Genomic DNA, 72089 nt, shown 5'->3' on the forward strand with positions numbered 1-72089 from the left:
CTTGTGATTGGTTAATGGCGGCCATGTTGCCGGGACGCGGACCAATCACAGCAAGCCGTGACGTAATTTCGTCACGGCTTGCTGTGATTGGTCCGCGTCCCGGCAACATGGCCGCCCTGACCAATCACAAGCCGGGACTTCACGTAACCAAGTAAAAGCGCGAAATTTAAACAAACAACGCTGCCGGTTCCCTCGCTGAGGTCCAGGCTGCGTCGGAGAGGTGAGTATAGCAATATTTTTTATTTTAATTCTCTCTTTTACACATTATTACATTAATGTTGTTGCGATACCCGATACCCGATACCACAAAAGTATCGGATCTCGGTATCGGAAATTCCGATACAGCAAATATCGGCCGATACCCGATACTTGCAGTATCGGAATGCTCAACACTACAGCTGGCATAAAACAACATTATTATTATTATTATTATTATTATTTATTGTTATAGCGCCATTTATTCCATGGCGCTTTACAAGTGAGGAGGGGTATACATAATAAAAACAAGTACAATAATCTTGAACAATACAAGTCATAACTGGTACAGTAGGAGAGAGGACCCTGCCCGTGAAGGCTCACAATCTACAAGGGATGGATGAGAATACAGTAGGTGAGGGTAGAGCTGGTCATGCAGCGGTTTGGTCGATCGGTGGTTACTGCAGGTTGTAGGCTTGTCGGAAGAGGTGGGTCTTCAGATTCTTTTTGAAGGTTTCGATGGTGGGCGAGAGTCTGATGTGTTGTGGTAGAGGGTTCCAGAGTAGGGGTGATACGCGAGAGAAATCTTGTATACGATTGTGGGAAGAGGAAATAAGAGGAGAGTAGAGAAGGAGATCTTGTGAGGATCGGAGGTTGCGTGTAGGAAAGTACCGGGAGATGAGGTCACAGATGTAAGGAGGAGACAGGTTGTGGATGGCTTTGTACGTCATGGTTAGGGTTTTGTACTGGAGTCTCTGGGCAATGGGGAGCCAGTGAAGGGATTGACAGAGGGGAGAGGCCGGAGAATAGCGGGGGGACAGGTGGATTAGTCGGGCAGCAGAGTTTAGAATAGATTGGAGGGGTGCGAGAGTGTTTGAGGGGAGGCCACAGAGCAGGAGGTTGCAGTAGTCGAGGCGAGAGATGATGAGGGCATGGACTAGGGTTTTTGCAGATTCTTGGTTGAGGAATGAACGGATTCGTGCAATATTTTTGAGTTGAAGTCGGCAGGAAGTGGAAAGGGCTTGGATATGTGGTTTGAAGGAGAGATCAGCATCAAGGATCACCCCGAGGCAGCGAGCTTGTGGGACTGGGGAGAGTGGGCAGCCATTTACTGTAATGGATAGGTTCGTTGGGGGGGTCACGTGAGATGGGGGAAAGATGATGAATTCTGTTTTGTCCATGTTAAGTTTCAGAAATCTAGCGGAGAAGAAGGATGAAATAGTGGACAGACATTGAGGGATTCTGGTTAGTAGGGAGGTGATATCTGGTCCAGAGATGTAGATCTGTGTGTCATCAGCATAGAGGTGATACTGAAAGCCATGAGATTCTATGAGCTGTCCCAGGCCAAAGGTGTAAATGGAGAAGAGCAGGGGCCCAAGGACTGAACCTTGTGGGACTCCGACAGATAGGGGGCGAGGAGAGGAGGCGGTGTGTGAGTGGGAGACGCTGAATGTCCGGTCTGTTAGGTATGATGAGATCCAGGATAGGGCCAAGTCTGTGATGCCAAGGGATGAGAGGGTCTGTAATAATAGGGAATGGTCCACTGTGTCAAAGGCAGCCGACAGGTCGAGGAGGAGGAGAACAGAGTAGTGTCGCTTGCTCTTGGCGGTTAAGAGGTCATTGGTGACCTTAGTTAGGGCAGTTTCAGTGGAATGGTGTGACCGGAAGCCAGATTGTAAGCGGTCAAAGAGGGAGCAAGAAGAGAGATGGGAGTACAGTTCAAGGTAGACGTGTTGTTCCAGTAGTTTTGAGGCATAGGGGAGAAGTGATATAGGGCGATAGCTAGATACAGAGGATGGGTCAAGAGAGGGCTTTTTGAGGATAGGTGTGATGGAGGCATGTTTAAAGCTTGAGGGGAAAACACCAGTTGTTAGTGATAGGTTGAAGAGATGGGTTAGGGTTGGGATGAAGATTGTGGTGAGGTTTGGGATGAGGTGGGATGGGAGTGGGTCAAGTGCACAGGTGGTGAGATGCGATCTTGAGAGTAGAGTGGCGAGTTGATCTTCTGTAATGGTGGAGTAGTTGGTTTTGGAGGTGGAGGGTAGGGAAGTTGGGAGGAAGGGCTCTGGGGCTTGTTGACCAAAACTGTCTCTGATGTTATCAATCTTCTGCTTGAAGAATGAGGCAAAGTCTTCAGCAGAGATAAGTGGGGAGGGAGGAGGTGCTGGGGGACGGAGGAGAGAATTGAAGGTGTTGAATAACTGTTTAGGGTTGTGAGACAGGGAGGATATGAGAGATGAGAAGTAGGTTTGTTTAGCTGTGGCAAGTGCGGTCTTGAAAGTATTGAGGGACTGTTTGAATGCGATTAAGTGGTCGTTGGAGTGGGATCTTTTCCATCTGCGCTCAGCAGCCCTGGAAGCTCGCCTCAGTTCTTTGGGCAGGCTGGTGTGCCAGGGCTGTCTGTTGATTTTGCGAGCTTTGGTATGTGTAAGTGGGGCCGCAGATTCCAAAGCTACAGCTATTGTGGTGTTATATAGAGCGGCAGCGTCATCCGCATTGTGTATGGAACTTATGTCTGTGAGAGGGAGGAGGGATTCAGAGAATGAATGTAGGTCAAGATGTTTGAGATTTCTGCGAGGGTGTGAAAGTTTGTGGGGTGGGGACTCTAGACATGGAGTGGAGAGGGATGAGAATGTGAGAAGGTTGTGGACAGAAAGAGGAAGAGGTGAGTTAGAGAGGTTAGATAGGGAGCAGAGGCGGGTGAAGATGAGGTCCAGTGTGTGACCATCTTTGTGAGTGGCTGCAGAAGACCATTGAGTGAGGCCGAAGGAGGAAGAGAGAGATAGAAGTTTAGTGGCAGCTGAGAGGGAAGTGTCAATGGGGATGTTGAAATCGCCCATGATGATAGTGGGGATGTCTGCAGAAAGGAAATGAAGTAGCCAGATGGTGAAGTGGTCAAAGAAGATGGTGGCTGGCCCTGGGGGGCGGTAAATGACAGCCAGTTGGAGGTTGGAGGGGGAGTAGATGCGCACAGAGTGCACCTCAAAGGAAGGGAGGGTAACAGTGGGTGGCAGTGGGATTGGGGTGAAGGAGCAGTTATCTGACAGGAGAAAACCAACTCCTCCGCCATGCTTGCTGCTGGGGCGGGGTGTGTGAGAAAGGTGGAAGCCACCGTAAGAGAGTGCAGCGGGGGAGGCTGTGTCAGAAGGGGTGAGCCAGGTTTCGGTGATGGCGAGGAAGGAAAGTTTGGTAGTAACAAAAAGATCATGGATGTAGGGAAGCTTGTTACAGACAGAGCGAGCGTTCCACAGAGCTCCTGTTAGTGGGACTAGGGAAGTGGGGGCTGGGTGAATGGGTATAAGGTTAGAGAGGTTACGGAAGTTTGTGATGGAGCGTGGGTGGGAGGTAGAAATGACTGTGGGAATATGGTGAGGAGGACCAGGATTTGGAGAGATATCACCAGCAGTGAGAAGGAGCAGAGATAGTGTTAGCAGGTGGGAGCAGGAGAGGGCGTGAGGGGGCTGCCTGTGCTTTGAGACAGAGGATTGTATGTTAAGGAAAAGTTCGGAGGAGGAGGTGAGATGGATGGGGAGGATTGAAGAGGAGATGAACAGTTCCTTACTTGGTGTGGGGATTGGGGGAGGTAGCAGAAAGTGAAGGATTATAGGGGTGAAAGTGAAAATAAACAGAAACATTGTTTGCAGTGACTGGCCAGTTACCTTCAGTTCCCTTCAGGTTCAATTCAGGTTTTAATTCTAATGTAATCCACACTTTTAGAACACACTTCTAGAAATCACACTGCAGACTGAAGTCCTGCAGACTTGTGCTATGCAATATATGGAAAACTAAGTGCGTTCAGGTGTGAAGCAGAGAGGAGTGGTCTCTGCTCATCTTGGTCAGAGAATCAAAAGTGGACCAGATGCATACAATCAAGCCTAAGTAAACAGGGTCATAAATATCACAGGGTAAGCGGGGGTTAGCTGAAAGGCATACCATATGAAAGCAAAGAGCAGAGGAAAGTCTGTGTGCAAAGCTGGGTGATGTACTATGTGTGCTTCATAGTAGGAGAGCTGGGTAGATGAACATACCATATGAAAGCAAAGAGCAGAGGAAAGTCTGTGTGCAAAGCTGGGTGATGTACTATGTGCGCTTCATAGTAGGAGAGCTGGGTAGATGAACATACCATATGATAGCAAAGAGCAGAGGAAAGTCTGTGTGCAAAGCTGGGTGATGTACTATGTGCACTTCATAGTAGGAGAGCTGGGTAGATGAACATACCATATGAAAGCAAAGAGCAGAGGAAAGTCTGTGTGCAAAGCTGGGTGATGTACTATGTGCGCTTCATAGTAGGAGAGCTGGGTAGATGAACATACCATATGAAAGCAAAGAGCAGAGGAAAGTCTGTGTGCAAAGCTGGGTGATGTACTATGTGCGCTTCATAGTAGGAGAGCTGGGTAGATGAACATACCATATGAAAGCAAAGAGCAGAGGAAAGTCTGTGTGCAAAGCTGGGTGATGTACTATGTGCGCTTCATAGTAGGAGAGAGAACATGAAGGGGAGAATTAAGTACAGCCCTTCGGGAAAAACAGGTAGACTCCAAAAGATAACAAACTGCTGTAACACAGTCAATATATTTGCGGGAAGCTGCCCGCTCTGCAGCAAGACAAGGATAATACAGGTTCAGTCTTTCCTTCTCAGGACACAAACCGCTGGAGATCCTCTTTCCAGCGCTACTAAATACAGACTGCATCTGGAGTCCAGCTATTTAAACCCCAGAACAGTCCCTGGGGTGGAGATAAGATGGACAACCTCCCACCAACTTTATGGTTGTTCACAAAAACCCAGCACATTATGCAAATTAGCTGTTGACCTCACGCAGCATTTAGGCTATGTGCACACGTTCAGGTTTTTTTGCGGTTTTGTCGCGATAAAAACGCTATAAAAACTCATTAAAAACACATACATTATGCATTCTATCATTTAGAATGCATTCTGCACGTTTTGTGCACATGGTACGTTTTTTTCCACGAAAAAAATGCATCGTGGTAAAAAAAAGCAGCATGTTCATTAATTTTGCGGATTTTCCGCGTTTTTCCCGCGATTCTATGCATTTGGAAAAAAACGCACAAAAAACGCGTAAAAAGCACGGTAAGGCTGGTTTCACATTTGCGTTTGTGGCCACAGCGTTTGTACCGCATGTAAATGCATGCGTCGTGTTTTCCTATATTTAACATTGAAAACGCATGAGGTTTTTTTTGCTCGCGTTTTGCCGCGTTTGACGACGCATGCGTCGTCTCGTCGTTTTGCGGCTTGGCGCGGAAATGCAACATGTAGTAATTTCTAGAGACGTCTATTTGCCGCCAGGAAACGCATGCGTTCGATCGCGCAAGGATTGCAACAAATAATGCATTGCTGTCAATGTAAACGCATGCGTTTTTAAGCACATGCGTTTTGTTGCTTTTTTGAACGCATGCGATGTACAGTAAAATCACACTGACAGGTTACAAAAGAGTAGATATATACACATAGAATAGGTATATATACATATATATATATATGTCAGTGAGACACCTATGTATATATATTTATATTTAATGCAGTGCTAGATAGCATAAAAGCCGCTAATTCAATTACCGGCTTCTGCTATCTCCTTCACAAACCCGACAGGATATGAGACATGGTTTACATACAGTAAACCATCTCATATCCCTTCTGTTATTACATATTCCTCTTCAGTAATGTAAGAAGTGTCTGTCTGTCAAATTTGGGGGCTCTAGCTATTAAATTAAAGGGTTAAATGGCGGAAAAAATTGGCGTGGGCTCCAGTGCAATTTTCTCCGCCAGAGTGGAAAAGCCAGTGACTGGGGGCAGATATTAATAGCCTAGAGAGGGTCCATGGTTATTGCCCCCCCCTTGGCTACAAACCTCTGCCCCCAGCCACCCCAGAAAAGGCATATCTGTAAGATGCGCCTATTCTGGCACTTGGCCACTCTCTTCCCATTCCCGTGTAGCAGTGGGATATGGGGTAATGAAGGGTTAATGTCACCTTGCTACTGTAAGGTGACATTAAGCCAGATTAATAATGGAGAGGCGTCAATTATGACACCTATCCATTATTAATCCAATCATACGAAATGGTTAAGAAAACACACACACACACATTATTTAAGTATTTTAATGAAATAAAGACACATGTTGTTGTAATATTTTATTAGACTCTTAATCCACCTGAAGACCCTTTGTCACCTAAAACAAAGTTTAAAAAACAAACAACAATATTCCTTACCTTCCGTCGTTCTGTCCCACGTTGTAAATGCATCTGAAAGGGTTAACTAGTTTTACAAGCAGAAGCCTGTTAATGCAGCTGCCCCTGCCTGTACAAACCCAGGTAATTAATGCATTGGAGGGGAATGACCTGTATTTACCTTGAGTCGCGGTGATGCGCCCCCTGCTGGATGTCCTCATATGAACTCGAGCGTGGGAACTTTTACCAGGCTCGAGTTCATATGAGGACATCCAGCAGAGGGCGCCTCACCACGACTCAAGGTAAATACAGGTCATTCCCCTCCAATCCATTAATTCCCTGGGTTTTACAGGCACGAGCACTGCTTTAGCAGAGCTCCTGGCTGTAAAATGAATTAACCCCTTCAGATGGATTTACTTCGTGGGACTTGACCTGAGCGAGGGAAGGTATGAGATAGTGTTGTTTTTTTATTTTTCCTTTGTTACAGAACGAGGGTCTTCAGGTGGATTACCAGTATAATAAAATATTACAACAACCTGTGTCTTTATTTCATTAAAGGACTTTGTAATAATGTGTGTGTGTTTTCTTAACCATTTTGTACTATTGGATTAATAATGGATAGGTGTCATAATTGACGCCTCTCCATTATTAATCTGGCTTAATGTCACCTTACAATAGCAAGGTGACATTCACCCTTCATTACCCCATATCCCACCACTACACGGGAATGGGAAGAGAGAGGCCAAGTGCCAGAATAGGCGCATCTTCAAGATGTGCCTTTTCTGGGGTGGCTGGGGGCAGATGTTTGTAGCCAGGGGGGGGGCCAATAACCATGGACTCTCTCTAGGCTATTAATATCTGCCCCCAGTCACTGGCTTTACCACTCTGGCGGAGAAAATTGCGCGGGAGCCCACACCAATTTTTTCCGCCATTTAACCCTTTCATTTAATAGCTAGAGCCCCCAAATTTGACACACAGACACTTCTTACATTACTGAAGAGGAATATGTAATAACAGAAGGGATATGAGATGGTTTACTGTATGTAAACCATGTCTCATATCCTGTCAGGTTTGTGAAGGAGAGAGCAAAAGCCGGTATTTGAATTAGCGGCTTTTATGCTATCTAGCGCTGCATTAAATATAAATATACACATATAGGTGTCTCACTGACATATATATATATATATGTATATATACCTATTCTATGTGTATATATCTACTCTATTCTAACCTGTCAGTGTGATTTTACTGTACACCACGCTGAATATTACCGGCTTGATTTTTCTCTTGTGAAATTTCTGATCATGCGCACCATAAACGCAAACGAAACGCAGGAAAAAACGCATGTAAACGCGTAGAAACACAGCATTTTTTAACAGCATGCGTCAACGCATGCGTAAAAAAACCTGCCGCGTTTGTACGCGTTTATATGCGTTTTTTTCACCACTGGCGGATGCGTTTTAAACGTTGCGGATTTAAACGCAAATGTGAAACTAGCCTAAAATCGCGGTAAAAACGCAATCGGATTTCTGGCAGAAATGTCTGGTTTTTGTCAGGAAAATTTCTGCCAGAAATCCTGACGTGTGCACATAGCCTTAGTGTGCTGGAGGAAAATCACTGAGTTTCACATCACTCACGCCATTAAGCACAGTGAAACATATCTCCCCTCCAGAAATTTACCAGTGACTTTGTCACTGTATACAGTATATATATATATATATATATATATATATATATATATATATATATATATATACACAGTACAGACCAAAAGTTTGGACACACCTTATCATTTAAAGATTTTTCTGCATTTTCATGACTATGAAAATTGTACATTCCCACTGAAGGCGTCAAAACTATGAATTAACTCATGTGGAATTACAGTGCCTACAAGTAGTATTCAACCCCCTGCAGATTTAGCAGGTTTACACATTTGGAATTAACTTGGCATTGTGACATTTGGACTGTAGATCAGCCTGGAAGTGTGAAATGCACTGCAGCAAAAAAGAATGTTATTTCTTTGTTTATTTTTTTTTAAATTGTGAAAAGTCTTTTCAGAGGGTCATTTAGTATTCAACCCCTCAACCCACCAGAATTCTGTTTGGTTCCCCTAAAGTATTAAGAAGTAGTTCAGGCACAAAGAATAATGAGCTTCACATGTTTGGATTAATTATCTCTTTTTCCAGCCTTTTCTGACTATTTAAGACCCTCCCCAAACTTGTGAACAGCACTCATACATGGTCAACATGGGAAAGACAAAGGAGCATTCCAAGGCCATCAGAGACAAGATCGTGGAGGGTCACAAGGCTGGCAAGGGGTACAAAACCCTTTCCAAGGAGTTGGGCCTACCTGTCTCCACTGTTGGGAGCATCATCCGGAAGTGGAAGGCTTATGGAACTACTGTTAGCCTTCCATGGCCTAGACAGCCTTTGAAAGTTTCCTCCCGTGCCGAGGCCAGGCTTGTCCGAAGAGTCAAGGCTAACCCAAGGACAACAAGGAAGGAGCTCCGGGAAGAACTCTTGGCAGTGGGGACATTGGTTTCAGTCAATACCATAAGTAACGTACTCCAACGCAATGGTCTCCGTTCCAGACGAGCCCGTAAGGTACCTTTACTTTCAAAGCGTCATGTCAAGGCTCGTCTACAGTTTGCTCATGATCACTTGGAGGACTCTGAGACTGACTGGTTCAAGGTTCTCTGGTCTGATGAGACCAAGATCGAGATCTTTGGTGCCAACCACACACGTGACGTTTGGAGACTGGATGGCACTGCATATGACCCCAAGAATACCATCCCTACAGTCAAGCATGGTGGTGGCAGCATTATGCTGTGGGGCTGTTTCTCAGCCAAGGGGCCTGGCCATCTGGTCCGCATCCATGGAAAGATGGATAGCACGGCCTACCTGGAGATTTTGGCCTAGAACCTCCGCTCCTCCATCAAGGATCTTAAGATGGGTCGTCATTTCATCTTCCAACAAGACAACGACCCAAAGCACACAGCCAAGAAAACCAAGGCCTGGTTCAAGAGGCAAAAAATCAAGGTGTTGCAGTGGCCTAGTCAGTCTCCTGACCTTAACCCAATTGAAAACTTGTGGAAGGAGCTCAAGATTAAAGTCCACATGAGACACCCAAAGAACATAGATAACTTGGAGAAGATCTGCATGGAGGAGTGGGCCAAGATAACTCCAGAGACCTGTGCCGGCCTGATCAGGTCTTATAAAAGACGATTATAAGCTGTAATTGCAAACAAAGGTTATTCCACAAAATATTAAACCTAGGGGTTGAATAATAATTGACCCACACTTTTATGTTTAAAATTTATAAAAATTTAACTGAGCAACAAAACTTTTTGGTTTGTAAGATTTATGCATCTGTTAATAAATCCTGCTCTTGTTTGAAGTTTGAAGGCTCTAACTTATTTGCATCTTATTAAACCTGCTAAATCTGCAGGGGGTTGAATACTACTTGTAGGCATTGTATATACTTAACAAAAAAGTGTGAAACAACTGAAATTATGTCTTATAGTCTTGGCTCTTCAAAGTAGCTACCTTTTGCTTTTATGACTGCTTTGCACACTCTTGGCATTCTCTTGATAAGCTTTAAGAGGTAGTCACCGGAAATGGTCTTCCAACAATCTTTAAGGAGTTCCCAGAGATGCTTAGCACTTGTTGTCCCTTTTGCCTTCACTCTGCGGTCCAGCTCACCCTAAACCATCTCGATTGGGTTCAGGTCTGGTGACTGTGGAGGCCAGGTCATCTGGCGTAGCATCCCATCACTCTCCTTCTTGGTCAAATAGCCCTTACACAGCCTGGAGGTGTGTTTGTGGTCATTGTCCTGTTGAAAAATAAATGATGGTCCAACTAAACGCAAACCAGATGGAATAGCATGCCGCTGCAAGATGCTGTGGTAGCCATGCTGGTTCAGTATGCCTTTAATTTTTCAATAAATCCCCAACAATGTCACAAGCAAAGCACCCCCACACCATCACACCTCCTCCTCCATGCTTCACAGTGGGAACCATGCATGTAGAGTCCATCCGTTCACCTTTTCCGCGTCACACAAAGGCATGGTGGTTGGAACCAAAAAGATCTCAAATTTGGACTCATCAGAACAAACCACAGATTTCCACTTGTCTAATTTCCATTCCTTGTGTTATTTATCCCAAACAAGTCTCTTCTGCTTGTTGCCAGTGGTTTCCTAGCAGCTATTTTACCATGAAGGCCTGCTGCACAAAGTATCCTCTTAACAGTTGTTGTAGAGAAGTGTCTGCTGCTAGAACTCTGTGTGGCATTGACCTGGTCTCTTATCTGAGCTGCTGTTAACCTGCAATTTCTGAGGCTGGTGACTCGGATAAACTTATCCTCAGAAGCAGAGGTGACTCTTGGTCTTCCTTTCCTGGGGCGGTCCTTATGTGAGCCAGTTTCTTTGTAGCGCTTGATGGTTTTTGCAACTGCACTTGGGGACACTTTCAAAGTTTTCCCAATTTTTCGGACTGACAGACATTAATTTCTTAAAGTAATGACGGCCACTCGTTTTTTTCACTTAGCTGTTTTTTTCTTGCTATAATACAAATTCTAAGTTCATTCAGTAGGACTATCAGCTGTGTATCCACCAGACTTTTGCTCAACACAACTGATGGTCCCAACCCCATTTATAAGACAAGAAATCCCACTTATTAAACCTGACAGGGCACACCTGTAAAGTGAAAACCATTTCCGATGACTACAGCGTGAAGCTCATCAAGAGAATGCTAAGAGTGTGCAAAGCAGTTATCAAAGCAAAAGGTGGCTACTTTGATGAACCTAGAATATAAGACATAATTTCAGTTGTTTCACACTTTTTTGTTAAGTATATAATTCCACATGTGTTAATTCATAGTTTTGATGCCTTCAGTGTGAATTTACAATTTTCACAGTCATGAAAATACAGAAAAATCTTTAAATGAGAAAGTGTGCCCAAACTTTTGGTCTGTACTGTATATGTATTCTATTTATTCTATTCTAACCTGTGAGTATGATTTTACTGTAGCCACATATGAAATGCCAGCTTTTCAAAGGACACTGGTGCATAAAAATCAGACAGCACACTCCCATGGTGCAAGTGCTGTGCGATTTTTTTCTTGCACCCACTGACTTGCATTGGACTCACTACTCGTTAAGAATACCCGAGTATTAAAACCTACTTGTTACGAGTGTAGGGAGTACGAATAGGGTTGAGCGAAACGGATCGGTCATTTTCATAAGTCGCCGACTTTTGGCAAAGTCGGCGTCTCACGAAACCCGACCCGATCCCAGCGTGGGGTCGGCCATGCGGTACGCGATCTTGGCGCCAAAGTCGCGTTTTGAATGACGCCTTCCCCGCCATTTTTTCAGCCAATTAATTGTGGGCAGCGTGATGACATAGGTTCCGGCCCGGTTTCTGCGGCGTCATAGAGCCATATTACCGCTTGGGCTGCAGTGATTTCCGGAGAGAGAGAGAGAGAGAGAGAGAGAGAGATGCATTGGGTTTCATGTTCCGGGACCGGAACCCGACTTTACAGTAGAATCGGCCGATTTCACACGATCCGACTTTTGAGAAGGTCGGGTTTCACAAAACCCAACTCGATCCTAAAAAAGCAAAAGTCGCTCAACCCTAAGTACGAATATTCCACTACTCGCTCATCCCTAGTTGTGAACTATAAAAAGGGATATGCCTCTGTTCCAAGACATCCAAGAAATTAGGTGATTCAAAGAACCAGATACTCTTTACAAAACCACAGCCAGGTACACTCTACAGGATAGCTGCAAGATTATGGCTCCATTACAACTGGCACAGATTTGACATTCTACAGGATGTCAGCTTAGGGGACCCCGCCCTGGCTGACAGAATACAGATCAGCTCAGTGACCATCACTGAACCCATGGATACATTTGAGGAAGCTAGGATTTGGACCCACCTGTCACCTAAGCCCCATGAATACGTCTGGGAAAGCCAGTATTGGGACACATTGGTCACCTGGTTCCATGTAGATATTTGGAGAAGCCAGGTTGTGATCCTCACCTGGCCTTGCATCTCAATGGACTGTCAGCTTCCTACAGTGTTACAGGTGGGGGTAGTTGGCCCTGGAAGCTCTGAAGTCACAGCTGCTCTTATCCTGGTGAGTCAGCGGAAGGGTGAGACTCTGTAATTCTGCGCACTCTTGGGTATTTTACTGGAACTGTTCTATGTGTTATTTGCCTGTTTTGTTCTTCAATAAAAAATTGCCATACTGTTTTACCCTCACTCTGTTTTGTCCGAATAGTATTATGCTCATGATGAAAGGAGAGCAGGCGTTCGGTGGGATGATTCCTGGTCCATGAGGTTTCAGGCTAGTGGCCCCCTGTGTCTTCACACTAATCCTATCTTTCGAGGGTCTGGCTGTACCCCAGCAGCATTGGCGAATTCCTCCTCCAACTCCGCTTTGTTGTTTTACAGAGCCCTTGCTGTCAGGTGTGAAAGTCATTAGTAGTTTATCTATCAGTATCTGCTTGTATTTGTGCATTTGGTGCTCCTGAATCAGTGATGGAAGTAATGATGATATGTTGTCCTTGTCCTTGGCCACCCAATGCACTGGTAACAATATGGGCAACTTGGAGGTCGTTGGGCAGACACTGTAGCATGTTTTGTCTTATGTGTGTCAGCATGACCAGGGGAAAGGACAAGCTGCTCTTGGTGGGAGTTGTATCATCTGTTGTGAAATTGGATTTTGGGCTCCCCCGGTGGCCACTGGTGGAATTGAACTGGTGTGCATCATCCCCTCTGTTCACCTGTTTCCATCAGGATGTGGGAGTCGCTATTTAACCTTGCTCCTCTGTCACTTCCATGCCGGTCAACATTGTAATCAGAAGCCTTTCTGTGCATGTTCCTGCTTCTAGACAACTCCCAGCTAAGTTGGACTTTAGTCCTCGTTTGTTTTTGCATTTTGTTCCAGTTCACAGCTGTAGTTTCGTTTCTGTGTCTGGAAAGCTCTTGTGATCTGAAATTGCCACTCTGATGTTATGAGTTAATACTAGAGTCTTAAAGTAATTTCAGGATGGTATTTTGATAGGGTTTTCAGCTGACCATGAAAGTGCCCTTTCTGTCTTCCTGCTATCTAGTAAGCGTACCTCAATTTTGCTAAACCTATTTTCATACTACGTTTGTCATTTCATCTAAAATCACCGCCAATATATGTGGGGGCCTCTGTTTGCCTATCGGGGAAATTTCTCTAGAGGTGAGCCAGGACTATATTTTCCTCTGCCAGGATTAGTTAGTCCTCCGGCCGGCGCTGGGCGTCTAGGGATAAAAAACGTAGGCAACGCTACCCGGCTACTGTTAGTTGTGCGGCAGGTTTAGTTCATGGTCAGTTTAGTTTCCATCCTTCCAAGAGCTAGGACTTATGTTTGCTGGGCTATGTTCTCTTGCCATTGAGAACCATAACAGTTTGACCGGCCAAAAAGGGTTAAATTAATTGACAGAGAAAGGAGAGAAAAGAGAAGTCTGCTGAAGATTTTTTTTTTTTTTCCTTTCCCTTCAGTTCTGAGTGTGCTTGTAATTGAATCTCTTGCAAGTCTGCCTATATTGCAGCCTTTCTCTCTCTCTCTCTCCTTCTAATCCTGGAATGGCTCTGTGTTCACCTGTTTAAAATGGATATTCAGAGTTTAGCTGCAGGTTTGAATAATCTCACCACGAAAGTTCAAAATTTACAAGATTTTGTTGTTCATGTTCCTATATCTGAACCTAGAATTCCTTTGCCTGAATTTTTCTCGGGGAATAGATCTTGCTTTCAAAATTTTAAAAATAATTGCAAGTTGTTTTTGTCCCTGAAATCTCGCTCTGCTGGAGATCCTGCTCAGCAGGTCAGGATTGTGATTTCCTTGCTCCGGGGCGACCCTCAGGATTGGGCTTTTGCATTGGCTCCAGGGGATCCTGCGTTGCTCAATGTGGATGCGTTTTTTCTGGCCTTGGGGTTGCTTTATGAGGAACCTCAGTTAGAGCTTCAGGCGGAAAAGGCCTTGATGTCCCTATCTCAGGGGCAAGACGAAGCTGAAATATACTGCCAGAAATTCCGTAAATGGGCTGTGCTTACTCAGTGGAATGAGTGCGCCCTGGCGGCGAATTTCAGAGAGGGTCTCTCTGATGCCATTAAGGATGTTATGGTGGGGTTCCCTGTGCCTGCGGGTCTGAATGAGTCCATGACAATGGCTATCCAGATCGATAGGCGTCTGCGGGAGCGCAAACCTGTGCACCATTTGGCGGTGTCTACTGAGAAGACGCCAGAGAATATGCAATGTGATAGAATTCTGTCCAGAAGTGAACGGCAGAATTTAAGACGAAAAAATGGGTTGTGCTTCTATTGCGGTGATTCAACTCATGTTATATCAGCATGCTCTAAGCGTACTAAGAAGCTTGATAAGTCTGTTTCAATTGGCACTTTACAGTCTAAGTTTATTCTATCTGTGACCCTGATTTGTTCTTTATCATCTATTACCGCGGATGCCTATGTCGACTCTGGCGCCGCTTTGAGTCTTATGGATTGGTCCTTTGCCAAACGCTGTGGGTATGATTTGGAGCCTCTTGAAACTCCTATACCCCTGAAGGGGATTGACTCCACCCCATTGGCTAGTAATAAACCACAATACTGGACACAAGTAACTATGCGGATTAATCCGGATCATCAGGAGATTATTCGCTTTCTTGTGCTGTATAACCTACATGATGTGTTGGTGCTTGGATTGCCATGGCTGCAATCTCACAACCCAGTCCTTGACTGGAAAGCTATGTCTGTGTTAAGCTGGGGATGTAAGGGGACGCATGGGGACGTACCTGTGGTTTCCATTTCATCATCTATTCCCTCTGAGATTCCTGAATTCTTGACTGAATTTCGTGACGTTTTTGAAGAACCTAAGCTTGGTTCATTACCTCCGCACCGGGAGTGCGATTGTGCCATAGATTTGATTCCGGGTAGTAAATACCCTAAGGGTCGTTTATTTAATCTGTCTGTGCCTGAACATGCTGCTATGCGAGAATATATAAAGGAGTCCTTGGAAAAGGGACATATTCGTCCTTCGTCATCTCCCTTAGGAGCCGGTTTTTTCTTTGTGGCTAAGAAAGATGGCTCTTTGAGACCGTGTATTGATTATCGGCTTTTGAATAAAATCACGGTTAAATATCAATATCCGTTGCCACTGCTGACTGATTTGTTTGCTCGCATAAAGGGGGCCAAGTGGTTCTCTAAGATAGATCTCCGTGGGGCGTATAATTTGGTGCGAATTAAGCAGGGGGATGAGTGGAAGACCGCATTTAATACGCCCGAGGGCCACTTTGAGTATTTGGTGATGCCTTTTGGTCTTTCAAATGCCCCTTCAGTCTTTCAGTCCTTTATGCATGACATTTTCCGTGATTATTTGGATAAATTTATGATTGTGTATCTGGATGATATTTTGATTTTTTCGGATGACTGGGACTCTCATGTCCAGCAGGTCAGGAGGGTTTTTCAGGTTTTGCGGTCTAATTCCTTGTGTGTGAAGGGTTCTAACTGCGTTTTTGGGGTTCAAAAGATTTCCTTTTTGGGATATATTTTTTCCCCCTCTTCCATCGAGATGGATCCTGTCAAGGTTCAGGCTATTTGTGATTGGACGCAACCCTCTTCTCTTAAGAGTCTTCAGAAATTTTTGGGCTTTGCTAACTTTTATCGTCGATTTATTGCTGGTTTTTCTGATGTTGTTAAACCATTGACTGATTTGACTAAGAAGGGTGCTGATGTTGCTGATTGGTCCCCTGCTGCTGTGGAGGCCTTTCGGGAGCTTAAGCGCCGCTTTTCTTCCGCCCCTGTGTTGCGTCAGCCTGATGTTGCTCTTCCTTTTCAGGTTGAGGTCGACGCTTCTGAAATCGGAGCTGGGGCAGTTTTGTCGCAGAGAAGTTCCGATTGTTCCGTGATGAGACCTTGTGCCTTTTTCTCGCGTAAATTTTCGCCCGCCGAGCGGAATTATGATGTTGGGAATCGGGAGCTTTTGGCCATGAAGTGGGCTTTTGAGGAGTGGCGTCATTGGCTTGAGGGGGCTAGACATCAGGTGGTGGTATTGACTGACCACAAAAATCTAATTTATCTTGAGTCCGCCAGACGCCTGAATCCTAGACAGGCGCGCTGGTCATTGTTTTTCTCTCGGTTTAATTTTGTGGTGTCCTACCTGCCGGGTTCTAAGAATGTTAAGGCGGATGCCCTTTCTAGGAGTTTTGAGCCTGACTCACCTGGTAACTCTGAACCTACAGGTATCCTTAAGGATGGAGTGATATTGTCTGCCGTTTCTCCAGACCTGCGGCGGGCCTTGCAGGAGTTTCAGGCGGATAGACCTGATCGTTGCCCACCTGGTAGACTGTTTGTTCCTGATGATTGGACCAGTAAAGTCATTTCTGAGGTTCATTCTTCTGCGTTGACAGGTCATCCTGGAATCTTTGGTACCAGGGATTTGGTGGCAAGGTCCTTCTGGTGGCCTTCCCTGTCTCGAGATGTGCGAGGCTTTGTGCAGTCTTGTGACGTTTGTGCTCGGGCCAAGCCTTGTTGTTCTCGGGCTAGTGGATTGTTGTTGCCCTTGCCTATCCCGAAGAGGCCCTGGACGCACATCTCGATGGATTTTATTTCGGATCTTCCTGTTTCTCAGAAGATGTCTGTCATCTGGGTGGTGTGTGACCGTTTCTCTAAGATGGTCCATTTGGTTCCCCTGCCTAAGTTGCCTTCTTCTTCCGAGTTGGTTCCTCTGTTTTTTCAAAATGTGGCCCGTTTGCATGGTATTCCGGAGAATATCGTTTCTGACAGAGGAACCCAGTTCGTGTCTAGATTTTGGCGAGCATTCTGTGCTAGGATGGGCATAGATTTGTCTTTCTCGTCTGCTTTCCATCCTCAGACTAATGGCCAGACCGAGCGGACGAATCAGACCTTGGAGACATATTTGAGGTGTTTTGTGTCTGCAGATCAGGATGATTGGGTTGCTTTTTTGCCTTTAGCGGAGTTTGCCCTCAATAATCGGGCCAGCTCTGCCACCTTGGTGTCTCCTTTTTTCTGTAATTCGGGGTTTCATCCTCGATTTTCTTCTGGTCAGGTGGAATCTTCGGATTGTCCTGGAGTGGATGCTGTGGTGGAGAGGTTGCATCAGATTTGGGGGCAGGTAGTGGACAATTTGAAGTTGTCCCAGGAGAAGACTCAGCTTTTTGCCAACCGCCGGCGTCGGGTTGGTCCTCGGCTTTGTGTTGGGGACTTGGTGTGGTTGTCTTCTCGTTTTGTCCCTATGAGGGTTTCTTCTCCTAAGTTTAAGCCTCGGTTCATCGGCCCGTACAAGATATTGGAGATTCTTAACCCTGTGTCCTTCCGTTTGGACCTCCCTGCATCTTTTTCTATTCATAATGTTTTTCATCGGTCATTGTTGCGCAGGTATGAGGTACCGGTTGTGCCTTCCGTTGAGCCTCCTGCTCCGGTGTTGGTTGAGGGCGAGTTGGAGTACGTTGTGGAAAAAATCTTGGACTCCCGTGTTTCCAGACGGAAACTCCAGTATCTGGTCAAATGGAAGGGATACGGTCAGGAGGATAATTCTTGGGTGACTGCCTCTGATGTTCATGCCTCCGATCTGGTCCGTGCCTTTCATAGGGCTCATCCTGATCGCCCTGGTGGTTCTGGTGAGGGTTCGGTGCCCCCTCCTTGAGGGGGGGGTACTGTTGTGAAATTGGATTTTGGGCTCCCCCGGTGGCCACTGGTGGAATTGAACTGGTGTGCATCATCCCCTCTGTTCACCTGTTTCCATCAGGATGTGGGAGTCGCTATTTAACCTTGCTCCTCTGTCACTTCCATGCCGGTCAACATTGTAATCAGAAGCCTTTCTGTGCATGTTCCTGCTTCTAGACAACTCCCAGCTAAGTTGGACTTTAGTCTTCGTTTGTTTTTGCATTTTGTTCCAGTTCACAGCTGTAGTTTCGTTTCTGTGTCTGGAAAGCTCTTGTGATCTGAAATTGCCACTCTGATGTTATGAGTTAATACTAGAGTCTTAAAGTAATTTCAGGATGGTATTTTGATAGGGTTTTCAGCTGACCATGAAAGTGCCCTTTCTGTCTTCCTGCTATCTAGTAAGCGTACCTCAATTTTGCTAAACCTATTTTCATACTACGTTTGTCATTTCATCTAAAATCACCGACAATATATGTGGGTGCCTCTGTCTGCCTATCGGGGAAATTTCTCTAGAGGTGAGCCAGGACTATATTTTCCTCTGCCAGGATTAGTTAGTCCTCCGGCCGGCGCTGGGCGTCTAGGGATAAAAAACGTAGGCAACGCTACCCGGCTACTGTTAGTTGTGCAGCAGGTTTAGTTCATGGTCAGTTTAGTTTCCATCCTTCCAAGAGCTAGGACTTATGTTTGCTGGGCTATGTTCTCTTGCCATTGAGAACCATAACAATCATCTATGTCCTCTGTTTCCTCCCCGCCACGCTCTAGTGATGCCCGTGAGCTAATCTGAGTGCCACCCTGCTCTGAACACAGTTGTTCCTCCTACTCATCATTCTATCAAACTGTCCCCTAGCTGTACAGTTGGTTACCTAGATGCTGCTGAAACAGTAACCCACCTTCCGAGCCATGTGTGGATGACAGGCCTGATAATGGTGTGAATTGGCCCTGCTCCTTCTGATCCTCTTTCTCCTGTGCCACCACCTCATTCATAAAGGCCTGAATTGCTTTTTCCAGCAGGCATATAATTGGTATAGTAATACTGATGATGGCATCATCAGCGCTGGCCATATTGGTGGAATTTTTGAAGCAGTGCAACATGGCACACACATCTCACATGGAGGCCTAGTCATTGGTGGTGAAGTGGTGTTGTTCTCCAGCAAAACTCAGTCGTGCGTGCTGCAGCTGAAACTCCACTATTGCCTGCACAGTCTCTCCAGCAATTCCAATGCGGAGTTCCACCTTGTTGGCACATCATATATCAGCTAGTGACTGGGAAGGCAGAAGTGACGCCGCAGCACAGACAAGCGAGCAGCAGCAGAAGGGTGAGAATGCTGAAAGTGCGCATACACTTCCCGCACTTTCACAAACAGCTCCATCACGTGTGGGTAGTTTTTCAGGAAGTTCTGCACCACCAAGATCAGGGCATGCACCAATGGATGCGTGCAGCACCCCAGAGTCCTGTTCGTTGCAGTAATGTCTTTCTTCCACCAGGGGGAGTGATATTACGTCTGAAGGCAATAAAGGAGATCTCTTCACCAGGTAAACACAATGCATGCAACATGTTCACACTCAAGACCAGAAGGGGGAGCTCTAAGCCTGTTTAAGGTGAACTCCCCTATATAACATCCAGATCTGGAGGGAAAAGGGGGTTGAGAGTTCAGTTCCTGTCAGGAAGACAGAGGGAGAGGAGCTCTGTGGCATGAAGTGCTGCAACTCCTGGGAAAGGACACTAAAAAGTGAGCATATTGCAGAGAGTGTGCAGGAAAGCAAAGCACAGGAGAGGAATATCAGAGGGAGATCAGCCAGGAACAAGCTGCTCCTCTCTGAGGCACAGAAGCCGGTAGCCAGCATACCAAGGGAGTAAGGATCTCTGCGCTTTACTTCAGAGACTGGCAGGACAGATAATTCCACGTTACCTATCCGCACCTTATACCCAGGAGGCACGGTGGCAACTCTTGGGGGCTGGGGCGTGCTAGAGTCCCTGTAAAAAGCCTCAGACCATCAGTCATACGGGTTTGTCCTATCCTATCCATCAGGGGGACAGAGAGAAAGAGACATATCTTCTGCAACAGTTGTGAGGACCTTACCGAGAAGCTCAGCAGGGAGGTACTACAACACCCAGGCGCTAGAGGAAGGCTACTGATTTCCACCTGGATAAGGGGACTCTGGATTTGCCTTCAGACTAGCTGGACTCTGCCTACCCTGTGGTCCGTACCCTGGATTGTGGACACTGAAGCCTTCAGTAAAGGTAAAGAGACTGCAACCTTGTGTCCTCGTTCTTCACTGCGCCTCACACCATCCACCGTCTACACCTCTGGGAAGCCCTGGGGAAACACTTCACCTGTGGTAAGGTATACTCTCTAGCTGCCATAACATCACCCCAGCAGTCCCCTTACAGCAGCGTCGGTCACCCTGACCGAATACCACAGGTGGCGTCACGAACACTTCCCCTATAAAGGCCTTTCCCCATTTCTCAATGGACGTCCCTAGGGCCATGGACCAGGTCAGCCACCGTGACATCCCCGCTGAGAACCGAAGGGCCTGGCTGCGAGTACCCCATAACCCTACTGGGGGCGCTCCAACTTTGGCGTCACGAACAGGATCTACTTAAGCCTGATAATCGGGTCATGTGCGCCTAAGAACTGTGCCAGAACTGTGTTGAACTGTGATTTATTGAAAGGACTGTGTGTTGCCATTTCCCGCCACAATCCGCCATTGCCGCGCAGCGTGGAGCGCGAGGAGGAGGAGACGTAGCTTTGTGGGCGGAGCCAGACAAAAGGAGCGCGAAGCAGGAAGACGGGTGCCGTGCTGCTGCCTGGAAAGCCGGAAGTGGAGACGCCGTGCAGCAGAGCCGCAAGAAGAGACACTGCAAAGTGCCGGAGAGGATCCCCGACTTCCACCAGGTTAGGAGAGGGGAGGAACGGCCATGTCCGACCCGGGAGGGGAAAGAGCGGCGGTCGCAGCCACAGACCTAGAAGCTCCTGCAGGCCTAGCAATACCCCCAGGCCCCACAATAGGCGCAGCCGCTGGTCTTGTACCACCGCCGGGTCCCACAGAGCTTGCTGCTTCCATCAGCCAGCTTGACAGCGCCACGGCTACTACGACCATCATGCCCCTCTCCATGCCGTATATCCCTGGAGCAGCCTGGCTCCCACGATATTTTGGAGAATCGCATAGATTAACTGACTTTGAAGAAGGAATCTGCAGCCTGCTTGAGTTTTATCCCCTGGCAGAGCCTCAGAAGGTTCACATGGTAACGGGCCAACTGTTTGGAGCGGCTCTGACAGAGTTGAAGTCCTGGCCTGCTGCGAATAAAGGGACCGTGCAGCAGGTCTTTGCAAAGCTTAAAACCACCTTTGACACCCACAAGGAAATCAAATTGAAGTTTTATGGGTGCAAGCAGAGAGCGCAGGATAGCCTACGGGACTATGCCCTTAATCTCCAGGAGGCACTGCAGGCAATCAAGCAGGTTGATCATAACAGCGTGCAAGATGAAGATAAACTCTTAAAGGAGCGGTTCATTGAGGGGCTCCTGTGCAATAACCAAAGGGCCCAACTGCACCTCCTGGCCATGCAGAATCCTGACCTGGCCTTTGAGCAATTTAAAGACAAGGCTATGCAAGTGCTACAGGAGCAACAGTGTAGCCATGCAGTACTTCCTAGGCATCAAGCCCTAACGTACCACGAGGAGGTGGCGCCAGTTCCTCAAGTTTCTGCTGAGGCCGATGCCCAGATCCTGGAAGACGATTCCCCTGCTGGACTACGCCTCCAGATGCAGGAGCTGACCAACAGCGTTGCTGCCTTAGCTCGGACCATGCAGTCCTTACAGGAGGCCCCCAAGGAGAAGATCAAGCATGCTTCCAAACCAGAGGATGTTCCCTGGCGACGACAGAGGAGAGTCCCGCCGACCAGAGGAACAGACGACAATCGCTATCATCAGGACGGACGACCCATCTGCCGCCGCTGCAAACAGGCGGGCCACATCGCAAGGTACTGTCATTTAGACAAGCAACCCCTGGTTCAGAGGGCTAAACCCCAGGAGTAGGACGACCATGCCTGCAAAACTGGAGAGCCAAGTACATTGGGGGACGACCTGTTCTCCCCATTGTGATCGACGGTATCCTCATAAACGCTCTGTTGGACACCGGTTCTCAGGTGACAACTATGCCTTACATCCTTTATAAACGTTATTGGGAAGGCATAGACATTACTCGTGGCCCTGATGATGATTTCACCATAGTAGCCAGTAACGGTCAGCCATTGCCACAAGTGGGGTACAAAGAGGTAACCATTAAAGAGGGGCGGGTAGAATTGAAGGCCCAAGGAATTGTAATTGTTGATATTGACTGACGTGAATGTAACCCCATGATGACAATTGTTACTAATGTCATAGAAAATTGTCTTGCAGAGATTATTGTCTTATTGTAACAGGTGGCTGAAACTGCAGGTTCCAGTGAGCAACATGTCCTGCAGAAAGAAATCAAAGCTCTAGTGCAGAGACAGCAGGTAGAACTATCTGGTGGAGAAATTGCCCATGCCACAGTGAGTGATTCAATTCCCATTGCATACCCCCCAGGTGTGAAATGTTAATATGGTGTCGGGCAGCAATAGGCCTCAGAGGTAAAGGCTATCAGGCCCTGGTAGAACATGTGTATTCAGACAGCAGGCACACAATCCTGACAGCCAGAGGGGTGGTTGAAGTCCGCAAGGGGAGAGTCCCAGTGCATGTCCTTAACTGTGGAGAGGAAGAGGTCCACCTTACCAAATATGCCACACTTGCCAAACTGTTTGCTGTTGATAATAATGTGATACAGGCAACAGAACCCGTGGTCCCATCCAACCAGGCGGAGGACAATGGCTCTGCAGGACAAATGGAAGATTGGTGTCAGAAATTACACATGGGCACTGACTCTACCCTATCACACCAAAAACAAGAGGCTTACAGGGTGGTTCATGAGTATGAGCGGGTATTCAGCAAACACCCCCTAGATTTTGGGCAAGTAAAAGGGATTCAACATCATATCCCCATGGGAAATCATCCACCCATTAAAGAGATATACCGTCCTGTACCTCCAGCTCATTATCAGTGTGCCAAAGACATGTTGCGAGAGATGAAGGAGGCTGGGGTAGTTAGAGACAGTTGTAGCCCCTGGGCAGCTCCATTAGTCCTCGTCAGAAAGAAAGACGGCACGATGAGGATGTGTGTAGATTATAGGCAGATAAACCGCATTACACACAAAGATGCATACCCTTTGCCTAGAATAAAAGAATCATTAGCTGCTTTAAAATCTGCTAACTACTTCTCTACCTTGGATCTCACCAGCGGGTACTGGCAGGTTACCGTAGCAGAGGCGGAAAAAGAAAAGACAGCCTTCACCACACCGATGGTTCTCTGTGAATTCAACTACATGCCATTCGGAATGTGCAACGCCCCAGGAACGTTCCAGAGGATGATGGAGTGCTGTCTTGGACACAAGAACTTTGAAACCGTATTGCTATATCTGGACGATGTCATTGTCTTCTCCAAGACTTATGAGGACCATCTCTAGCACCTGGCCGAGGTGTTCGAAGCCCTGTCCAACTTTGGCCTAAAGGTAAAACCGTCCAAATGCCATTGGTTAAAGCCCAAAGTGCAGTACCTGGGCCATGTAGTGAGTGCCGAAGGAGTGGCCCCAGACCCTGACAAGGTCACTGTGATCAGAGATTGGCCGAAGCCCAGCAACCTCCATGAAGTCCGGCAGTTCCTCGGGTTGGTAGGCTACTACAGGAGGTTTATCAAAGACTTCACCAAGAAAGCTGCGCCATTGCAAGACCTGTTAGTGAGCCAATCCAAGAAAACCAAGGGTAAGAATACCCCATTTGACTGGAACGATGGACTGGAGGGATCCTTCACTTGTTTGAAGTTGGCGCTGATGGGAGAAGAGGTACTGGCTTACCCTGAATATGACCAACCGTTTGTGCTGTATATGGATGCCAGCAACATGGGACTGGGAGCCGTGTTGTCCCAGGTCCAGAAAGGTAAAGAGAGAGTAATTGCTTATGCCAGAGGGAAACTTCGTCCCACTGAAAGGAACCCTGACAACTGCAGTTCCTTTAAGCTAGAGTTCCTTGCCGTCGTCTGGGCAGTGACGGAGAGATTTAAGCATTACCTGGCCTCAGCAAAATTCACCATCTTCACGGACAACAATCCACTGACACACTTGGACACAGCAAAACTCGGTGCCTTAGAGCAGCGGTGGATGGCCCGGTTGTCCAATTATGATTTCACCATCAAGTACCGGGCAGGGCACAAGAATGCGAATGCCGATGCATTGTCCAGGATGCCCAACTTGCCAGAAACGGGAGAAGACTTGGAAACACTCGAAGAAATAGAGTTGCCAGCTTTCCATCACCCCAAGGCCACTCAGTATTCCCATCATGTGAGGAACAGGTGCAAGAACAAGCAGGATGCCACGCTGAATCCCCTGCCCCACCATGGATGGACAGAGACCCAGGACAGTGACCCCGCAGTCCGTCGGGTGAAAGAGCTCCTGACGCAGGCAGGTTCACACCCTGGCCCGGATGATCCACAAGAGATGCAACAACTGTGGAAGGGGAAAGGCAAACTGTTTATCTATGATGGTAAGCTGTGCCGGAGAAGCATCGACCCACGCACTCATGAGTTGGTATGGCAGATAGTAGTCCTAAGACAAGATGCGCCAATGGTTCTGGAAGCGTACCACGATGGAGCAGGACACTTCGGATAGAGGAAGTTGGAGAGTCTACTTCGTGGAAGGTTCTACTGGGTTGGCATGAAAAAAACCATTGAATAGTGGTGCCGAGAGTGTGGCCCATGTAGCCTACGCAGGAAGAACCGTGACAGCCAGAGGGCTCCTTTACAGCCCATAGTCACCAAACAGCCACTTGAATTGGTCGCGCTAGATCATGTGAAGCTAACACCAAGCCGATCCGGCTATGTCTACGCTTTGACCATTGTAGACCACTACTCCAGATTCCTGGTGGTTGTACCTGTCAAGGATTTGATGGCAAGAACAGCAACCAAGGCCTTTCAACGGTACTTTTGCAGGCCACACAGATACCCAGAGAAGGTCCTTACTGATCAAGGTCCAGCCTTTGAAGCCGAGGTATTCCAAGAGTTCTGCAACTTATACGGATGCAAAAAGATCAGAACAACACCATATCACCCACAAACCAACGGAATGTGCGAAAAGATGAATCAAGTGGTAATCGACTTACTGAAGACCTTGCCTGTGGAAGAAAGGAACTTATGGCCAGAAAAGTTGCCAGACTTGGTAGATCTGTACAACCACATTCCAGTGAATTCCACCAACTGTACTCCAGCATATCTGATGAGAGGAAGATCCAGCAAGCTACCTGTTGATCTGGATATGGGAGTTCTAACCCCAGAAAATCCATCATCTGATGCAGATTGGGATACAGAAAGACAGCAAAAGTACCGTCAAGTACAAGAGTGTGTTGAAAGAAGTCTATCTCAAGCCAGACAAAAACAAGAGAGAGACTACAACCAACGTGCTCCTGCAACTCCCTTGTCACCAGGTGTACAAGTGTTAAAGTGTAAAAGAAAAATGAACAAACTTGATGATTATTGGGAAGCAGAAGCCTATACCATCTTACCGTCCAACTTTGACAATACTAAAGTTTGTCTTATCAGCAAAGATGGAGGAGAAACTTTGACGGCAGTATCCAGAGACCATCTCAAGAATTGCCCATATAAATTGAGGAACAGAGAAGCGGATCCAGGAACATCTCCACCTATGGAAGAGAGGATGATACACACTGTTCTTGGAGACTTTCCCCAGTCTTGGACTCAAATAAATCAGGCCATAGTGATACCTGTCTTGACTTTTCCTCAGCTGGGAACACCAGAACAAAATGCGACTCAGAACCATCCAGGACCTGAAGAGGCCCCACACCAACAGGTTCAAGCAGCAATTGTCACCTCAACAGTGGCTCAGCAACAGCAGATTCCGACAGAAAACGTCATGCCAGCAGTCAAATCAGCAAGTCCACCCTCTGCTCTCGGTGAATTTGCCATGCCTACAGAAAATAGAAGTAATCCCAAAAGGTCCAGTATCCCCCTGCTACATAGACTCACCAGAAGTGTAGCCAAGATACAGTGCACTATACCAGTGGTAGTGGAAACAGTGAATCCTGTCAGGTCACCAACAACCCCTGTTCTGCGTAGGTCTACACGTAGCACCAAGAATTAAACCCCAACTCGTTACAAGGTCTGGAAATATTAATAATTGTTGTTATACGTTTGAATTGCTTATTTTGGTTACAGGTTTAAAAATGGACATTGCGGTAATGTACAATGCTTACCCAAAGACTTTCTTTGTAAATAGTTTGGCACCTCCAAGGTGCACCCTGTTGTGAATTCTGTTTTTGGCTCCCTCTGGTGGCTACTGGTGGTACTGGTTGACTTTGGTCTTGTGTTTCCAGTGCACCTATTTTCATCAGGAAATTGGGAGTTTCCTATTTAGTCTGGCTTCTCAGTCACTCTAGTGCCGGCAATCAATGTTACCAGAGCATCTCTGTTGCTTGCTACCTGCTCCAAGTCTGCAATTCAGCTAAGTTGAAATCTTTGGCTTTTTGTGTTTGTTTTGTCCAGCATGCATTTATATTTCTCGTGCTGCTGGAAGCTCTACTGATCTGAAATTACTACTCCGGTGTCATGAGTTGATAACAGAGTTAAGGTGGTTTCAGGATGGCTGCTTAGGGTTTTGAGGTAACCGCGAAGTCCTCTTTTGTATTTTCATCTATCTAGTCAGAGGGCCTCACTTTGCTGAATCTATATTCATACTGCGTTTGTGTTTTCCTCTTACCTAACCGTTATTACATGTGGGGGGCTACTATAACTTTTGGGGTTTCCCTGGAGGCAAGCCAGGTCTGTGTATTCCTCTTATAGGGGTAGTTAGCTCTCCGGCTGGCGCGAGGTGTCTAGGGATACAACGTAGGCACACCCCCTGGCTACTTTTATTTGCGTGTTAGGTTCAGCATCGCGGTTACCTGAGATACCATCTTCCTAGAGCTAGTCCGTTTTTGCCCATGTCCCTGCCATTGGGAATCATGACAGTATTGCCGGCCTAATGTATTGAGAGTATTGGCTGAAGAAAGAGAGAGAAAAAAAAGAAGTTTCTGACATTTTTTTTTTTTTTTTTTTACTCAGAGGTTCTGTCTAGCCATAATTGCAATCTGCTGTTTTTTTTTTTGTTTTTTTTTTCTCTCTCCTCTTAACCCCTGAATAGCTCAGATCTCTGCTGTTGAGAAATGGATATCCAGAGTTTAGCTTCTAATCTTAATACTCTTGCCTCTAAGGTTCAAAATATCCAAGACTATGTGATACATGCTCCTATGTCTGAACCCAAGATCCCTATACCAGAGTTCTTTTCTGGAGATAGATCTCGCTTTTTGAATTTTAAGCACAATTGTAAATTGTATCTTTCTCTGAGATCTCGTTCCGCTGGAGACCCCGCTCAGCAGGTTAAAATTGTTATTGCCTTGTTGCGGGGTGACCCCCAGAATTGGGCATTTGCATTGGCACCAGGGGATCCTGCGCTGCTCAATGTGGATGCGTTTTTTCTGGCACTGGGGTTGCTCTATGAGGAACCTAATTTGGAGATTCAGGCTGAAAAGGCCTTGCTAGCCCTCTCTCAAGGGCATGATGAAGCTGAAGTATATTGTCAAAAATTTCGAAAATGGTCTGTGCTTACTCAGTGGAATGAGTGCGCCCTGGCGGCGAATTTCAGAGAAGGTCTCTCTGACGCCGTTAAAGATGTCATGGTGGGGTTTCCTACGCCCACAGGTCTGAATGAATCCATGACTATGGCTATTCAGATTGATCGGCGTTTGCGGGAGCGCAAACCTGTGCACCATTTGGCGGTGTCTTCTGAGCAGGCACCGGAGATTATGCAATGTGATAGAATTCTGTCCAGAAGTGAACGGCAGAATTATAGGCGTAAAAATGGGTTGTGCTTCTACTGTGGTGATTCTGCTCATGTTATATCAGCATGCTCTAAGCGCACAAAAAAGGTTGATAAGTCTTTTGCAATTGGCACCTTACAGTCTAAGTTTATTTTGTCTGTAACTTTGATCTGTTCATTATCAACTATTTCTGTGGATGCCTATGTGGATTCTGGCGCTTCCTTGAGTCTTATGGATTGGTCCTTTGCCAGACGTTGTGGGTTTAGCCTAGAGCCTTTGGAAGTTCCTATCCCTCTGAAGGGTATCGACTCCACACCTTTGGCTAGGAATAAACCACAGTTCTGGACACAAGTGACTATGTGTATGACTCCTGACCATCGGGAGGTGATTCGCTTCCTTGTGTTGCATAACTTGCATGATGTCTTAGTGCTTGGATTGCCATGGTTGCAAACTCATAATCCAGTCCTTGACTGGAAAACAATGTCTGTGTTAAGCTGGGGATGTCAGGGGGCTCATGGGGAAGTACCTTTGGTTTCCATTGCTTCATCTACTCCCTCTGAAATTCCGGCATTTTTGTCTGATTATGGTGATGTTTTTGAGGAGCCTAAACTTAGTTCTCTCCCCCCTCACCGGGATTGCGATTGTGCTATAGACTTGATTCCGGGCAGCAAGTTTCCCAAGGGTCGTTTGTTCAATCTATCTGTGCCTGAGCATGCTGCTATGCAAGAGTATATTAAGGAGTCCTTGGAAAAGGGGCATATCCGTCCATCCTCATCCCCTTTAGGAGCAGGTTTTTTTTCGTGGGTAAAAAAGATGGCTCCCTGAGGCCCTGTATTGATTATCGCCTGTTGAATAAGATTACAGTCAAATACCAGTATCCTTTGCCACTACTGACTGATTTATTTGCTCGTATTAAAGGGGCAAAGTGGTTCTCTAAGGTTGATCTTCGGGGTGCGTATAATTTGGTGCGGATCAAGCAGGGAGATGAGTGGAAAACTGCATTTAATACGCCCGAGGGCCATTTTGAGTATTTGGTAATGCCTTTTGGTCTTTCTAATGCTCCTTCAGTCTTTCAGTCCTTTATGCACGATATTTTCCGTAAATACCTGGATAAATTTATGATTGTGTATTTGGATGATATTTTGATTTTTTCGGATGACTGGGAGTCGCATGTTCAACAGGTTAGGAAGGTTTTTCAGGTTTTGCGGTCCAATTCTCTGTTTGTAAAGGGTTCAAAGTGTATCTTTGGGGTTCAGAAGATCTCCTTTTTGGGGTATATTTTTTCCCCTTCTTCTGTTGAGATGGATCCTGTCAAGGTTCGGGCTATTTGTGATTGGACGCAGCCTACTTCCCTGAAGAGTCTTCAGAAGTTCTTGGGCTTTGCTAATTTCTATCGTCGATTTATAACTGGGTTTTCAAGTGTTGCTAAACCTCTGACTGATTTGACTAAGAAGGGTGCTGATGTTGCCAATTGGTCCTCTGCGGCTGTGGAGGCCTTTCGGGAGCTTAAGCGCCGCTTTTTTTCTGCCCCTGTGTTGCGCCAGCCTGATGTTTCGCTCCCTTTTCAGGTTGAGGTTGATGCTTCCGAGATTGGAGCGGGGGCGGTTTTGTCGCAGAAAAGTCCCGATTGCTCAGTGATGAGACCATGTGCATTTTTCTCTCGAAAGTTTTCGCCCGCCGAGCGAAATTATGATGTCGGTAATCGGGAGCTCTTGGCTATGAAGTGGGCATTTGAGGAGTGGCGTCATTGGCTTGAGGGTGCTAGACATCAGGTGGTGGTCTTGACTGATCACAAGAATCTGATTTACCTTGAGTCCGCCAGGCGTCTGAATCCTAGACAGGCGCGCTGGTCATTGTTTTTCTCTCGGTTTAATTTTGTGGTTTCATACTTGCCGGGCTCGAAAAATGTGAAGGCAGATGCTCTTTCTAGGAGTTTTGAGCCTGACTCCTCTGGTGATTCTGAGCCTACGGGTATCCTTAAGGATGGAGTGATTTTGTCTGCTGTCTCCCCAGACTTGCGACGTGCTTTGCAGGAGTTTCAGACTGATAGGCCTGATCGTTGTCCATCTGGGAGATTGTTTGTTCCAGATGAGTGGACCAGTAGAGTCATCTCAGAGGTTCATTCTTCTGTGTTGGCGGGCCACCCTGGAATTTTTGGTACCAGAGATTTGGTGGCCAGGTCCTTCTGGTGGCCTTCCCTGTCTCGGGATGTGCGTACCTTTGTACAGTCTTGTGATGTTTTTGCTTGGGCCAAGCCTTGCTGTTCTCGGGCTAGTGGATTGTTGTTGTCCTTGCCTATTCCGAAGAGGCCGTGGACGCACATCTCTATGGACTTTATCTCGGATCTCCCGGTTTCTCAGAAAATGTCCGTCATTTGGGTGGTGTGTGACCGTTTTTCTAAGATGGTTCATTTGGTACCCTTGCCCAAATTGCCTTCTTCATCGGAGTTGGTTCCTTTATTTTTTTAGAATGTGGTTCGCTTACATGGTATCCCGGAAAACATTGTGTCTGACAGAGGATCTCAATTTGTGTCTAGGTTCTGGCGAGCGTTCTGTGCCAGGATGGGCATTGATTTGTCTTTTTCATCTGCGTTCCATCCTCAGACTAATGGCCAGACGGAGCGAACTAATCAGACCTTGGAGACGTATTTGAGGTGTTTTGTGTCTGCTGATCAGGATGATTGGGTCGCCTTTTTGCCGTTGGCAGAGTTTGCCCTCAATAATCGGGCCAGTTCTGCTACTCTGGTTTCTCCTTTCTTTTGCAATTCAGGGTTTCACCCTCGTTTTTCGTCTGGTCAGGTGGAGTCTTCGGATTGTCCTGGAGTGGATTCTGTGGTGGATAGACTGCACCGGATTTGGAGTCATGTGGTGGACAATTTGAAGTTGTCTCAGGAGAAGACTCAGCAGTTTGCTAATCGTCATCGTCGTGTGGGTCATCATCTCCGTGTTGGAGACTTGGTGTGGTTGTCTTCTCGTTTTGTCCCTATGAAGGTCTCTTCTCCTAAGTTCAAACCTCAGTTCATAGGTCCTTATAGGATTTTGGAGATTCTTCATCCTGTATCTTTTCGTTTGGACCTTCCAGCATCTTTCACCATTCATAATGTTTTCCATAGGTCGTTGTTGCGGAGGTACGAGGTACCGGTTGTTCCTTCTGTTGAGCCTCCTGCTCCTGTGCTGGTGGAGGGTGAATTGGAGTATGTTGTGGAGAAGATTTTGGACTCTCGTATTTCCAGACGGAGACTTCAATATCTGGTTAAATGGAAGGGATATGGTCAGGAGGATAATTCTTGGGTGACTGCCTCTGATGTTCATGCCTCTGATTTGGTTCGCGCCTTTCATAGGGCGCATCCAGATCGCCCTGGTGGTTCTCATGAGGGTTCGGTGCCCCCTCCTTAAGGGGGGGTACTGTTGTGAATTCTGTTTTTGGCTCCCTCTGGTGGCTACTGGTGGTACTGGTTGACTTTGGTCTTGTGTTTCCAGTGCACCTATTTTCATCAGGAAATTGGGAGTTTCCTATTTAGTCTGGCTTCTCAGTCACTCTAGTGCCGGCAATCAATGTTACCAGAGCATCTCTGTTGCTTGCTACCTGCTCCAAGTCTGCAATTCAGCTAAGTTGAAATCTTTGGCTTTTTGTGTTTGTTTTGTCCAGCATGCATTTATATTTCTCGTGCTGCTGGAAGCTCTACTGATCTGAAATTACTACTCCGGTGTCATGAGTTGATAACGGAGTTAAGGTGGTTTCAGGATGGCTGCTTAGGGTTTTGAGATAACCGCGAAGTCCTCTTTTGTATTTTCATCTATCTAGTCAGAGGGCCTCACTTTGCTGAATCTATATTCATACTGCGTTTGTGTTTTCCTCTTACCTAACCGTTATTACATGTGGGGGGCTACTATAACTTTTGGGGTTTCCCTGGAGGCAAGCCAGGTCTGTGTATTCCTCTTATAGGGGTAGTTAGCTCTCCGGCTGGCGCGAGGTGTCTAGGGATACAACGTAGGCACACCCCCTGGCTACTTTTATTTGCGTGTTAGGTTCAGCATCGCGGTTACCTGAGATACCATCTTCCTAGAGCTAGTCCGTTTTTGCCCATGTCCCTGCCATTGGGAATCATGACAGCACCCTGGTTCTGCCCACGTGACTGATGTGGGTAGAGCCTTTCTTTGCTACATCTGTCTAAAGACAATACTGATGACCTTTACAAACTTATTTTGCAACGTTCAAGTGTCCTCACCTCCCATAAAGGGAAGTCAAAGATTTGTAATTGTTCAAATGTTTTTCAAAATGTTGCATGCCTTTTGCTAATGTATTCTTGTTTTCTTTTCCCAGTCTGGGAGTACTGGATTTAATGGGGGGGGAGGGAGGGCAGTGCCCCAGAGTCCTGATCATTGCAGTAATGTCGTTTTTCCACCAGGGGGAGTGATATTAAGTCTGAAGGCAATATAGGAGATCTCATCACCAGGTAAACACAATGCATGCAACATGTTCACACTCCAGACCAGAAGGGGGAGCTCTAAGCCTGTTTAAGGTGAACTCCCCCCCTATATAACATCCTGATCTGGAGGGAAAAGGGGGCTCAGAGTTCAGTTCCTGTCAGGAAGACAGAGGGAGAGGAGCTCTGTGGCATGAAGTGCTGCAACTCCTGGGAAAGGACACTAAAAAGTGAGCATATTGCAGAGAGTGTGCAGGAAAGCAGAGCACAGGAGAGGAATATCAAAGGGAGATCAGCCAGGAACAAGCTGCTCCTCTCTGAGGTGCAGAAGCCGGTAGCCAGCATACCGATGGAGTAAGGATCTCTTCGCTTTACTTCAGAGACTGGCAGGACAGATAATTCCACGTTACCCATCCGTACCTTATACCCAGGAGGCAAGGTGGCAACTTGTGGGGGCTGGGGCGTGCTAGAGTCCCTGTAAAAAGCCTCAGGCCATCAGTCATACAGGTTTGTCCTATCCTATCCATCAGGGGAACAGAGAGAAAGAGACATAACATCTGCAACAGTTGTGAGGACCTTACCGAGAAGCTCAGCAGGGAGGTACTACAACACCCAGGCGCTAGGGGAAGGCTACTGATTTCCACCTGGATAAGGGGACTCTGGATTTTGAAAAGTTCAAAGAGACAAATGGCACCAGGATTCAACAATGCTGTATTGGGAGCGCTGAATCAAATACACCTCTTTAGACCCACAGCGTGCGGTATCCATGCAGTACTGGAGCGTGGTGCTCAGCATGGACCCATGGAAGCACTAATTGTGCGAAACAGCCATCGTCCAGCTCACTCTCCCCGCACCCTCGTCATCTCCACTTGTCTGTTATGCAAAGTCTGTACATGGATTAAAGACAGATTAAAGATATTCACTTCGCAACCTGGGTGAGTGCCGCATTTTTCTACTTTCTTGTGCAAAGTTTTATTGGACTCTGGATTTGCCTTCAGACCGGCCAGACTCTGCCTACCCAGTGGTCCGTACCCTGGATTGTGGACACTGAAGCCTTCAGTAAAGGTAAAGAGACTGCAACCTTGTGTCCTCGTTCTTCACTGCGCCTCACACCATCCACCGTCTACACCTCTGGGAAGCCCTGGGGAAACACTTCACCTGTGGGAAGGTATACCATCTAGCTGCCATAACATTACCCCAGCGGACCGCGTACAGTAGCGTCGGTCACCCTGACCGAATACCACAGGTGGCATCACGAACACTTCCCCTTTAAAGACCTTTCCCCATTTCTCAATGGACGTCCCTAGGGCCACAGACTGGGTCAGCCACCTTGACATCCTCGCCGAGAACCGAAGGGCCCAGCTCCGAGTACCCCATAACCCTACTGGGGGCGGTCCATGTGCATCAAACCAGCTAGTCCAAGAGTTGCTAGCAGATTGTGTCCATTATCGCACACCAACAAGCCACGCTTGAGGTTTATCAGCACAAACCACACATCTGTCAGCTGTTTGATCCCAGTCTACAGCTTCTCCACATTGTAGGATTTGTCACTCAAATAGATGAGTTTCAGAATAGCCTGCTGTTGTTCCTCTCTGGCTGTGCTGAAGTTGGTGATGCAGGTCTTTTTATGACTGGATGAGGAGGCAGTGGAGAAAGCGGAGTTGGAGGAGGAGGCAACCTGAACAGATAAAAGTCCAATCCTTGGCGGTGTAAGGACAGGGACTAAGACATTTTTTGCCTCTATACCAGTAGCCACTACATTTACCCAGTGGGCAGTTAGGAAGACGTAACATCCCTGGCCATGCTTACTAGTCCACATACCGGTGGTTGTGTGTACCTTGCCACTGATTGCATTGCGCAGTGAACATTTGATTTGGTGTGCAACATATTTGTGCAGGGCAGGAATGGCTCACCTGGAATAGTAGTATCGGCAGGGAACAACATATTGTAGGACAGCCACCATCATCAGTTTTTTAAATTCCCATCTCCACCAGCCAGCTGAAATAGCAGCATTTCAAAGGCCATTAATTTGGAAATGATGTCATTCAGGACCATGGTGCATGGGTGGCTAGGTGGGTATCTCCTTTTTTTCTTTAGGGTTTGGGGGATGGAAATCTGAATTCTTCAATGAGACTGTGTGTAGATGCTCAGTGACACAGGTGATGGTGATGCTGTCACACTCTCTCTTTGCAGGGAGGCAGGTGGCCCTGTTGATAATGAGTGGGAGGAACAGGCCAAGACCACAGCAGACTATGGAGCAGGAGGAGGCTCAGAACTGTTATGCTTTTTAAGGTGTGCACTCCACTGCAAATGCTTCATCATACAGGTGATGCTAAAGCTCATATGCCTCGTTTCAGGCTCTGAGGGCGTGGAGAGCAAGCCACCTTTGGATTGTCAGAAGCAAATTCCCTGGAGAAGTGTCATGCCAGGAAGCTCTTTTGAGCTGGCTTTGATGTGATCATTTCAGCGGTTTGGAGGCAGTAGCAGCCAACGTACAGGCTAGGTGTCATCCACTGTACCTTTGCTGTGCTGCTGAGGCAACGTGGCCACCTCCTTTTCCCCAAAACAGTGCACATCACTAAGATGTCCTTCACTGCATGTGAGGATAGGACTTCATCATCCCCTGCATCTTCTTTCACCATCTCCTCAACCCTGCCCGCCTTGTCATTCTGCACACTGAGAAAGACTCTGCAGTTAGCAACTGAGTTTCATCATCATTCGACTTGTCCTGCAGTGGTCCACTTACTGTGTGCACTAGCCATCCCATGTACTCATCAAAACAAGCGGTTGGACAACATTGCACTCAGTCTTTTACACTTCCGGAGCAGTGGTAGGTGTATGGGCCACAGATAATTAATTATGGAAAGAAAAAAAAGAAAATTCACTAGAGACTCTAATGACTACCAAGCCAATATAGTATATGAATGGGGAAAATGGACAAATGTCAATGGGACCCCTAAGTCCATACTTAAACAAAGCCAATCTCACCAAAAACGCAGCAACTTTAGAAAAAAAACAAAATCGCACGTTTATTTTACGTCCTCGGACCCGGATTCATCTGACAACCAGAGTAATGCATCAGATATCTCTTCCAATGATAAAGGGATGGCTACCCCAAAATACAATTACCGCCAGTCAAAAAACGCAGGAGGCGGGGGGGGGCAGAAAACACAAACGAAGGAGGAATGACAACTCGCAACAAGAAGTTTCACAGGAAATAGATAATTATACAAATGTACTAAATCTATCTACTAGATCTTTGACTGTGGATCAGACCCAAGTATTATCTTTGGGCTTAAACTTTGTGCCAGATCAAAATTTTGATCTATTTACAGCCATCATGGATATAAATAAATTTATCAGAAACTTGACTATTAAAAAGCATTTTTTACAGGAAGAGAATCTGGAGGACAATAGTCAGCGGATGGATAACATTATTTCTGGTGGAACAAATAATGAATTTGTTGATATGGACTTTAAAGAACAGATGACATTGGTTATGTTACAGGATCTCAATGATGAAGGGATGTCTAATTCAGAAAAAATTAGTTTGTCTCAGGATTTTAAAATAAAAAATCCTTATTATTATCCACTTCAGGATAGATCTGAATGTATGGATCGTTTTCAGGAGGGTGTTGAGAGAGAACTTAGACAGCTATACAATGAGAAAAAAAACAACACTGTGAGGAGTAAGAGTAATATATCCAGGAGATTCCAAAATGCACTAAAGGAATTAAAAGACATGACAGATATTACCATCAAAATGTCGGACAAAGGGGGGGTAGTAGTAGTGCTAAATACATCAGATTACCATAGCAAAATGAAAGAACTACTATCAGACTCCAACACATATGAGAAATTAAAATCCAATCCATCTAGTGCAATTATAAAAGAAAGGGATTTGATTATAAAGGAGGGACAGAATCTAGGAGTACTAACAAAAAAACAAATAGATTACTTAATGGTAGAGAACCCGATTCTCCCTATTATTTATGGGGTACCCAAAATTCACAAAAAAGAAGGGATTCCTCCTATGCGACCAATTGTGTCGGGGGTGGGCTCATGCAATGAGAAACTCTGCCAATGGGTTGATTCTCTTCTTCAACCATTAGTAAAACGGACTCCAGGGTATATACGAGACTCCAAGGAAGTATTGAGAGTTATGGACAGTAAAATATGGCAGGATAATTATTCATGGGTCTCCTGCGATGTTATTTCCCTTTATACGTGTATCCCCCACTGGCTAGCACTAAAAGCAATACAATACCACCTCACTAAATGCAGTGGTTTTTCTACAGATTTGATTGATTATCTGCTGTGTGTGATTCAATTTCTATTGTCTAATAATTTCTTTTTGTTTGATGGCCAATTTTATTTACAAAGAACGGGAGTGGCCATGGGTGCTAAATACTCACCCTCCCTAGCGAATTTGGTCATGTCATACTGGGAAATGGAATATATTTTTTTGGTGGGTAGTCCGTATTTGGATGATATATTGTGGTATGGCAGATACATAGACGATACCCTTATTATTTGGAGGGGTGATGTATCTGCCATACCACAATTTGTGAATTATTTAAGTGATAATGAATACAATATCAGATTCACATATAAAGTTGATAGAGCTAGGATCTCTTTTTTGGATTTGGAACTTAGTGGAACTGTTAATCAAAAAATCATCACCAGAACCCATCATAAACCAGTTAGTGGTAACACTATATTACATGCGGACAGCAGCCACAGTAAACACACTATTAAGGCAATCCCGGTGGGAGAGTTCACCAGAATTAAAAGGAATTGCTCTCTAGCAGAAGATCTTCAGGGGGAATTTAGGCAGATAGAAAATAAATTAAAAAAACGCAAATATCCCAATTGGGTAATTAATAGAGCAAAAAAAATAGTGGAAAAAAAAGATCTGGCAGATCTAATAACATCAGAGAGAAAGATAGTTTTCAAATCAGGCAAAAAAACCGTATATATGTTTTCAATACAGCCCTCAATATAACAAATTAAAAAATATTATTCATAGGTATTTACCCGTGCTCTATGAGGATCAGCAACTAAATGACATTCTACAATCTGGTATTAATGTAGTATCTAGAAGGTCTCCAACTATAGGAAGCCAAATATCCCCTAGTCTGTTCCAATCGTATATAATGGGACAGAAAAGAACATGGCTGGATTATCCAGGTTTCTTCAGATGCGGCACAAATAACTGCAGCACGTGTAAACATGCTCTAGTAACCAAAACCTTTCAAAATATGGAAGGTACAATCAAATTTAATATTAAACAATATATAAATTGTAATTCTATGAATTTGGTATATAAAATTAATTGCAATAAATGCAACATGTCATATGTCGGATGCACGTCAAGGAAACTTAAAACCCGTATTCGGGAACACTTATATGACATTAATAATATAACGAGTAATAACAGAAATATGTCAGCAGCATCTAGACATTTTGTTACCTGCCATGCACGCAATACTGCAAGTTTCCAGGTCCAGGCTATAGAGCAGGTTAACATGCCTCGGCGGGGCGGAGATATGAGAAGACGTCTCCTAACACGAGAGGCGTACTGGATATTTCATCTAAATACTAGACATCCGATGGGACTGAATAGACGTGTAGAAACTATGCTGCATTATTGCTAAGTATAAAGTGAATATTTTAAATGTATCTGTATGGATTGGTAATGTTTTTATTATGACCTTTAATATATCATGTGACACAGCAATTGAATCTGATTGGTGGGTCCCTGTATATAGGAGAAACTCAATCAGATTTAGATATGACTTTGAGAAAGATCTTCGGATCGAAACGCGTTGCCGTTTGCCCCTCACATTGGGAGTTGTTATCCGAAGGGAGCACAGTCATTTGTCTTATTTTAATGTTGGACTGAATTAAACTTTTTGCATTTTACGGAGCTGGAACTCACCTTTTTTTTGTTGTATGGGCCACAGAACCACAGCCAGCAGAGGCATCAAAAAGCAGAAGAGACTGCTGCATGACTTGGGGCTCAGGCTGCTTGGCTGATTTGCAAGGGGGTGAGGTGGAAGCTGGATGACCATGATCCTCAGGTGCCAGCTGTGCATTTTCTGCAGTGGATTGGAAGGAAGATAATGCAAAGTTAACTGGAGCCATCCAATCTAACACCTATTCAACATCTCGTGTCCTCAACATTTGTGCAAAGTTATTCATCCCTGCAAAAAGACGCATAATGTCCTGTTGCCTGCATACACCAGGGGAAGGTGTTGTATATGGGCACATAATAGGTACAGAACAACCACATCCTCTTCCTGCATCTTCTACACCACCACCATCATCAGCATCTACACCAGCACTACCACGGCCACGTCCCCTATTTAATGCTCTCCTAATTTTTGTAAGTGGTTTTCCTAAACACTACTCATAAAGAAATTTATTTTTCCAGACTACTATAAAACACATACCAGTTTAAGATAATTATTTTTTTGGCTTATAAATGGCAGCGAGATTGCTGATGCCAATTATTAATTTGCCACCCTACTAGAAAGCACCAGCTGGTGATACAATGCACGAGGTGCCCTGGAAGTATCTATATTGGAGAAACCATGCAAAAACTACAAACTAGGATTAATCTACACACAATTAGGAATTAAATGGACATGCCTGTGGGAAAATATTTCTCTGGACCTGGACACATCATGACAGATTTAAAAGTCTTAATACTAAAAGGTCATTTTAAGGATGACAGAGAATGAAAAATTTGGTAATTCAAACTAATGAAGATGTTTAATTCTTTCACACTAGGACTCAATTAAACACCTGGATTTATGACTCACTGCATGGATACAATTCACACCTCTACCAGACGCACTTCAGATAACTAAGAAGAACATTCCATATGCCGCTCCATTTGTAACAAAATGTCTAATTTGATTTCCTTGGCTTATTTCTAGGAGGCATCACACTTTCCACCCCCTGAACAAATGTCCTACTGTAGTATTCCTTAAACGTTATGCTTTTTTCTTATTAATCTATTTGTAATCATGCCTGAAGAAGGAGCCTTTGTGCTCTGAAAGCTTGCAAACATTTTATTTTCTGGTTAGCCAATAAAGGTATCACTCCGAGAATACTTTTGTCATCATTGGGCAGAAAAGTATTCACATCAACACTACTAGAAAACACACAGTGGTACTGAAAAATGATTTCTTTGGCCTGTAAATGGCAAAGAGCTGGCTGATGTCAATTACGTATTTACCAGACTACTATAAAACACACACTGCTTTAGGAAAATTGTTTCTTTGGCAAACAAATGGCAACGAGATGGCTGATAGCAATTGTTTATGTCCCAGACTAATAAAAAAACACACACTGGTTTAGGAAAACTATTTCTTCGGCCTATAAATGGCAATGAAATGGATGATTCCAATTATTTATTTGCCACACTACTAGAAAAGACAGCGGTATAGAAAAAATATTTCTTTGACCTTTAAATGGCAACAAAATGGCTGATGCCAATTATTTATTTGTAACACTACTAGATAACACATAGCAGTCCCGAAAAATTATGTATTTGGCCAATAAATGGCAACAAGATGGATGATGCCAATTATTTATTTGCAACACTATTTGAAAACACACAGCAGTCCTTAAAAAATATTTAATTTGGCTATAAATGGATAAGAGATGACTGATACCAATTGTTTATTTCTCAGACTACTAAAAAAACACACAATAAAAAAATAGAAATATGATTTATTTGGCCTAGAAATAGCAACAAGATGGCTAATGTAATTTATTTATTTCCCAGGCTGCCAGAAAACACACAGTGACTTAAAGGCTCAGCATTCCCACAAGTGAATGGTGTAGAGTACACACAGCAGCTTAATGACACAGTATTCTGACAGACCTGAGGGTGCAGGTGGGGGTTGGAGAGTACACACGGAAAATTAAAGGCATAGTGCACCCACAGTAAGTGGGGGGTTCAGAGTATACACAGCGGCTTGAAGGCACAGTACTCCCACAGTTATGGGTTTCAGAGTACACACTGTGGCTTTTAGCAGAGTAGTCTCACAGATATGGGTGCAGAGTACACACATCAGCTTTTAGCACAGTACTCCCACAGATATGGGTTACAGAGTACACGCATCGTTTTTTTTTTTGCAGCTTGCAAAATCACTATCTGTTCCTCAATCCAGCTGGGTCATATCCCTTCACTAATGAGAGAATAATGGAGGTGGCACTTTTGATCCGGCCTTTATACAGGGCAGGTCACGTGCTGCGCCGGCCAGTGACAGACAAGCCAATACTTGGCATGGCTGTGATGGCTCCCGAAGTGCTCACAGTCTGAAAGCATATCAATTGAGAGCTCTGCAGCCTTTCAACAATCTGTATTAGACTGGCAATCCCTAACAGGAAACTGAACGTACAGTAAAGAGTCGTTCGGGGTTCGGTAACAGACACTAGTCTGTGTTCCTAAACCTTATACACCAAACTCTTATATCAATATAATATAGAATAGTGACATTCTGTTAATAATTTGTTTCCCACAAAATAGTCATCAAAATATACTACTTTCGTGATTTCTCATAAGGTTTTCATTTTGCTCTACTAGGTCAAATGATAAGAAAAGCAAAACAAGCAATTGTAATAATGCTATTTTTAAGCATGTTTCTATTACAACACTGTATTGGGGCTGCAAATTAGGTCACAGGCACACGTTCAGTATTAGGTCAGTATTTTACCTCATTATTTGTAAGCCAAAACCAGGAGTGGAACAATCAAAGGAAAAGTATAATAGAAACACGTCACCGCTTCTGTATTTATCACCCACTCCTGGTTTTGACTTATAGATACTGATGTAAAATACTGATCAAATACTCAGCATGTGCAGGCGTCCTAAGAGTCAAGTATATTTATTTACCAGACATTTACCCATGATGTCTTCTTACAACAAGCCAATGTTGTGCAGTTTAAATTTGATGATCCTCATCATTGTACTTGTCCAGTCCATCTGGTTAGAGAGAAATTTAGATTTAATTTGCAGTGAAGAAAACTGTCAGATTTTAGCACACAGGAGTAATGCATAAGAGGTTTGGATAGAGTGTTCTGTTGGATGAGGAGCTTGGCACTTGACAAAAAGTCTATCAGCTTAGAAACAGGTGGTGATGTCCTGCAGTTATAATACCACAGGGCATCTTTGTTGTGACCAAAGGCAACAAAAGAACATTTTTGCAGGCAAAGCCATAAAAAAATTAACCCTACACTGAAAGAATCAGTCTGGATATTTAATGCTTGAAAAAGGAAAAGTATAGAATAATAGTTCTTAGAGAACAAATATTTCTATACATAAGACAGACAAAGCATCCACAACATCAGTTAATTGATTAACCCCTTAATGGCTTGCCAGTTTTAGGCCTTTAAGACAAAGCAATTTTTTTTTCTAATTGTCACATTCCAGGGTCCATAGTGGTTTTTTTAGTTTTTTTTAAGGCCTTTATTTTTCAGTGGCACAGTGGCATCATTTTGTTTTGGGCTACATATAACTTATTAACTAACATGAATGTTTAGAAGAAATAGAAAAAATAGTTCTTCTGTTGTTTTTTGATGTTTTAATTTTCTGTTATTCACATGCTGCATAAATAAGGTGCTAACTCAATTTTGTACATCTGCAGGATTATGGCGATGCCAAATTTAAATAGTTTTATTTATTCTTTATATACTTTTGTATATTAAATATACTGCTCAAAAAAGGACCTTGATAAGTAATTTTTTTGTAGGACAAGATGTTGTTTTTACTTTTTATTTTATTTTTTGTTTGTGAGACTGCATGAGCAAAATCCAGCAATTCTGGCATTTACAAACCGGCAATACCAAACATGTGACTTCTTTAGGTACATTTATTTTTTTCCAGATTAAGACATTTGTTTACTGGGAAACTGGGAAAACTGGGATTTTGGGGAGGTTGTTTTTCCTTCTTTTTTTTTTTTTTTTTTTTTACAATATTTATCAGTCACCAAGGGAATTTTAACATACAGTGTCATGAACTCATTAACAATACACAACACTATCTTAGCAGTATGGTGCACTGCAACACACTCTCCGTGCTTGACTGAGAGATGGCCTATCAATCTTTTCCCGAGATGGGATCTGAATGGCTGTGGTGTATGGTAGACTTGGAGATCATGTTGAAGCAACCCATCAGCACCTCCGATTGCACTGCGGACGTGCTGATAGGCTCACATTAAGAGCTATTTCTCGCTATCCAACTCCTCATGTACCCCAGTCACTTTTGACATCGACATACGTGGATTTTCTAGTAAAACTTCTTCAACAACGCACGTACTACATAGCTCTAGGCGCTGTATGCGCTTCCACTATTACAAAGATTTCTTACAATACATACAAAATGTAGTGATATTCTAAATCCATCAATAACTCCAACGTAGCAAAACTTCTGCATGTATTTTTTGTTTTTAGTGTGTCATGTTATGAGTTCTAAGTAAAAAGTCTAGTTAATGGAATTCATATAAAAAATATCACTTTTAGAATATACTGCACTTCTTTGAGTTCTTGTCTTTTTATCAGCCAGTTACAATTATTTCTGTATCTGCTTTTGAGGCAAAGGCTACGCTGACACCTCTGTGCTGAAAGATATAAAATTCATTAAGCGTAAAAGAAGCACAATGTATCTTCCATTGTTTTCCGCAAGGGACCTCTTTGCTCCTTTTTTTAGCATGATTATCATTAACAGTTTAACAGTATTTGTCACTTCATTAGTCTTGAATGAACAGTCCAATTGAGCTGTGTGCAGATACTGCTGTGCAACTTTCTTCTCCAGTTATCATAAGCAACACATCAATCATTTCTGATCTAATTAGCAATGTGATGCCATTCTGTAAACTGAGATGTTAAAGAAATTAGACTTGATTACTTAAGATTCTGATTAAATTTAAAAGGACCACCTATTTTGTCATGAATTAAATATGTATGGCTGCATATCTGCATGCTGTTTGCTTGTTATTGAGTAGGGTCAAAAGTATTTGAAATATTGGTTGAATAATTTGCTCTAAGGCTTGATCTAGAAGTGTTGGAATCATTGCTGATTTGTGCACATAGCAGAACAATCAATACTAAAATTTGAGCATTCTGTGGATTTTCTTTTCTGTCAGAGATATATCCATTTGTTTTAAATTTCTTGACTGATGAAATTTGAATGTTGGCTTCTCAATTTAAGCATATATCAGCAAAGAGACTAATCTGGGAATACAAGAATGATAAGAGTAGAGATTAGAGGATCTTTTTGAATTGGCTTTGTAGAATTTTCCCCCAAACATCGGGTTGCAGCTACTCTCAATACAGTAACCCATATAATTGCTCAGATAAGACCTGTGTGGTGAGGGAAGGAGAACCTACTGACCATAAAATCTTACACTCCACAGGCGAAAAGAAGGAACCCGGTGACCATAAGAGCTTACATACTACAGGCGAGAGAGAACAAAATAGGAACCTGCTAACCATAAGATCTTAAACTCTACAGGAGAGAAAGGCTTACCTAGTGACTCTGGAGATGGAAAGTGACTGCCATACAAACTGTGCTCCACTGGGAACCGCTGGTCTGTTATGACCTCAGATGTCACAGCTGCAGGCCATTTTGGGGAAGCCCACGTGGCAACAGAGAATGACGATAGCCTGCTCTAATGCATCATCAGGAAGGGAAATAGTGGCGAGCAAGTTTTTTTTTGGCAATCACTAATTAAATCACAAGAGGTTTAAAGTCAGATGAAACTGAATTGATGGAAATTCGACTCAAACTCGACACTCCATGGATTGTTCCATTCCTCTATTGCTAAAAGCCTTGCATTTTGCTAGCAGCAGCATGTAAATAGCACAGTCATCAGCTTAGTAGCCTGCAGAAACTATTGGTTTATACCTTGGATTCTATATATGCAATCTGTATTGGAGATCAAGACCCCCATCTGTTTATGCACAAAGGAGGGGTGTTATGAAAATCCTGAATATTTGACATTAACACGCCTTTCTCTTATAAAAGAAGTATCATCCAGTCATTGTCAGCAATCACTTAAAATATTGAACCTAATCTAGACTGCCTGACATAAATGTAACTATAGTGCATTACCAAGTGATATTACCATAGAGCAGGAGCACAAATACTGTCCATTAGGACTCTTTGTCAGTTCATGCCATGCAGTAAATCCATTACATTGTTAAGTAGAGTCATATAAATAGAAATGCTGTAGGCTGTAGCAACGTACAGCAGTTTGCCTAAGGCATTAATACTTTAGGGAATAATTTCATAGAAAGTCAATTAACCTAACTGTTCCATTTATGCATGATAAGAAAAATTCTAGATGTGGAAATATTCAAACTCTGTTTGTTGTGGTCATGGTCAGATTCAAATTCATGGCCAGTGTGGTGAGGCATTCGTATCAACCACGTGACCATGTAAGTGTGTTTGATATATCTTCTGTGTTTTACTCCTGTTTTTTAAAGGCTCTTCTGCTTTTAATTCAGTGCTTTACAATAAATAAGTCAAGTAAATCCATGAATATTAGTGAAACTAGTATTTGTAATTATCCTGACTGATCACCATAATATTAAAAGATTTAGCAAAAGTTCATTTCAGTTACTTACCGCACTTTTAATATGTATTGTATGAAAACATTGAGGAAACTGTAAAAAAATAACTAGGAATGATACAGGTAAGCCACCCTAGAGAAATAATGCATTCACAAAAGATGCCATGCGATAGTTCAGCCATCATTTGGTGGGCAACTATTTCTCCCAACTTCTTCATACACAGGAGTTTTCACTCTCCCGAATGCTCCTTTAATCTCAAAAGGAGAACTGCTGACGACTCCATTTGGTGGTAGCATATCTTCCCAGTAGAACAAAAGTATCAGCTGTCCGAAATCAGAATTCTTATCTATATCTCCACACATCATCTGTCGGGGTAGACACGAGATGCCCACATAGACATTAAGGTACCGTCACACTAAGCAACGTCGCAGCGATATAGCCAGCGATCTGTGACGTTGCAGCGTCCTAGGTAGCGATATCGCTGTGTTTGACACGCAGCAGCGATCTGGATCCCGCTGTGATGTCGCTGGTCGCTGCTGGAAGGTCTGAACTTTATTTGGTCGCTAGGTCGCCGTGTATCGTTGTGTTTGACAGCAAAAGCAATGATACCAGTGATATTTTACACTGGTAACCAGGGTAAACATCGGGTTACTAAGCGCAGGGCCGCGCTTAGTAACCCGATGTTTACCCTGGTTACCAGCGTAAAATGTAAAAAAAACAAACAGTACATACTTACATGCGTCCCCCGGCGTCCGCTTCCCACACTGACTGAGCGCCGTAAAGTGAAAGTGAAAGCACACGTCACCGCTGTGCCCTGCTACTGCCGGCGCTCAGTCATTGCAGGAAGCGGACGCCGGGGGACGCATGTAAGTATGTACTGTTTGTTTTTTTTACATTTTACGCTGGTAACCAGGGTAAACATCGGGTTACTAAGCGCGGCCCTGCGCTTAGCAACCCGATGTTTACCCTGGTTACCCGGGGACCTCGGCATTGTTGGTCGCTGGAGAGCGGTCTGTGTGACAGCTCTCCAGCGACCAAACAGCGACGCTGCAGCGATCGGCATCGCTGTCGCTATCGCTGCAGCGTCGCTTAGTGTGACGGTACCCTTAGACTGTTGGTCTACTAGACTAGAGATAAGCGAATCTGACAAGACTCAAATTCGCCAAATCATGCTTTTACTGTGAAATCATGATTTCACTGTGAAATTCTATTTATAGTGAATTTATTCTCAACTTGAATGTTCTTTATTATGTTCTGGGGTCTGAATAAATGACAGAGCATAATAAACAAAAGATAAAGAATAAAAACATATAACTAATACTCATCTCAACTTTGGTGACTAGGCCCAGAACGTCTCTGCATATGTGTTGTATGGTCGCAGTGACTTTATGATATCACAATGTGTGACCTTACAATGTGCATGTCAGGCACATTGTTTTCCGGGCCTGGTCGCAGCCAGATGTCCTAGCCAAACATGAAGATGCAGCATGCCGGTGAGGTAAGAAAATGCACCAAGGTCCGCATACGTGAGATTAAGTAAACAAGGTGGCTGAAGAGGTGAGGTATTATTATTATTATTATTATTTATTGTTATAGCGCCATTTATTCCATGGCGCTTTACATGTGAGGAGGGATATACATAATAAAAACAAGTACAATAATCTTAAACAATACAAGTCATAACTGGTACAGGAGGAGAGAGGACCCTGCCCGCGAAGGCTCACAATCTATAAGGGATGGGTGAGAATACAGTTGGTGAGGATAGAGCTGGTCATGCAGCGGTTTGGTCGATCGGTGGTTACTGCAGGTTGTAGGCTTGTCAGAAGAGGTGGGTCTTCAGGCTCTTTTTGAAGGTTTCCATGGTAGGTGAGAGTCTGATGTGTTGTGGTAGAGGGTTCCAGAGTAGGGGTGATACGCGAGAGAAATCTTGTATACGATTGTGGGAAGAGGAGATAAGAGGGGATTAGAGAAGGAGATCTTGTGAGGATCGGAGGTTGCGTGTAGGTAAGTACCGGGAGACGAGGTCACAGATGTATGGAGGAGACAGGTTGTGGATGGCTTTATACGTCATGGTTAGGGTTTTGTACTGGAGTCTCTGGGCAATGGGGAGCCAGTGAAGGGATTGACAGAGGGGAGAGGCCGGGGAATAGCGGGGGGACAGGTGGATTAGTCGGGCAGCAGAGTTTAGAATAGTTTGGAGGGGTGCGAGAGTGTTCGAGGGGAGGCCACAGAGCAGGAGGTTGCAGTAGTAAAGGCGAGAGATGATGAGGGCATGGACTAGGGTATTTGCAGATTCTTGGTTGAGGATTTACGGATTCGTGAAATATTTTTGAGTTGAAGTCGGCAGGAAGTGGAAAGGGCTTGGATATGTGGTTTGAAGGAGAGATCAGCGTCAAGGATTACCCCGAGGCAGCGAGCTTGTGGGACTGGGGAGAGTGGGCAGCCATTTACTGTAATGGATAGGTTCGTTGGGGGGGTCGCGTGAGATGGGGGAAAGATGATGAATTCTGTTTTGTCCATGTTAAGTTTCAGAAATCTAGCGGAAAAGAAGGATGAAATAGTGGACAGACATTGAGGGATTGAGGTATTAGTTTTTTTTGGGGGGGGGGTTGTAACCTTTTGCCAGCCCTCTACCTTTCAATCAAATGGTGGCTAAACGATTGACAGTTTGCTAGATTTGCATAAAGGGAATTTTAAAAAATTGCATTGTGGGAATACAGATTTTTGTAAAATTCAAGAAGTATTCAATTCCACTCAAATAAATTCAACCAACTCTAGAACAGACACATGTAGTATCTGCCACAGCCAACAGTGCAACTCAAAACAGAACCGACATGTGGTTGGAATAGTATTTAAAGGGAATCTGTCAGCAGGTTTTTGCTACCTCATCTGAGAGCAGCTTAATATTAACATAGAGACCCTGAATACAACAATGTATCACTTAGTTTACTGGCTGCAACAGTTCTGATGCAATTAGAGCTTTTAGACATAGCAATGCAGCAGAGCTGAGAAAGCTAGCTCCGCCCCCACCAGTCTCTCAGTTTACATAGCTACTGTATAGACAGTGAGGTACTTATCACAGAAGAGGGCAGGGTCGGACTTCCAGGCACCTACTTCTGTGTCTCAGCAATGATCAAAGATAAGCTCCTTAAGGTACCGTCACACTCAGCGAATCTGCAGCGATATAGACAACAAGCCGATCGCTGCAGCATTGCTGTTTAGGTCGCTGGGGAGCTGTCACACAGACAGCTCTCTCCAGCGACCAACGATCAGGGGAACGACTTCGGCATCGTTGAAACTGTCTTCAACGATGCCGAAGTCCCCCTGCAGCACCCGGGTAACCAGGGTAAACATCGGGTTACTAAGTGCAGGGCCGCGCTTAGTAACCTGATATTTACCCTGGTTACCATTGTAAAAGTAAAAAAAAAACACTACATACTCACCTTCTGATGTCTGTCACGTACCCCGGCATCCGCGCTGCTGCTCAGAGCTTCCTTCACTGAATGTGTCAGGGCTGGCAGATGGTGAGTATGTAGTGTTTTTTTTTTTACTTTTACAATGGTAACCAGGGTAAATATCAGGTTACTAAGCATGGCCCTGCGCTTAGTAACCTGATATTTACCCTGGTTACCATTGTAAAACATTGCTGGCATCGTTGCTTTTGCTGTCAAACACGACGATACACACCGACCTAACGACGAAATAAGGTGCTGGCCTTCTAGCTCCGACCAGCGATATCACAGCGGGATCCAGATCGCTGCTGCGTGTCAAACACAACGATATCGCTATCCAGGATGCTGCAACGTCACGGATCGTTGTCGTTCTCGTTGGAAAGTTGTTCAGTGTGAAGGTACCTTTATGCTGAAACAATAATTGAGAGCAAACAAAAGCATGGAGCTTGATAAGGCATCACTGTAATCTGTATGTTAACCCTTACAGCATGCTGCCTTCAGATTGCATAACAAAAAACCTACTGACAGATTCCCTTTAAATTGACACATGGTTGCATGACTAGCCAGGTAAACACCAGTTTTACGCTCAAAATCATTAACAATCTATCGATTATTAAAGCAGCTATGTTCTGCTGGTAAAAATAATGTTTTTGAATTAATTGTTGATTTAAATATCATTCCAACTACATGTTAGTTTGATTTCTGGCTACATCATCGGACATTTTATATAATTTCAGAACACAATATATTTACAGCACGATGTAATTGGATACAGGCAAAACTGCTTTTCTTCTTATGCAAATAACGTTGGAAAGAAATAAGAAAAGCGACCTACATGAGAAGGTAAATATCTCATTCAATTTCTAATAAAATTTCACTCTGTTTTATTTATAATCATTAATTTACAGTTTGCTGAAAGCAATTCTAGACTTGGAATTCTTGTGTTTGGAAATGTTGAACAGTAATTATCTAACAAAAGGATTGCTATTTTTACGAGCTGATATAATGGTGATAGAAGACTACTAATTTCCTCTCAGTGCAGATGGGAGGCGGGATGCTTATATTTATGAAACGCAATTGCTTCCGAAAGAAAGAAAATAGATATTTAAAAGTAATGGATCAACTGAATATGAATTACACAAAATACAGTTTTATACTTTCTACAAGATCAGTTTGAAGAGGTTAGCTGGCGGTTTAATTAACTTTTTCCCACTGAAACCAATTTTCACTTTATGGACCAGGCCAAATTATACAAAATTTGACATATGTCACTTACATGCTTCTAAATATTCCAGTTATTCTGAGATAGTTTTTTTTTTTTTCATATTATACTCATATTATACCGTATGATTGTGGTAAATATATATTGAAGTAATTTGTGTTTATGTATGAAAATATAAAAAAAAAAAATGTCAAAACATTTTTTGAAATGTTTATTTTTATGCTTTTGAAACAGTTGTATCACTTAAAATATAACCTTTATCGTATGGCTGAGTAATGTTCACAAACATTTTTAAAATACCTTACATTTTTCTTAGCAAGTAAGAAATGTTAAGAGCTTAGCAGCATTTTTAAACATTTGAAGTTTGAGTTTAAGGGGTCTATATTTAAAGAAAAGAACCCATTTTAAAACAGCACCCCTAAAAGTATTTAAAACCATGTTCAGTAAGACTGTTTATCCTTGAGGTGCTTCACAGAAATTAACCCCTTCGTGACATGCGCCGTACTAGTACGGCGCTGCCGGCACTGCATTAGTGCCAGCCGCAGTACTAGTACGGCGCATCGATCACCGCGGTCTCACGCTGAGCGCCGCGGTGATCGGGTGCGGGTGTCAGCTGTATATGACAGCTGACACCCCGCAGCAATGCCCACGATCGGCGCTGTCGCCGATCGCGGGCATTTAACCCCTCTGATGCCGCTGTCAATAGTGACAGCGGCATAGAGGGGGATCGCGCAGGGACGGGGGCTCCCTGCGCTCTCCCACCGGAGCAGCGCGATGAGATCGCGCTGCTCCGGTGACCTGGAAGGAGTCCCCGGATCCAAGATGGCCGGGGGACTCCTTCCGGGTCATAAGATGACCCTGCTTGCCGGCGTCTGCTGAGAATCCTCATAGCAGGCGCCGGCAAGCCCCTGCAATGTGCCTGGCACATCGGTGATCAGACCGAGTGCTATGCACACGGTCTGATCACCGATCGGTGATGTCCCCTCCTGGGACAAAGTAAAAAAGTAAAAAAAAAATTTTTCCACATGTGTAAAAAAAAAAAAAAAAAAAATTCCTAAATAAAGAAAAAAAAAATAAATATATTCCCATAAATACATTTCTTTATCTAAATAAAAAAAACACCACACAATAAAAGTACACATATTTAGTATCGCCGCGTCCGTAACAACCCCACCTATAAAACTATATCACTAGTTAACCCCTTCAGTGAACACCGTAAAAAAAAAAAAAAAAAAAACGAGGCAAAAAACAACGCTTTATTCTCATACCGCCAAACAAAAAGTGGAATAACACGCGATCAAAAAGACGGATATAAATAACCATGGTACCGCTGAAAACGTCATCTTGTCCCGCAAAAAAAAAGCCGCCATACAGCATCATCAGCAGAAAAATAAAAAAGTTATAGCTCTCAGAATAAAGCGATGCAAAAACAATTATTTTTTATATAAAATAGTTTTTATTGTGTAAAAGCGCCAAAACATAAAAAAATTATATAAATGAGTTATCGCTGTAATCGTACTGACCCGAAGAATAAAACTGCTTTATCCTTTTTACCAAACGCGGAACGGTATAAACGCACCCCCTAAAAGAATTTCAGGAATTGCTGGTTTTTGTTCATTCCGCCTCCCAAAAATCGGAATAAAAAGCGATCAAAAAATGTCATGTGCCCGAAAATGGTACCAATAAAAACGTCAACTCGTCCCGCAAAAAACAAGATCTCACATGACTCTGTGGACCAAAATATCGAAAAATTATAGCTCTCAAAATGTGGTGATGCAAAAACTATTGTTTGCAATAAAAAGCGTCTTTTAGTGTGTGACGGCTGCCAACCATAAAAATCCGCCCAAAAAACGCTATATAAGTAAATCAAATCCCCCTTCATCACCCCCTTAGTTAGGAAAAATAATAAAATTTTAAAAAATATATTTATTTCCATTTTCCCGTTAGGCTACTTTCACACTAGCGTCGGTACGGGGCCGTCGCGCTGCGTCGGCCCGACATACCGACGCATACTGTGCAAGCGCCGCACAACGGGGGCAGCGGATGCTGTTTTTCCACGCATCCGCTGCCCCATTGTGAGGTGCGGGGAGGTGGGGGCGGAGTTCCAGCCGCGCATGCGCGGTCGGAAATGGTGGACCGTCAGCACAAAAAAAGTTACATGTAACGTTTGTTGCTGCCGGCTGTCCGCCACAACACGACGCAACCGTCGCACGACGCTTGCGACGTGTGTCAATACGTCGCTAATGTTAGTCTATGGGGAAAAAACGCATCCTGCAGATGACTTTGCAGGATGCGTTTTTTCGCCAAAACGACGCATTGCGACGTATGCAAAAAAACGCTAGTGTGAAAGTAGCGCTAGGTTTAGGACTAGGGTTAGGGTTGGGGTTAGGGTGTCAGTTAGAATTGGGGAGTTTTCACTGTTTAGGCACATCAGGGGCTCTCCAAACGCGACATGGCGTCCGATCTCAACGCGTTTGTTTGCGTTAAAAACGCATGCGTTTTTATAGAAAAAAAACAGAACACACTGAAAAGTCACCCACCACCATCAAGGTGATAAAGGGATCCAAACCCTAACCCTAACCCTACCCCTAAACTCATCCCTAACCGTTTAATGAACATTTTCTGACAGTTATAGTGCCACGTATTTCAGTGCCACGTATTTCAGTGCCACGTATTTCAGTGCCACGTATTTCAGTGCCACGTTATTTCAGTGCCACGATATTTCAGTGCCACGATATTTCAGTGCCACGTATTTAAGTGCCACTGTATTTCAGTGAAATACGTGGCACTGAAATATCGTGGCATTTACGTGAAATACGTGGCACTTAAATACGTGGCACTTAAATACGTGGCACTTGAATACGTGGCACTTAAATACGTGGCACTTAAATACGTGGCACTTAAATACGTGGCACTTAAATATCGTGGCATGTACATGAAATACGTGGCACTTATATACGTGGCACTTATATACGTGGCACTTATATACGTGGCACTTATATACGTGGCCACTGAAATATCGTGGCACTTATATACGTATATACGTATATACGTATATAAACGTATTTCAGTGCCACGTATTTCAGTGCCACGTATTTCAGGTTAGGGGTAGGGGTAGGGTTAGGGGTAGGGTTAGGGTTTTTTTTTTTTCTTGTTTTCTTGTGTTTTTCTATAAAAACGCATGCGTCTAAAAAAACGCATGCCTTTTACCGCGATTACATGCGTTTTTTCACACATGCGTTTTTAAAAAAAACGCAAGTGTGAAACCAGCCTTATCCTTGGGAAAATAAAAACATGGGGGCTAAAATATAATTTTCGTGGAAAAAAATATATTTTTTATTTTCGCGGCTCTGCGTTATAAACTGTAGTGAAGCACTTGGGGGTTCAAAGTTCTCACAACACATCTAGATAAGTTCCGTGGGGGGTCTAGTTTCCAATATGGGGTCACTTGTGGGGGGTTTCTACTGTTTAGGTACATCAGGGGCTCTGCAAATGCAACATGACACCTGCAGACCAATCCATCTAAGTCTGCATTTCAAACGGCGCTCCTTCCCTTCCGAGCTCTGCCATGCGCCCAAACAGTGGTTCCCCCCCATATATGGGGTATCAGCGTACTCAGGACAAATTGCACAACAACTTTTGTTGTCCAATTTCTCCTGTTACCCTTGGGAAAATAAAAATGTGGGGGCTAAAATATAATTTTTGTGGAAAAAAAAATATTTTTTATTTTCACGGCTCTGCGTGTTAAACTGTAGTGAAACACTTGTTGGTTCAAAGTTCTCACAACACATCTAGATAAGTTCCGTGGGGGGTCTAGTTTCCAATATGGGGTCACTTGTGGGGGGTTTCTACTGTTTAGGTACATCAGGGGCTCTGCAAATGCAACATGACACCTGCAGACCAATCCATCTAAGTCTGCATTTCAAACGGCGCTCCTTCCCTTCCGAGCTCTGCCGTGCGCCCAAACAGTGGTTCCCCCCAATGTATGGGGTATCAGCGTACTCAGGACAAATTGGACAATAACTTTTGTGGTCCAATTTCTCCTGTTACCCTTGGGGGAAAAAAAATTGCGGGCTAAAACATCATTTTGTGGAAAGAAAAAATGATTTTTTGATTTTCACAGCGCTACATTCTAAACTTTAGTGAAACAACTGGGGGTTAAAAGTGCTCACCACACATCTAAATAAGTTCCTTAGGGGGTCTTCTTTCCAAAATGGTGTCACTTGTGGGGGTTTCCACTGTTTAGGCACGTCAGGGGCTCTCCAAACACGACATGGGTTCCGATCTCAATTCCAGCCAATTTTGCATTGAAAAGTCAAATGGCGCTCCTTCCCTTCCGAGCTCTGCCATGCGCCCAAACAGTGGTTTATCCCCATATATGAAGTATCAGCGTACTCAGGACAAATTGCACAACAACTTTTGGGGTCCAATTTATCCTGCTACCCTTGGGAAAATAAAAAATTTGGGGCAAAAATATCATTTTTTGTGAAAATTAATATTAATTTTTTTTTACGGCTCTACATTATAAACTTCTGTGAAGCACTTGGAGGTTCAAAGTGCTCACCACACATCTAGATTAGTTCCTTAGAGGGTCTACTTTCCAAAATGGTGTCACTTCTGGGGGTTTCCACTGTTTAGGCACGTCAGGGGCTCTCCAAACACGACATGGGTTCCGATCTCAATTCCAGCCAATTTTGCATTGAAAAGTCAAATGGCGCTCCTTCCCTTCCGAGCTCTGCCATGCGCCCAAACAGTGGTTTATCCCCATATATGAAGTATCAGCGTACTCAGGACAAATTGCACAACAACTTTTGGGGTCCAATTTATCCTGCTACCCTTGGGAAAATAAAAAATTTGGGGCAAAAAGATCATTTTTTGTGAAAATTAATATAAATTTTTTTTTACGGCTCTACATTATAAACTTCTGTGAAGCACTTGGAGGTTCAAAGTGCTCACCACACATCTAGATTAGTTCCTTAGAGGGTCTACTTTCCAAAATGGTGTCACTTCTGGGGGTTTCCACTGTTTAGGCACGTCAGGGGCTCTCCAAACACGACATGGGTTCCGATCTCAATTCCAGCCAATTTTGCATTGAAAAGTCAAATGGCGCTCCTTCCCTTCCGAGCTCTGCCATGCGCCCAAACAGTGGTTTATCCCCATATATGAAGTATCAGCGTACTCAGGACAAATTGCACAACAACTTTTGGGGTCCAATTTATCCTGCTACCCTTGGGAAAATAAAAAATTTGGGGCAAAAAGATCATTTTTTGTGAAAATTAATATTAATTTTTTTTTACGGCTCTACATTATAAACTTCTGTGAAGCACTTGGAGGTTCAAAGTGCTCACCACACATCTAGATTAGTTCCTTAGAGGGTCTACTTTCCAAAATGGTGTCACTTCTGGGGGTTTCCACTGTTTAGGCACGTCAGGGGCTCTCCAAACACGACATGGGTTCCGATCTCAATTCCAGCCAATTTTGCATTGAAAAGTCAAATGGCGCTCCTTCCCTTCCGAGCTCTGCCATGCGCCCAAACAGTGGTTTATCCCCATATATGAAGTATCAGCGTACTCAGGACAAATTGCACAACAACTTTTGGGGTCCAATTTATCCTGCTACCCTTGGGAAAATAAAAAATTTGGGGCAAAAAGATCATTTTTTGTGAAAATTAATATTAATTTTTTTTACGGCTCCACATTATAAACTTCTGTGAAGCACTTGGAGGTTCAAAGTGCTCACCACACATCTAGATTAGTTCCTTAGAGGGTCTACTTTCCAAAATGGTGTCACTTGTGGGGGTTTCCACTGTTTAGGCACGTCAGGGGCTCTCCAAACACGACATGGGTTCCGATCTCAATTCCAGCCAATTTTGCATTGAAAAGTCAAATGGCGCTCCTTCCCTTCCGAGCTCTGCCATGTGCCCAATCAATGGTTTACCCCAACATGTGGGGTATCGGCGTACTCAGGACAAATTGTACAACAACTTTTTTGGTCCAATTTCTCCTGTTACCCTTGGTAAAATAAAACAAATTGGATCTGAAGTAAAAATTTTGTGAAAAAAAAGTTAAATGTTCAATTTTTTTTAAACATTCCAAAAATTCCTGTGAAGCACCTGAAGGGTTAATAAACTTTTTGAATGTGGTTTAGAGTACCTTGAGGGGTGCAGTTTTTAGAATGGTGTCACTTTTGGACATTTTCTGTCATATAGACCCCTCAAAGTCACTTAAAGTGTGAGGTGGTCCATAAAAAAAATGGTTTTGCAAATTTTGTTGCAAAAATGAGAAATCGCTGGTCAACTTTTAACCCTTATAACTCCCTAACAAAAAAAAATTATGTTTCCAAAATTGTGCTGATGTAAAGCAGACATGTGGTAAATGTTGTTTATTAACTATATTATGTGATATAACTCTCTAATTTAAGGGCATAAAAACGAAAAATTTGAAAATTGCTAAATTTTCATAATTTTCGACAAATTTCTGTTTTTTTCACAAATAAATGCAAGTCATATCGAAGAAGTTTTACCACTATCATAAAGTACAATATGTCACGAGAAAACAATCTCAGAATCACCAGGATCCGTTGAAGCGTTTCAGAGTTATGACCTCATAAAGTGACAGTGGTCAGAATTGTAAAAATTGGCCGTGTCACTTAGGTGAAAACAGGCTTTGGGGTGAAGGGGTTAAAGCAAGGTGGAAGGAAAAAATTACATTTTTGTTTCACTAAAATGTTGCTTTAGCCCAAAATTTTTATATTCACAAGGGTAAGAGGAGAAAATTAACCCCACAATTTGTAGTGCAGATTCTCCTATTTTACAGTTATTTATTATTCCTCCTTTGAAACTGACTTAGTGTTTTGTTTTCGACCTTCCTGTCTTAGCAGTGTGAGGGACTTAACCTGGGAAATATTGACCTTATACAATACTGGCAATTCCAGAATTACAGGGGCTCAGTTCCAGAATTACAAGGCTTTTCATTGCAGAATTATAGGGTTTTCTAATTTCCAAATATTAGGGCATTCTGAGATTAAAGGAGTGTGCTAGTCTTGACACTGCTATAGCTTGTAAGCATTTTACAGTGCCATGGGTATGGTGTGCAAGGTCAGCTTTTTATATCACAATATTGTTTTCTAGATGGCATTATAGGGCTTGAAGATTTGATCAAAGAGCTCAAGTATCCCTGTGTTTTTATAATTCACAGTGTTCAATCTGGTTTGCAGGTATGTGTAAAGATATATCGAACAGTGGTGGCTGCCTGTTAGGTGTTGAGATCCCGCCTCTGCACAGGGGGAATCTCGAACCATCTCTGCTGCGGTCTCCCATTCTTCTCCAACCACAGTGGAGTCTGCTCAGCGGAGACGTCAGTCCCAGCGTCTAGCTCAGGCTGATACTGGATGACTGGTTACTGCTGCCTTTCCTGCTTCTGCCGTTGTAGCCAGTACTGAGCAGCGGCGAGCAGACGTGCTTGGGACTAAGTCCTGCTCTTCCCTTTCTGAGCATGCCCAGGGCAAGATCTCTCATTGGAGATCAAGGGTCACATGCTTAGATACTGCAACAAATCCCATTGGTCCTTTAGGAAGGTGCTGAAGGTGTTCTTCTTCTGTGGCTGACTCCCATTGGTCCTTTGGGAAGGTCCTGTTCTTGCTGCCGCTATAAAAGGTTTGCATGGCCGTGCGTCCATGCGCTAGTGTACATTTGGAATCGTGTGTCTGTTGATGAGTGCAAGTCGTTCTTTAAAATCCCCTCCCTTGTGTATGACTGTTCGCAAAAGGTGCATGCTTGCTGTCTAGCACCCGACTAAGCTGTCAACATAAAGACACACGATACAGCGTCTATTAATGTAACCGCCAGTCTGGCGCCGTGCGCTTATAGAGCGCTTTCCTATCCCAAGTCTGGGTGGTTAGTGGCGTCCGCCAAAGCGGCACAGCACTCACTCTTGTGCTTTAAGCTTTATTTTCTGTTACTTTGACACCCCAGTTGCAGTGTTGAGTGCAAGTGGTCTGAACATACTCTAATCCTGTGTCTTGGGATAAAGTACTGAGACTCCTTGCTTGCGCTCTTGGTGCGGTATCGCGGCCCTGTGATGCAACAGGGTTTGCTTCCTTCACACAGGGTGAAGTTAACCCGTGTGTGTATCCACATTGTACCGCCATATAGTCTGTCATTACTCAGCAGCAGGTTCCATCTCTGCACGTTGGACCTCGGGCTGCGAACGCACCTTATACCATCTCACTTATAATTTTGGTGCGTTCCGCTAGCCCTAACATTACACTAGCGCCAGGGTCTGGCTAGTAATGACGGACAAACAGCAATCCTTGCTGTACATTAAGCAGCTGGAGGGTGTGTTGGCAGCTCTCAAGCGCACAATCTCAGCTGTGGATGGAACCGCAGTTGCTGTTCAGGCTGCTAGCGTGGCTGCAGCAACCTTGTCCACTGCCACCCCTGTTCCGACTCAATCTCGCCTCCCGCTGCCAGAAAAATTTTCTGGTGATAGTAAGTCCTGTAGGGGTTTTGTGAGTCAGTGCTTTATACATCTCGAGCTTCTGGCCACACGTTTCCCCACAGAGCGGGCTAAGGTGGGATTTATTGTCTCTCCAGTCAGACAGGGCGTTGGAGTGGGCTACGCTGCTGTGGGTGCGTGGCGATCATGTGGTGCAGAGTGCTTCGTTGTTCCTGAGCACTCTGAAACAGGTCTTTTTAGGACCTCATGTCACCCATGATACGGCGCTCCAACTGTTGGCATTGACTCAGGGCTTGTCCTTGGTCAGCCATTTTGCTGTCCACTTTCGCACCCTAGCATCTGAGCTGGAGTGGTCGGATAAAGCCCTTATTCCGATATTTTGGAGGGGACTGGCTGACAACGGGAAGGACGCTCTGGCCACTAGGGAGATTCCCGCTACACGGAAGGAGTTAGTAGCAGTGTCCACTCGTATTGACCTCCGTTTTCACGAGCGGAGGTTAGAGCGAGCCCAGTGTAGGCAGTTGTTTCGGCTGGCTCCCACCTTCGCCAAACCTTTGGAATCCCCAGTCCAGGCCTCTGAGTCACATGAAGCCATGGAAGTGTCACGAGCAGGATATAAGTCCCGGACCGCTCGTGCACTCCAGGTTTGTCATGTTTGCCAGCAGTCAGGACATCTTGCCACCAGATGTCCCCAGCGGTCGAGGAAACATCAGCTTCTAGTGGTAGTAGGTGGAGGTACACTAGACACAGCAACGTTTGCCTCCAAATTGTCCTTTAAGGGGACAATTACTATAGGCACATTTTCCCACTCGGTAGAGCTCTGCGTGGATTCTGGGGTGGAGGGCAATTTTATGTCATCTGCCTTCACCTAACATCACGCAATTCCCCTGGTAATGTTAGCTCAACCAGTGACCGTACGAGTGGTAAATGGATCGACACTGCCCTCACAGATAACACACCAGACCATGCCTTTCACTCTGTCCATGTCGCCATCTCATCAGGAGATTATATCTCTGCTCGTCATTTCTGAGGGAATTGACGAGGTCCTGTTAGGGATGCCTTGGCTACAGTACTATTCTCCTCATATTGAGTGGTCCACAGGCAGAATTTTGGGATGGGGTGAATCTTGTGGGGGGGTAGATGTCAGAGGGAATGTGTTCAGGTTGCTACTACTGAGGTACCCGCAGATCTATCCTCTCTCCCCAAGCAATATTGGCCCTATGCGGACGTGTTCTCCAAAAGAGCTGCGGAGACCCTTCCACCTCACCACCCCTATGACTGTCCTATTGACCTCTTTCCTGGTGCTGAGCCTCCCTGGGGTCGAGTCTATCCATTATCTCTCGCGGAGACGGATGCAATGTAACAGTACATCCAGGAAAATCTGGCAAGAGGATTCATTAGGAAGTCAGTGTCACCTGCAGGGTCTGGGTTCTTCTTCGTGCAGAAGAAGAATGGGGAACTACGTCCATGCATAGATTACAGGGATCTTAACGCCATCACCGTTAAGAATAAGTATCCTTTGCCCCTGATATCTGAGCTCTTTGATAGGCTTCAGGGAGTAAGGGTAATTTACAAAATTAGATCTGCGGGGTGCTTTCAACCTGAATCGCATCCGTGAGGGGGACAAATGGAAGACGGCTTTTAACACCAGGGATGGGCACTATGAATATCTGGTAATGCCCTTTGGGCTCTGTAATGCCCCAGCCATTTTCCAAGAGTTTGTGTATGACATCTTCTGGGATATGCTCTCCACCTCAGTTGTAGTCTATCTGGATGATCTTCTCATCTACTCTCCAGATATTGACTCCCACTGGAGAGATGTTTGCAGAGTCTTCGACCTCTTACAGGCAAATTCCCTCTACGCAAAGTTGGAGAAATGTGTGTTTGAGCAGGAGTCCTTACCTTTCCTGGGCTATATCATCTCCACCCAGGGATTGGCTATGGATCCTGCCAAACTACAGGCTGTGATGGACTGGCAGGAACCCCATTCTCTTAAAGTGGTGCCGCACTTTATGGGGTTCATTAATTACTATAGCCAGTTCATTCCACACTTCTCAACTTTGGTAGCTCCCTTGGTTGCCCTCACCAAGAAGGGAGCAAATCCCAAATTGTGGTCTGAGGAGGTCTCCAAGGCCTTTCCATTAAGTCACACTTCGCTAGCGCTCCCATCCTACATCGCCCCGATGTAGATAAGCCATTTATAATGGAGGTGGATGCCTCATCTGTTGGTGCTGGAGCAGTCCTTTTCCAAAAGGATGCTCAAGGTCGGAAGCATCCTTGCTTCTTCTTTTCTAAGACCTTCTCACCAGCAGAGAGGAATTATTCCATCGGGGACAGGGAGTTGCTAGCCATGAAGTTGGCCTTCTTGGAGTGGAGACATCTCTTGGAGGGAGCTCGTTTTCCCTTCCAAGTCTTCACAGATCACAAGAATTTACTGTACCTGCAGACAGCCCAGTGGTTAAATTCTCGCCAGGCAAGATGGTCCTTGTTCTTCTCCCGGTTCCATTTCACCCTCCATTTTCTTTCCAGGGAGAAGAACATTCGTGCCGACGCTCTCTTGCTCCATTGTATCATCTGAGGAGGAGGAAGAGGAGCCTCGGCTTATTGTCCCCACCAAGAGCCTTAGAACTGTGGCCCCGGTTTCGCTCGAGTCTTTGCCTCCGGGCAAGACTTTTGTACCATCCAACCTGTGTCCGGAGGTTCTCTCTTGGTCTCACTCGACCAGGGTGGGTGGACATTTTGGGTCCGAAAGGACATCTGAGCTACTGTCGAGGACATATTGGTGGCCGCATATGGCTCGTGACGTCGCAGACTATGTTCGGGCGTGTGTATCTTGCGCCAAGAACAAGTCTCCTCGACAACGGCCAGCTGGGTTGCTTCACCCCCTGCTGGTGGTGGACAGGCCTTGGGAGATGGTCGGGATGGACTTTGTGGTGGGCTTACCCAAGTCTTGTAGCTGCACCATTATCTGGGTGATCACCGACCATTTTTCCAAAATGTTGCATTTGGTGCCTCTTCCCGGCTACCTTCTGCACAGGTCCTGGCAGCATTGTTCATTAAGCATATCTTTTGCCTACATGGTATGCCAGACAAAATTGTCAGTGACCGGGATCCCCAGTTTGCTTCTCGATTCTGGAGAGAGCTTTGTCGTCTACTCAGTATTGAGTTGAATCTCTCCATATCATCCCGAGACTAATGGGTTGGTTGAGAGGGCCAACCAGGCCCTTGTCACATATTTAAAACATTTTGTTTCTGCCAGGCAGGATGACTGGGCATCCTTGCTACCGTGGACAGAGTTTGCGCTTAACAACGCTGTAGCTGACTCCACCGGTCAGACTCCATTCCTCCTAAATTACAGCCAGGATCCGCGTGTCCCTGTGCTCATGCCCGTGTCTTCCGCTGACTCCAGGGTGGCAGACTGGGCTGTGGAGGCACGGGACATTTGGGACCGCACTCAGGATGCCATTTGGGCCTCCAAGGAGAGAATGAGGACCTCCGCCGATGCTCATTGGTGCCCCTCTCCGACCTTTGCTTCTGGCGACTTGGTGTGGCTCTCCGCCCATAACATCAGGTTGCGAGTTGAGTCCACTAAGTTTGCACCTCGCTACTTGGGTCCCTTCAAGGTCCTCAAACAGGTTAACCCTGTGTTCTACCGTCTGGCTCTTCCTCCACACCTGGGTATCATCGACACCTTTCATGTCCCGGTTTTCCCAGTCATATGCCGGGACATCGGCTTCATCTACAGACGATTACGAGGTGAACGCTATTTTGGGGTGCAAGGTGGTACGTGGCAAAAAATTTTATTTGGTGGACTGGAAGGGTTATGGTCCTGAGGACAGGTCCTGGGAGCCTGCTGAACACATTTGAGCTCCACAGCTCATTGCTGCCTTCGAGCGTAGCAAGGTCCAAGGAGTGGGGCCACGTTAGGTGTCAAGATCCCGCCTCTGCACAGCGGGAATCTCAAACCATCTCCACTGCGGTCTCCCATTCTTCCTCAGCCACAGTGGAGTCTGCTCAGCGGAGACATCGGTCCCAGCGTCTAGCTCAGGCTGATACTGGACGACTGGTTTCTGCTGCCTTTCCTGCTTCTGCCATTGTAGCCAGTACTAGGCAGCAGCGAGCAGATGTGTTTGAGACTAATTCCTGCTCTTCCCTTTCTGAGCATGCCCAGGGCAAGATCTATCGTTGGAGATCAAGTGTCACATGCTTAGATACTGCAGCAAATCCCATTGGTCCTTTAGGAAGGTCATGAAGGTGTTCTTCTTCTGTGGCTGACTCCCATTGGTCCTTCTGGAAGGTCCTGTTCTTGCTGCCGCTATAAAAGGTTTGCATGGCCGTACGGCCATGCGCTAGTGTACATTTGGAATTGTGTGTGTGTGTGTTGATAAGTGCAAGTCACTCTTTAAAATCCCCTCCCTTGTATATGACTGTTCGCAAAAGGTGGATGCATGCTGTCTAGTGCCTGACTAAGCTGTCAACATAAAGACACACAATACAGCATCTATTGATGTAACCGCCAGTGCGGCGCCATGCGCTTATGGATTCGTATCCCAAGTCTGGGCGGTTAGTGGCATCCGCCAAAGCGGCACAGCATGCACTCTTGTGCTTTAAGCTTTATTTTCTGTTACTTTGACACCCCAGTTGCGGTGTTGAGCGCAAGTGGTCTGAACGTACTCTAATCCTGTGTCTTGGGATAGAGTACTGAGACTCCTTGCTTGCACTCTTGGTGCGGTACCATGGCCCTGTGACGCAACAGGGTTTGCTTCCTTCACACAGGGTGAAGTTAACCCGTGTGTGTATCCACATTGTACCGCCATATAGTCCGTCATTATTCAGCAGCAGGTTCCATCTCTGCACGGTGGACCCCGGGCTGCGAACGCACCTTATACCATCTCTCTTATAATTTGGTGCGTTCCGCTATCCCTAACACTGACATTTACATTTATGTGTTCAAGTTAAAGACATACTTCTCATTCTTATACTTGACCGGCAAATTGTCATTGCATTGGGTTCAGCCCCCACCTTTTGAGTAATTGCCCAATTAGCAACCTTGGTAGGGTGCTCCATTTTTTGTGCACAGTACTGCATGCTTTTATAGCTCTGTCAGGGAGGGACTTGATGCTTGAATAAGCTTACTAGCACAATCAGCCTTTTCACATTTATTTCCATATGCCTGTACATGATGGACATGACTGTAGTCTTGAGGGTTTTATCACATGCTACATACTCTGCTGTGGTGTTCCTATATACTTGCTCAAATTTTCCACTTCTAGATGTCATATCCATCTTCCCTTGAAAATACCTGTCACAAACACCACTCGCTTACTACACACGTCTCAGATGTGACCATAAAGGGAGGCTCTGTTTCCCAACACTCAGTCATCCACTCACCTATCGCAATAGGCCAACGATGAGCTAAGTGCACCCCACAGATGGTCTCCATATCCACCCCACACTTTACGCTGCCGCCACTTGTCAGCCAGCGAGTCGCCTGCACTGGGTACAGTGCCTAAAAAGGTTACCAAACATTGTATAATGAAAGGACATACATACAGGCAAAAACAATATAAAATATAAGGGATAAAATATAGATACGTCTTTTATAAATTGGATATATGAGCGCTTCTGGATTACTAGAATGCCATGGGAAATATGGAAAAATCTGCAATACTTGCTAACTGGGGTTTGAGTGAGAACTGCCCCAAGACCATAAGTTCTTGCATTGGTTTGTACCAGAAACCTTCGGGTAAAATCTGGGGCTCGTAACACAAGAGAACTGGCAAGGAATGATTTTGGGGCAGAAAAAGAGTTTTCACAGTTGTCCATCCATTTAACTTTCTGAGGCAGCTTCTATTGATTAGGCCAGTAAGGGGTTAGGTTAGGAACAAACTTTCTATAGTACTGAGCAGTACTCAAGAATGACATCACTTGTTTTTCTTAGTTTTTGGGGTGGGCCAGATTGCAATGGCATATACCTTCCCAGGATAATTAAAGGGAACCTATCACCCCGTTTTTTAAAGATTAGATAAAAATAGTGTGAAATAGGGGCAGAGCTGGGCTTTACATTAGTGCCTTTTTGGTGCCTTTACACCCCCGTTAGGCTGCCGAAATACCTTTGTGAAGTGGCCGTTTTGTCCTGTCACTCAAGTTGGTCAGGTCGGATGGGCGTGGTCACAGCGCTGTTTCTCCCCCAGATCAGGCTCATCATTACGTTGGTGGCGTAGTGGTGTGCGCATGTCCAAGGTCCCGAATCCTGCACAGGGGTGTGAAAATAGCAGCGATGTCCGTTATTTCATTGGTGGTCGGTGGGCGCGGCCATCTTGCTTTGGCCGCGCGTGCGCAGAAGCGGCGCTCTGCTGGCCGCGGCTTCAGGAAAATGGCCGCGGGCATCCGCGCGTGCGCAGATGGCTATCGCGGCGGCCATTTTCGTGAAGCCGAGATGCGAACTCTGCTTCACGAAAATGGCCGCCGCGATAGCCATCTGCGCACGCGCGGATGCCCGCGGCCATTTTCCTGAAGCCGCGGCCAGCAGAGCGCCGCTTCTGCGCACGCGCGGCCAAAGCAAGATGGCCGCGCCCACCGACCACCAATGAAATAACGGACATCGCTGCTATTTTCACACCCCTGTGCAGGATTCGGGACCTTGGACATGCGCACACCACTACGCCACCAACGTAATGATGAGCCTGATCTGGGGGAGAAACAGCGCTGTGACCACGCCCATCCGACCTGACCAACTTGAGTGACAGGACAAAACGGCCACTTCACAAAGGTATTTCGGCAGCCTAACGGGGGTGTAAAGGCAACAAAAAGGCACTAATGTAAAGCCCAGCTCTGCCCCTATTTCACACTATTTTTATCTAATCTTTAAAAAACGGGGTGATAGGTTCCCTTTAAGGTCTGAAATTTTGGTCAAAGTTATATGAGCACATTAATCTCCAATGGTGCCCAAACATTTGCATTGGCCTATTTTCCTTTTTATAATTATTAAAATGTGAAAAATGCAGATTTTTTTTAGCTTAAAATACAAAGGAAATGTGTCATCTTTAATTTTAGCCCTTTTAGAGATAATTTCATTTTCAACTTGCTTAACTTTTCACAGTAACAGTAATTTTGACAAGGTGTGCCCAAACTTTTACGTGCCACTATGTATATATGTATATATACTATATTTATCTACATATGCAACCTTTATGTACAGTACTATGAGTACAGCTACTGGCAGAATATCATTTTCATATGCATAACACTTGCACACGATTCCAGTTTGAAACCTGAGAAAAATTATTTCGACAAGATAGTGTAATTGACTAGGGGGTATTAATAAATCACACTAATGACTATAGCTATAAATGGGGACTTCTGTTGTAAAAGTTTAAGATTTTCTAATCATAATTGAAAAATCGATTTCTCCCAGCTAACTCTTAAGTGTTCATGTCATGTTACTTGATTAACACAAACCTTTCAGGCATTCATACGATATAGCTTCCACAGTAAAACCTTATTGCTTTCTGTACCTGATGGAGAACATTTGACCGTGCATTCCATTATTGCTATGAAATACACAGCAATGAAGACCTTACAGCCCAATCCAATCCTGGTCAAGGTCTCAATTTCTCCCTCGCTGTAACCTGCTGCTATTGCTTTATAACTCCTGTGCTCCTCTGAGCATTGGTTACTATGTGATATATTGTCTACTAACCCTATTTTCACCAAATGGCAATTTAAAAATATGTATGTATCATTGTATTCCTATACAGCCTAAAGCAAAAAATCTGTTCTCTCATAAAAGCAAATTGTAGCTTCCCTAAAATCAGGTGACATTAAAAATTTAGAAATATACCTTACTATCAAAAGAGGTTTTGAAAAAAAAAACTATTTGCTAAGAGGAATCCTTATAATCTACTAACATTTGTTACACTTACAGGGGGTGAAATAAGTATTGAACACATCACCAATTTTTTAAGTAAATATATTTCTAAGGGTGGCATTGACATGAAATTCTCACCAGATGTTGGTAATAACCCATTCTGACCACATAGGCAAATAAATGAAACCATAGATATCCATAAATTAAGTTATGTGTATTCATGGACTGTTGATGGTTTATGTGGTTTATGTAAAGTATTCATGTACTGATGGTACTTCTTGTGATGCAATTATGTGTGGATGGTGGTTCTGTACTTTTATTCATATACTGATGGTGGGTCTGATATTTACCATATATACTCGAGTATAAGCCAATCCGAGTATAAGCCAATACCCCTAATTTTGCCACAAAAAATTGGGAAAACTTAATGACTCGAGTATAAGCCTAAAGTGTAAAATGCAGCAGCTACCGGTAAATGTCAAAAATAAAAATAAATAACAATAATAGTAAAACTGATTGAGACATCTGTAGGTTAAGTGTTTTTGAATATCCATATTGAATCAGGAGCCCCATATAATGCTCCATACAGTTAATGATGGGCCCCAAAAGATGCTCCATATTAAAATATGCCCCATATAATGCTGCACAAATGTTGATCATGACCCATAAGATGCTCCATACAGACATTTGCCCCATATAATGCTGCACAAATGCTGATTACGCCCCCCATAAGATGCTCCATACAGACATTTGCCCCATGTAATGCTGCACAAATGCTGATTATGGCCCCATAAGATGCTCCATACAGACATTTTCCCCATAAAATATTGCACAAACGCTGATTATGGCCCCATAAGATGCTCCATAGACACATTTGCCCCATATAATGCTGCACAAATGTTGATTATGACCCATAAGATGCTCAATAGACACATTTGCCCCATATAATGCTGCACAAATGCTGATTATGGCCCCATAAGATGCTCCATACAGACATTTTCCCCATAAAATGCTGCACAAATGCTGATTATGGCCCCATAAGATGGTCCATACAGACATTTGCCCCATATAATGCTGCACAAATGCTGACTATGGCCCCATAAGATGCTCCATAGACACATTTGCCACGTATAATGCTCCACAAATGCTGATTATGGCCCCATGAGATGCTCCATAGACTATTATGCCCCATATGCTATTGCTGCGATTAACAAAAAAAAAAAAACATACTCGCCTCTCAGGCCCCCGGCACTTGCTCTAGTCCACCGCTGGGCGCCGCTCCGTCTTTCTCTGCACTGACGCTCAGGGAGAGGGCGGCACACACACTAATCGCATCATTGCACCCTCTGACCTGAGCGTCACTGCAGAGGAAGACAGAGCGGCGCCCAGAGGTGGAGCGTGGCCAGGTGAATATCACGCACTACCCCATTTTACAAACCTGTTCCTGGCGCGGTCCCTGCATATCCCTGGTTCTCCGGGCGCCTGCAGCTTCTTCCTGTATTGAGTCGTCACATGGTACCGATCATTACAGTAATGAATATGCAGCTCCACCCCTATGGGAGTGGAGTCAGGTCCATATATTCATTACTGTAATGAGCGGTACCATGTGTTAGGGGTCGAGTTCCCGCCTCTGCACAGGGGGAATCTCACGCCATCTCCGCTGCGGTCTCCCATTCTTCTCCTGCGGCAGTGTAGCCTGCTCAGCAGAGACGTCAGTCCCAGCGTCTCGCTCAGTCTGACTCTGTACAAAGAGTTACTGCTGCTTTTCCTGCTTCTGCCATTGAAGTCAGTGCTGGGCAGATGCTTCTGGGACTAAGTCCTGCTTTTCTCGTTCTGAGCATGCCCAGAGTAAGATCTCTCAGTGGAGATCGAGGATGACATGATCAGATACTGCAGCTAAGGCCATTGGTCCTTCAGGAAGGTCCTGTAGGTGCTCACGCTCTGTGGCAGCCTCTCATTGGTCCTTCTAGGAAGGTCCTGTGCGTGCTGCAACTATTGAAGGCTCACATGGCCGCACGGCCATGCGCTAATATTGTTCTATGTTATGTGCTTTGCGCCAGTGTGGTCATGTGAGTTTGTGTTCAGGGACCCGGCTGAAATAAGCCCCTAGAATGCTGGTACCTCCGGCGAGGAGATTTTGTGTGAATGTATTCAGGGACCTGGCTGAAATAAGCCCCTAGAATGCTGGCACCTCCGGAGAGGAGTTTGTGTGCATGCGTGACCACTGACTGCTCTCTGTTGGGTAGTTAGCCTGTGCCACTGTGAAGTCAAACAGGGCGCAGTGCTTTGAGTTTCAGCTACTCTGTGAAGTAACAGGGTTAGCTCATACTGCCATATAGTTCCACCGTTTGCTAGCAGCAGGTTCTCCTGCACGGTGGACCCCGGGCTGCGAACGCATCAATTATAATAAAACCTCTATATTTACTCGGTGCGTTCCACTAGCCCTAACACCATATGACCTCTCAACGCTGGAAGAAGCTGTCAGTGCCCTGAGAACCAGGGACCTGCAAGGACCGCGCCAGGAGCAGGTGAGTATTATTAGACAGCTGCCACTTCCCCTCCCCTGCCCACCCCTGGGAATGACTCAAGTATAAGCTGAGAGGGGCTATTTCAGCCTAAAGAATTGGGCTGAAATTCTCAGCTTATACTCGAGCATATAAGGTATGTGCTGACAGTGGTTCTGGTGATATAGTCATGTAGATGCTGTAATTTTTAATTTTTAGACTTAATATTAGATTAATATAGTGTCAGTGTGCTAAATGAAAAAATACAGCCATCCGAATTAGGAAATATAGGTGCTTCTCACAAAATTAGAATATCATCAAAAAGTTAATTTAGTTCAGTTCTTCAATACAAAAATTGCAACTCATATATTATATAGAGTCATTATAGAGTGATCTATTTCATGTGTTTATTTCTGTTAATGGTGATTATTATGGCTTACAGCCAATGAAAACCCAAAAGTCATTATCTCAGTCAATTAGAATACAAGGTGGGCCATTTATATGGATACAACTAAATAAAATGGGAATGGTTGGTGACATCAACTTCCTGTTTGTGGCACATTAGTATATGGGAGAGGAAAAACTTTTCAAGATAGGTGGTGACCACGGCAGCCATTTTGAAGTCGGCCATTTTGGATCCAACTTTATTTTTTTAAATTGGAAGAGGGTCATGTGACATGTGACACATCAAACTTATTTAGAATTTCACAAGAAAAACAATGGTGTGCTTGGTTTTAACATAACTTTATTCTTTCATGAGTTATAAGTTTATGATAACTTATAAAATGTGTTCAAAGTGCTGCCCATTGTGTTACATAGTTACATAGTTACATAGTTACATAGTTATTAAGGTTGAAAGAAGACTGTAAGTCCATCTAGTTCAACCCATAGCCTAACCTAACATGCCCTAACATGTTGATCCAGGGGAAGGCAAAAAAAACCCATGTGGCAAAGAGTAACTCCACCATGGGGAAAAAAATTCCTTCCCGACTCCACATACGGCAATCAGACTAGTTCCCTGGATCAACGCCTTATCAAGGAATCTAGTGTATATACCCTGTAACATTATACTTTTCCAGAAAGGTATCCAGTCCCCTCTTAAATTTAATTAATGAATCACTCATTACAACATCATACGGCAGAGAGTTCCATAGTCTCACTGCTCTTACAGTAAAGAATCCGCGTCTGTTATTATGCTTAAACCTTCTTTCCTCCAGACGTAGAGGATGCCCCCTTGTCCCTGTCTCAGGTCTATGATTAAAAAGATCATCAGAAAGGTCTTTGTACTGTCCCCTCATATATTTATACATTAACATAAGATCACCCCTTAGTCTTCGTTTTTCCAAACTAAATAGCCCCAAGTGTAATAACCTATCTTGGTATTGCAGACCCCTCAGTCCTCTAGTAACCTTGGTCGCTCTTCTCTGCACCCGCTCCAGTTCAGCTATGTCTTTCTTATACACCGGAGACCAGAACTGTGCACAGTATTCTAAGTGTGGTCGAACTAGTGACTTGTATAGAGGTAAAATTATGTTCTCCTCATGAGCATCTATGCCTCTTTTAATGTATCCCATTATTTTATTTCCCTTTGTAGCAGCTGCCTGACACTGGCCACTGAATATGAGTTTGTCATCCACCCATACACCCAGGTCTTTTTCATTGACGGTTTTGCCCAGAGTTTTAGAATTAAGCACATAGTTATACATCTTATTACTTCTACCCAAGTGCATGACCTTACATTTATCCCCATTAAAGCTCATTTGCCATTTATCAGCCCAAGCTTCTAGTTTACATAAATCATCCTGTAATATCCTGTGTTGGATTGTCAATGCAACCCTCTTCTCCCACTCTTGACACACTGATAGCAACACCGCAGAACAAATGCTAGCACAGGCTTCCAGTATCCATTGTTTCATATGCTGCACATCTTGTGTCTTCACAGCATAGACAATTGCCTTCAGATGACCCCAAAGATAAAAGTCTGGGGGGGTCAGATTGGGAGATCTTGGTGGCCATTCAATTGGCACTTGTTAATACTTGTTAATAAGTTGTTTATACACTGCAGTGAATATGTTCATTCTTTTTAGCATGTATTTAATACTTTTGTAGGCGGGTTATAGAGTGGATCCACCTGAAATAGATGTCATGTGCACATATCATTTGTCTGACTAATCAGTTGGGAGCGAGAATGTTAAATGTTCCTAGGGCAGCATGTACAACAAATACGGCCCTGTACATAAATATGCTATCTATCTTTCTATCTATCTATCTATCTATCTATCTATCTATCTATCTATCTATCTATCTATCTGTCTATCTATATCTGAGAACTTGGTAGCAGGTTTTGGTATGTAACTCAAGAGCAGCATGATGTAGGGACATAAAATCTCATTCCAATTATGTATCACTTACTAGACTTCTTGGTGGAGTTTTGATAGAATCTCTGTTTTCCCTGCTGTAGATGTTGCAGTGGTCAGAATGATGAGCTGTGTATAACCCCGTCCACATCCCTGACTGGCAGCTTCCTGTGTACAGATTTCTATTTGATTTATTTTTCTTTTGGTCAGAAATATGATGTTATTATTGTTAAAACATAGAGTTAACTTATTTGTATCAATTCATTTGTTTTTTATTTTTAGTACATTGTTGAATTTTTTATTGATTCTTTGTGTAACGATTTGAGGATTTGGATTTATTTTCTTTCCTATTTTGGGGAATTGTTTTTAATTCCATTTTTATTTCATTAGCTTTTTGTTGTTTTTTCTTTATTCTTTATTGGTGGTCTTGCATTTTAATTATTTAATCATTTAGCATTTTTATACCCATCTTCTTAGCACCCTATTTCTGGTTATCACTCAGGAAGTTCAGATAGTTTTTTTTTTAGCTACCCTTTTGTACTTCGTTCACTATTTTGGATTTTGATTGTTTTTAATTAGTGGGTTTTTTTGTAAAATAAGATTTCATACTTTTGTATGTGCTAAATTATTATCTTGAGTGACTCATGGATTCTTTCAGGTGTTCTTATTCCAGTGTTTGTGCACTACAGTGATCTAATATTGTTGCCTGCCTTGTTTGCTTTTCTGTACAGTATTTATGATAATGTCCAATATAGTTTGACGAATATTTACAAAAAATATCTATTTTCAAACCTTGAATTTTAATGACTTTAAATCAGATACTTACCACGTAAACAAGTAGCAAATAAGATTTGCCATATGTGTACTTTACATCAGCATCATTTTTGCTGTGTCTAATTTTTTGTTAGACTATTACAAGGCCTGAAATTTTAACAGCAATTTTTTTTTTCAACAATATTTAGGAGACCTATTTTTATAGAAATCACTTCACTTTTCAAGTGACTTTAAAGGGACTCTGTCACCTGAATTTGGAGGGAACAATTTTCAGCCATAGAGGCGGGGTTTTCGGGTGTTTGATTCACCCTTTCCTTACCCGCTGGCTGCATGCTGGCTGCAATATTGGATTGAAGTTCATTCTCTGTCCTCCATAGTACACGCCTGCGTAAGGCAAGATTGCCTTGTGCA

Source organism: Ranitomeya variabilis, chromosome 2 (assembly GCF_051348905.1).
Source record: "Ranitomeya variabilis isolate aRanVar5 chromosome 2, aRanVar5.hap1, whole genome shotgun sequence".
NCBI classification, from domain to species: Eukaryota; Metazoa; Chordata; class Amphibia; order Anura; family Dendrobatidae; genus Ranitomeya; species Ranitomeya variabilis.